General features: G+C 42.4%; 1 protein-coding gene, 1 long non-coding RNA gene, 8 other non-coding genes and 1 pseudogene across 10 annotated transcripts; 6 read left to right on the top strand and 5 right to left on the bottom strand.

Annotated features, from left to right (window-relative positions):
* Positions 1-301: 301 nt before the first annotated feature.
* Trim27 (tripartite motif containing 27) lies at positions 302-22,026 on the bottom strand. The gene is made up of 8 exons (XM_027409366.2): positions 21,607-22,026; positions 20,394-20,489; positions 18,180-18,410; positions 12,412-12,434; positions 9,481-9,596; positions 9,328-9,360; positions 8,010-8,036; positions 302-2,704 (listed from the first exon to the last, which is right to left on the bottom strand). The coding sequence occupies exons 1-8, from the start codon at positions 22,024-22,026 to the stop codon at positions 2,109-2,111; spliced, it is 1,542 nt and encodes a 513-aa protein (XP_027265167.1). The 3' UTR covers positions 302-2,108.
* A 9,482-nt stretch (positions 22,027-31,508) lies between these two features.
* Trnal-caa lies at positions 31,509-31,614 on the top strand. Its single transcript has 2 exons — positions 31,509-31,546; positions 31,570-31,614. It is a non-coding gene; the product is annotated as a tRNA-Leu (tRNA).
* A 411-nt stretch (positions 31,615-32,025) lies between these two features.
* Positions 32,026-32,097, bottom strand: Trnaq-cug. Its single transcript has one exon. It is a non-coding gene; the product is annotated as a tRNA-Gln (tRNA).
* Positions 32,098-32,929: 832 nt separating this feature from the next.
* LOC113835018 lies at positions 32,930-34,667 on the top strand. The gene is made up of 2 exons (XR_003484137.2): positions 32,930-33,058; positions 33,581-34,667. It is a non-coding gene; the product is annotated as an uncharacterized LOC113835018 (long non-coding RNA).
* Trnal-aag lies at positions 34,132-34,213 on the bottom strand. Its single transcript has one exon. It is a non-coding gene; the product is annotated as a tRNA-Leu (tRNA).
* On the top strand, positions 34,491-34,563 carry Trnam-cau. Its single transcript has one exon. It is a non-coding gene; the product is annotated as a tRNA-Met (tRNA).
* A 1,489-nt stretch (positions 34,668-36,156) lies between the features above and the next one.
* On the top strand, positions 36,157-36,229 carry Trnak-uuu. The gene has a single exon. It is a non-coding gene; the product is annotated as a tRNA-Lys (tRNA).
* A 386-nt stretch (positions 36,230-36,615) lies between these two features.
* Positions 36,616-36,688, bottom strand: Trnam-cau. Its single transcript has one exon. It is a non-coding gene; the product is annotated as a tRNA-Met (tRNA).
* Positions 36,689-40,079: 3,391 nt separating this feature from the next.
* Positions 40,080-40,152, bottom strand: Trnaf-gaa. Its single transcript has one exon. It is a non-coding gene; the product is annotated as a tRNA-Phe (tRNA).
* A 474-nt stretch (positions 40,153-40,626) lies between these two features.
* Positions 40,627-40,698, top strand: Trnae-cuc. The gene has a single exon. It is a non-coding gene; the product is annotated as a tRNA-Glu (tRNA).
* Positions 40,699-47,665: 6,967 nt separating this feature from the next.
* LOC100767385 lies at positions 47,666-48,047 on the top strand (annotated as a pseudogene).
* The last annotated feature ends 12,901 nt before the right edge of the window (positions 48,048-60,948 follow it).

The following is a 60,948-nucleotide window of genomic DNA, read 5'->3' as shown; positions in this document are numbered from 1 at the left end:
AGTGACTGAGGAAGAGACGCTGGTTAAAACATTGCCACTACACAGATGGGGTAATTTCTCACCATTAGTATAAAATAACTGTAACCAAAACATAAATTATATTAACAGGGTTAGTAAAATAACTGGCAATCAGAGTAGAGTTACTGTTCCATGGGGGAAAAAAAAAAAAAAGGTAGGAGAAAGGGAGCCGTTTCAAAATCTGTGGTTCCATCCTGGGTTCTCAGATGGGAGACATGGTCCAAAAATAGTGGGTCTTACGTTTGTTCTATACTGTTACGATAAAACACTGACCAAAAGCATCTTGGGTAGAAAGAGTTTATTTGGCTTGCACTTCTACATTACAGTCCATCACTGAATGTCAAGGCAGGAAGGAGCTCAGGGCTAGAACCTGGAGGTAGGAACAAAGAGAACCAGAGACCACAGCTTATTGGATTGCTTTTTAAAAAACAGCCTAGAACCACCTGACTAGGGGCAGCACTGCTCAATGAGCTTGTCCTCCCGCATACCAATCATTAATCAAGAAAATGTCCCATTAGATTTGTCTACAGGCCAGTCTGATAGGGACACTTTCTCAGTTGAAGTTCCTTCTTCCCAGATGATTTTAGCTGGATTCTGTTGGCAGCTGTACTCATGCGCATGTACATGTACACATACCCACACAAATAGTAATAAAAATTACTTTAAAGTTCTAGTCTTTAAAAAATTCAAACACTTTAAAACTTCAAATTCTCTTTAAAATGTCCAAAATGTCATTAAGTGGATTCCTGTAAAATCAAAATATAAGTTACATACTTTCTTATTCCAGGAGAATAGAACCAGGGCACAGTTACAAACAAATCAAAGCAAAACCAAACTTGAATAGTTAAGTAACTGAATGCCCAGCATTTGGGACTCATGATCTTTTGGGCTCCAAAGCTTACATAGCTTCACCTCTCCAGCTCTGCCATATGCAGCACAGACTTGTTTGGTAGGCTTACACCAGCTCCGCTCCACATCTGCTGTTATACCTGGTGACCATCCTACAGTCCTGTCATCTCCAATATGCCGGAATCTCCACTGCAACTGGCTGCACCTTCTCCAATAGCTTCTCTTGGGCTCTCTTCAGGGACTCTGATCCCACTACAGGATGCCAAACCTCAGCTTCTCTCCAGGACCCCTTTAATCTTGTTGTTCATGCAGTCAAACCAGTACCACATGGGAGATCCTGACACATTACCAAGTTTTGCTACTAGCTTGAGATGCAGGATTGGCCTCCTCTGGAAGACAGGTTCTGTGAGCCGACCCTAAGGAAATACTTCCCAGAAGATTTCACCTCAATCAGCTGATCTTCAGTGCCAGCTAGCCAGCATCCACTGTCCCAGTAAAGCAAAGGTTTCACTTCGGTCATACTGGTCTCTTTTGTTATTCACAGTCAATTTTTCAGCCCCAGCTGTCCAGAAATCACACATTCGTAATTCAAATATATTTTTACAACGACCCCAATACTCTTTGCTTCCCAATGAATCTTCATAAGTCTGGTCTCTATCATCTGTATTCCTCTCAACACTCTTAAAAACTCATTATACTTTTTATATTCAATGACTTTTTCAAACCAAAGTTCTAAACACTTCCATAATCCTTCTTAAAACAAGGCCAGGTCTATTACAGCAATAGCTCACAATCCTGGTACCAATTTCTGTCTTAGCTTCTCTGTTGCTGTGATAAACACTGATCAAAAGCACCTTGGGGAGAAAATGGTTTATTTGGCTTCTACATCACAGTTCATCATTGAGAAAAGCCAGGACAGGAACCTCAAAAGTGGTTCTCCAAATCCTATCCATATTCTTTATCTACTTTAGTCATGTGTAAAAAACCAAGAAAAGTGTGAAACACAGGAGGAGGAATCTGTTTTTTATTTCTGGGAAATAGCAATACTTCTCATTACATCTCACAATCTGCAAGGGAAGGGAAAGTGTAGTAGAGACCATGAACATCTTGTCTCTCACTGTAAGGGCATGGAAAACGGTAAGGGTATCCAGCTTTGATGGACAGAAATCGACAAGACAACAAGATCCCTTGACCTGGGGTAGGATTATAGCCAACAGCACTTGTGGTCTAAGTTCACTTCCTTAAGGGGAGGTCTCCATGGAATGACCGTGATTCCCAACATGGCCAGAAAACCCATCAATCCCACTCATAGGGCAGATTATCAAAGGAGCTGCACTCTTCCCTCCCGAGTAACTTAGGCTGAAGTAGGGCCGGACTGGCCCACAGAAGGTAGCGTGAGAGAAAGTAAAGGTATGACATCTCTCTGTCACATTGTAGAAGGAGACCTCACCAGCATCATAGTCCAAGAAAATCCCTACCCGCTGAAGAGGGGTCCGAAGGGGGAGGGCAGTCATTGGGGAGGTAAGAGCCCAATATTCTTTCCCATACCACAACGACACTGCCCAGAATCCATTCTGGGGTGCTGAGGTCACCCCACCTTTTCTGCACACTGAGTCTTCACAGACACCTATGGTCCACTTGGCTTTATCTCCCACCTCTACCTCCCAGTAATGTCTCCCAGCGATGAAACACGGAGAGCCCAAGACACAGGGGAACAGATTGAACCGTTCAGGGTTGTCTGGCAGGTCCTGCTGGAGGTAACTGTACCGTACTTGGCGAAGATTATCAGAAAGGATCAGGCTGGGGTAGGCTGTGTCTGGGTCCAAGGTCACATCAACTGTAGAAACAAAGAAGTGAGGGTCAGCTGAAAATGAGAGGAGCCCGCCCACTCAAGACCACCTGACATTCCGCCTACTTCCCTGAACACAGCTTAAGACGAAGCTGACAACTACTAATATAGCGGTGGCCGTGTACACTCAGCACAACAGACATCCTGGGAAACACAACACACGGAGGCTCCTGGCCACATAAATGCAGGAGTTGCTCTTTTAATTAACTTGATGAAAAACCAATGAAACTTTGTCTTACAGATATTATGGAGTTCAGAATTCTTGTTAATTCTTTCATTTCTTCTCAGATTCTGTCCCACACATCCATACCCTATTCATGTTTTCTCCTTCCCTTTTCTGAGAGAATCTATACAGATCAGATATTTTAGCTTCAAACAAACTATGAAGCAAAACATGGTCTTAAGCTGCCAATTCCCTTGGCTTCCCAACCACTAGGGTTACAGGCATACCCAACTACATTTGGCCTCTGCCTAGGTTTTTTTTTTTTTTTTTTTGAGACAAGGTCTCTCTACATAGGCCTGGCTGTCCTGGAATTCACTCTGTAGACCACTGGCCTTGCCTTGAACTCAGAGATCCACCTGCTTTCTTCCACTCAAGTGCCAGGATTAAAGATGTGTGTCACCTCACCTGGCTGCCTGGTTTATCTTAAGTAGCTTATTCATTACTCTAGCTTTGAATCTAACATTGTGGATAATTCATGCCATGTCCTTTGGTATTTAGTACTATTGTCTTTACACTCATGTGAATTGTAGCTTCAAATGTACATGTCTCCTTTCATCCTGTTCAGGACAGGGTTCCCATGCACTCTCTCTCCGAAAGGAAAACCCAGTCAGATCAAACCATTCCAATAAAAGGTTCATGATAGGGCAGAAGAGACAGCTTAGAAATTAAGACACATACTGCTCTTCCAGAGAACCTGAGTTTGGATCCCAGTACCTAACCAGGTGGCTCACAAACACTTGCAATTTGAGCTCCAGGGAATCTAACACTGTTTCTGGGCTCCCACTGTTCCCACATGTGCATGGATATAATCTATATACATAACTTAAAAAATAAAAATAAGGCTGGAGAAATAGCTTAGCAGTTAAGCATGCCCAGATTTGATTCATGGTACCCACATGGCATAAAAGTCTGTAAATTAAGTCCCAGGGGATCTAATACCCTCTTCTGATCTGTAGCGGTACAAGGGACACATATGGTACACAGACATGCATGCAGGCAAAACAACCACACAAATTAAACCCTTTAAAAATAAAAACAAATCAAAAGTGAAAAGCCCTTTGACAAAATTCAACATCCCTTCATAATACAAGACCTGAAGAGATGGGGTATGAAAGACGTACCTCAACACAATAAAAGCAATTTACAACAATCCTGTAGCCAACATCACTCTAAATGGAGAGAAACTCAAAAGTACTGCCAGTAAAATCAGAACCAAGACAAGTATGTTGTTCTGGCTGGTTTTACATAAACTTGACACAAGCTATAGAGTCATTTGGGAAGAAGGCCTCTCAACTAAGAAAATGCCTCTATATTATCTTCATATAGGTGCTCAAATTTTCTTAATGGTTGATATGGGAGTGCCCAGACCATGTCACCTCTTGATAGGTGGATGTGGGGTGTTTAAGAAAGCAGACTTAGCTGAGTAGTAGACTGTTTGCCTATCAAGGCCAAAGCCCTAGGTTCAGTCCTCAGCTCTGGAAAAGAAAAAAAGACCAAACAAACAAACAAAAAACCCACAGCAGATTCAACAAGCCGAGGAGTAAGCATGCAGCTTTCCTCCATGGTCTCTGTATCAGTTTCTGCCCTGACTGCCCTACCTGAAAGTGCAGAAAGAAATAAACCCTTTCATAAGTTGTCTTATCCTAGTAACAGAAACCCCAACAAATACGAAAATTGGTACCAGAAGTGGGGAATTGCTATACAAACTGACCGTTTGGGGAGAGCTGTGATTGCATTTGAACTTTATGCTGGAAAAGCCTTTGAGTACTCACAGCTCAGTATAGGCTGTTCTGTTTGAATTTGGAAGCCAAGAGTGTTCAGAGAAATGCAAATGATGGAGGCCTGGCTTGTGAAGTTACAGAAAGAAGCAAAGACTACTGTGGTCTTCTGTGTGGTATTTTTGTGTTAAGAATCAGTAGTGTCTGGTCAGCTGGTGCTGAAGAATAAGCTGGGATTAAACAGAGACTAGCACCAATGAAGGAAAACTTTACGTTGCCAGGACAGACGTTGCCTTTCTCCATACCTACTCAGTTTAGTACTTGAAGTCTTAGCTAGTCCTGGACTAGAACAACCGAAGGAGATCAAGGAGCTACAAACAGGAAAAGAAGAGTTCATCCTATCCTTATTTGAAGATGACATGTTTAATGCATAAAAGACCATCAGGAAACTTCTACAGCTGATAAACACTTCAGCAATGTAGCAGGCTATAAAAATACACAAAAACAAGTAGTCTTTCTATATACAAATGACAAATATACCTAGAAAAAAACCAGGGAAATAATCCCATTACAATAGTATCAAAAATTGTTTTTCAGCCAGGCAGTGGTGTCAAGTGCATTTAATCCTAACACTCATGAGGTAGAGGCAAGAGGATTTCTGAGTTTGAGGCCAGCCAGATCTACGAATGAGTTCCAGGACAGCCAGGGGTTCAGAGAAACCAGTCCCCTCAAAAACAAAACAAAAAGATAAAGGGAGGGGCTGGAGAGATGGCTCAGCAGATAAGAGCATTGATTGTTCTTCCAGAGGTCCTGAGTTCAATTCCCAGCAACCACATGGTAGTTCACAACCACCTTGAATGAAATCTGGTGTCCTCTGCTGGTCTGCAGACAGAAGACTGTATACATAATAAATAAATAAAATCTTAAAAAAAAAAGATAAAGGGAAAATTAGGAGGATTAAGTGGCCCAGGTGATGGGAGGGCAGAGTACAAAGGGTTATATGGGGAGAAGCAACTCTAAAGTCTTTTTGAAAAAGTCACATGGAAACCTCCTAATACTGTAGAAGCTTCCTAAAACACACACACACACACACACACACACACACACACACACACACACACACACACACACACACACACACACACGTATACTGTGTGTGTGTGTGTGTATACTGAATTTAAATAAAGTTACCATATAATAGGATTATGGTGACAGTGTCCCAACTGAAAATAAACTACCAACCTCCTCTAGGACCATGAATAGGTCACATCTTTGTTTTTTGACTTATTGCTCAATGGAGTCTCATAGACACTGCCCCTCTCCTTACATTATAGGCCACTGCCAACACTATTGGTTACCCTAAACAATTTGATGGTCTCTTTTGCTGAAGACATCACATACATATATCATAGAACATGGAGAAACTGAGTTGGTGCTTAAGTGGAAGCTTCAGCCTTACCTGCTAACGTTTAAAAGTGCTATACATGCAACTGGGAGACAAAAGTAATCATCAATCTCACCCAGCTCAGAATCCTGTGAACTGTAATAATAACATGTCTGCAAGACAAGTCCACTGGTACAATAGTGACACAATGTGATGGGAGTAACCAAACACTTTATGATTGAATTTTAGGCTTGCTTCACAAGACGGAACCTATACTTGATGCTGTCAGTAAGGTTAAGAACCTGAGGATATATAGGTCATTGGCATAGGGGACAGTTATTCTGTTAAATTAACAGTGCAATGAAGTAACTACTAATGACATATCGGTATATGAATAGATCAGTGCATTGCTTAACCCTTATCAGAGAAGCTTCTTTTTGCAGTAGATGGTAATTAACACAGAGCACTACAGAGTCAGTGTAGATTTGGGAATGCTCAGTCCTAAATGGGATGTCTGCTTAACACTCCTCTTCTCAAGGCTCAGGAGTCTATGTAAACGAAGGGGTGGAAAGATTTGGAGAGTCGGAAGTAGTAGATTTCAATTTCAAGGAAATTGTCTTCCAACACAACAGAGCAGATGCACATATAAACTCACATAATGGGACAGCATGTACAAACACCTGCATAAGCTCAAGTCAGGCAAAAGTCTAGCATGGAGGTGGGGAAGTGGGTGCAAAATACCACCCCTAGTAAAGAAGCCATCCACAGTTGATAGCTGCTTCAAGAGGGGAAATCAGTTTTCCTCAACAGAATGACACTGGGTATATCAACTATATGACAGGGCAGGCCCCATGCTCAGTTGTCAGTCAACACAAATTGGATTCTATGGTTTTTGTTGCTGCTACTGCTGTTTTTTTAAGAGAAAGAACATGGAGTAGCATGGGTGGGGATGTAAGGGCAGACATTGGAGGAGATGGAGCAGGGGAAAGACTATGATCAAAATATCTTGAAAGAAATTCTCAAATGAATAAACATACATTAAAAAAATTCATGACAGGTAACAGGTGAGGTAACCGGTGGTTCAACAATCTGTCCACAAAAGTCACTTATCTACTCTCATGCACTTTTTTTTAGTGCTATGGATTTAACAAAGGCCCTTAACCCACACACAAAGTTCACACCTGCGGATGAGCTATATATCCAGCCCCAACTTGTCTTTCTTGTGTCATGGGTGCACCGCTATCTCCAACCAGACTGTAAATTCCAAGGGTAGAGACATGCTTTCTAAAGCAACTTACTGCTAGCCTGTGCTAACATGTAACACACTCAGCCAGTATTCAAAGAAACAAGTATCAAAGGCAGGAGAAATGGCTCAGCAGTTGAGAGCAGTTGCTGCCATTGCATAACCCTGGGTTTTGTTCCCAGCACTTACACTGTGGCTTACAACCATCTGTAACTCTAGTTCAAGAGAATCTGACACCTTATTTTTGGCTGATGTAAGCAGCAGTCATGCATGTGGTACACATATATAATGCATTCCAAATAATTAAAATGCATAAATATATAAATAAACAAACATTGATAACCTGACCCAGTCTCTGAATAAGTCTAGGGATTGACAGATTTTAACACAGAGCATACTTTTGAAAGGTGAAGACCTCCAGACTCACTAGCATGAAAAATAAGAGCCGATTCAATAATTTCTGTTTGTGGCAAACAGCACATTGCTCCAGATACTTGGTGTTTACTACAGTGGGATTTTTCTGTTTCTGGGAAACCATGTGTCTAGAATTCCACAATTCTTTAAAGTGACAAAGTTATTACTTTAGAAAGCACACAGAAACAACTGCAGCTTCTGGCTGCATGCTATTTGTACATATGCAACTAAAGGATCCAAACTCAAGCAGCCTCAAACTGCTTAAAACAGGGTTTTTACTCATTTCTTCAACATTGTTCTCTAGCACGTACCTGAGTATAACTGAGCCTCTCTCAATTCTGAAAGAACAAGAAAGAAGGTTACTGAGCCCGTGTGTCTCTCTAGGAAAGATGTTGAGTGAGTTTAATTTGGTTAACATCGTAAGGCAGTGGCATCTGCTAGCATTCCAGAGCCCGCGTGTCATCTGGGCACTGATTTCTACATTCACTCTTAGGACTCAATATCTGTTTATCTACCCAGGAACTTTTCTCTTTCTCTCTTTCATTTTCTTTTCTTTCTTTCTTTCTTTCTTTCTTTTTTTTTGGGGGGGGGGGACAGGGTCTCTCTATGTAACAGCTCTAGTTGTCCCAGAACTTGCTTTGTAGACCTGTAGACCGGCTCAACTTGAACTCAGAGATCCACCTGCCTCTGCCTCCCAAGTGCAAATATTAAAGGCATGTGCCACACTGCCCAGCTTTTTTTTTTTAAAGACAGTCTTACTATGTAACCCAGGCTGACCTGAAACTCACTACATGGCCCAGGCTGGCTTCAAACTCATGATAGTCATCCCTGATCAGCTGCCCAAGTATTAGGTTTATGGGCATGATTATTATGCCTTGCTCATGGAAGGATTTTTAGGGCTAGAGGACTTGGGAACCCTGGCTATACAGATAACATGTGTGAAGTTGGTAGAACACAGTATCAGACTAAGTCACAATCAAGAATTCCACCTTCCAGAGAGCCGCCAGACTCTGCAAAGGCAAAAGTTCAAATGCACGACATACATATTTATAACTCTTAATTTGTACAAACCGTCTGCTGTAGAGGCTGAGTGGTTCAAATGACACCCACTGCCATCATTAATTTATGTGGGATTTCTAGTTGGCCAGGGATTTCACACAAGAGTCTTTGAAGTGTCAAAGGAAGAGGAAGAGAAATAAACAAGAATCAGAGTGAGGAAAGCCACTTCTGAACTAGCCACTGAACTAAATGTAGTTGTGGAGTGCAGGGATGGCACATCTATAATCCCAGAGGCTGAAGCCCTGCGGCAGCAGACTGGTGAGAGTAGGCTAGACTGGGCTATACATTAAGACTGTCTCAACAAAACCCAAACTAAAACAACAATAACAATAATCAATAATGTGAGATAGGGAAACATATGCATGATGTATGTGTGTGAGGGATGACATAAATCATACTGCACAGGTAAGAGTCTGGTCTCTCCTTACACCAAGTTCCAACTTCCAAACTCAGGTCAACAGGTTTGTACTTACTCAGCCATTTTGCTGACCTGACCCTCCTGAACTCTCAATATACTCAGCTCTTTCCAAGAAATAAAATATCAAGAGCCCAGTAGATAGGCAAATTTACCTTGGATTTTCTCCATATCTGACTGCATTTTTTCTAAGGACAAAAGAGAAGAGATTCAGTTTATATTACTCTGTTTCCATTGGGAAATACATTCTCAGATGACAATAACATACGGATATCAGAATATAAACCCACTTCATCTCCTCATATTACCTGTAAACTGCTTCAGACTTTCTGTCAAAAACAGACATTTTTGGGCAAAAATGTGGATTTTCTCTTGTAGATCTGGAGGTGTGATCCAGGGCTCAGGGATCCTGATTCTTTCAGCCCTAAAATAAAACAACAAACCCCATATGACTCCTTTCCCTCAATTCTCCAACTTCCTAAGGCCCTGGCCAAGACCTAGCTAACCTGTCTCACACTGTAGGATCAGCTACTACAAGCTTTTATACTGTTCCTCTAAATCACTGTTAGAGAAGAAAGTGAGATATAACCTTAGTCATTTTCATCTCTCCCAAAGCACTGGCTCATGGCTTTTCAAATACTAAGCCTTAAGTGGGTGCATTGACTCTTCCCTGCAATTCCAGTCCTTAGGAGGCAAATGCGTATAAGGGATCACTGCTTGCTTCAGGCCATCTAGGGTTACAGTGGATCTTGCTTTAAAACTTACAAAACAACTAGGCAGTGGTGGCACATGCTTTTAATTCCAGCACTTGGGAGGCAGAGGCAAGCAGATTTCCCAGTTCCAGGTTAGCCTGGTCTACAGATCTGAGTTCCAGAGTTACACAGAGAAACCCTGTCTCAAAAAACTAAAAGACAAAAACCAAACCAAACAAAAACAACAACAACAAAAACCCAAACCAAAACAACCTTCCAAAACAAAGCAGACAGAAAAGAAACTTTTCAATATCAAAATAAATTATGAAGCTGATCTTGCTAGAAAGCAAAAGTTTCCATGACAAAAAAACCTTATGGGAAAATATCTAGAATTTTCAGATTCCCAAACAGAGAGAATTCGAGAATACCATCTTTAGAAAGAGAGGTGCGTGTGAGGGATAAGACCCAATTTCCTAACCACTAAAAAAGGGACTGTATAGCACAGACTTGCCTTCTCCCATCTTCCACACACATTCTAACTTATGGCTGGTCAATCTTCCACCTGTGACCTTATAACTGAATTATAGCTAATGAGAGATTAAGAAGCATCTAATAGAAATTTAAAGGGTCAGGGAAGATAGCTCATCAGGTAAAGAATCTGCAGCTAGAGTATTCCCTAAACTCACACTGTAAAAAAAGAACCAATCAATTTATCCTCTGATCTCTGCATGTGTTGTGGTGTGTACTCATCCATCATGTGTGTGAGACCACCCATGTACACACACACAAAAATGAATAATTTTTCTTTAAATTTGCATAAAGATCATTTTAGCATTGTAGCAGCTTTGTTGGTCTAAATGAGGACCACACTGCAAGCATGGTAAAATGGGAAGGAATTAGCCACCATACCAACTACAGAGCTATCTGTAGCTATATACACATTATAAAATTGTTATTATGCTTAAACCTTAGGTCAATGAAACTTTAGATTTCAGAACTCATAGAGCCAAATCTATTTTTTTCCTATAAAAAAAAAAAAGAAAAAAGAAAAAGTAGAGGCCCAGCAGGCAGTGGTGGCACACACCTTTAATCCCAGCACTGGGGAGGCAGAAGTAGGTAGATCTCTGAGTTTGAAGTCATCCTGGTCAATTGAGTTCCAGGACAGCCAGAGCTACACAGAGAAACCTCTCTCAAAGAACCAAAAATAATTAATTAGTTAATTAATTATGAATTTATTTTTATTTATGTGTATATGTCTGTGTGTGTCTCTGTAAGGTTGATGGCTTGCCATCCCAGGCCTGCATCACAAACCAGAAAATAGAGCAGGGCACATGGACTAGTGGCAGAGCGTATTTCTGGCATGTGAAAGGCCCTGGGTTCAATACCTGGTACTACAGAACAGGGAAAACCAAAACTAAACAAACTTCAAAAAACCCCCATACAAAACAAAACACAAAACTGGGCATTATAGATCATGCTTATAATTTCTGTGTTAAGAAGATGGAGCAGGAGGATCAGAATTCATGACTAGCCCACTCTAGAAGACCTTATCTCAAAACCAAACCAAAACAAACTGAAATCTATCAGACAGAGACTTATTTTCTTAGCCACCCAACTGGGAATGGTAGAACTTCCAGTCCCTCTGCATCTCAGGAGCTCTGAGAACTATAGTTATCTGCATACATCTCCCAGCCAACCCATCAAACTGTATTTTCCTTTAAAGGACTTTAATCAACCTCCAAATTCAGCTTTGTCAAAGTCAGTCTCATCCTTTAGGCATTCCCATATTAAATATGGTAATCTTTCTAAAGCCTGAAGCTATCCTACAGCTTTAACTGTCTTGTCTTCTTGCCTGCTCCAAAATCTCCCTTTCCTCTGGTCTGCTCTTCCCTCCATTTCTAGTGCATGGCTAAGGCAAACACATGCCATACCACTGAGCTACACTCACTTTCCACTTGACAGCACAGTAGAGAAATGACTATAGCCAGAATCCATGTGACCCATCAATGCATCTTCCTTAGGCCTTATTTCCCCCATTATACTAAAGAATGAGATAAGAAAATGGGAAAAATCTGCAATTTGTAGGAAATAAGAGTCATAATCTGCTCTTGTACTCTTGTCAAGCTTTGGAAGTAGTGCCTTCACACCCAAACCACAGCACCCCATGAGTGAACTCTCTTACTCTTGTATCAATTTATCAAAAGTTCTAAAGTGGTTTTTTGTTTTGTTTTGTTTTTGACACAGGGTCTCACTATGTAGCTCTCCCTGTCCTGGAAGGCACTATGTTGACCAGGCTGGCCTTGAACTCACAAAGACCTGCCTGCCTCTGCTTTGAAAGTGCTGTGATTAAAGGTGTGCTCCATTGGGACTGGCCAAGTTCTAAAGTTTTACTAAGGAGGTAAGGTTCCTCTAGTTCTCTAACCAATACTCTTCAGCGACAGACAGCAACTTAGTAAGCGGTCTACTTCTCAGGCGCTAGTCTCCAATTCAGGTTTACAGATGTGAGCCCACAGTCTTGGTTTACATCACAAGGATAGAAAAGTGTACCTGCTCAGTGTGTCTCCAATGTCCTGCAAGAGAAAAGAAAAGGAAAACAATGAGATGCTATGCACTAGAGTTTTCTTCCAGATGTTCACTGAAAACCCAGCTATGGGCCTACTCTCTCAGTGACACTACATACAAGATTAACTGGGACATAATTCAAATTCAAGAACCTAGAAGTCAGGCAGTGGAAGTAAGGATTTAACAACTCAGGCATCATACTATTCCTGGGCCTCAGCTGCCTACGTGTGTAGTATACTTAAAAAAAAAAAAAAATAGTGTGAAATAACTATAAATAAGCAGAATAGCCATACATGTGATGAACTCCTGTTTATGCATTCCATGTGTACTACCCTTTAATTCCTTTTCTTTCTCTCTTATACCATCTGTCTTTTCCAGAACTGTATGTTTTCTTGCCAAACTTCAGGTGTTATAAAGTTTGGCGGAGGGAGTGGGTGGGATAAAGGAAGGGAGGGGGAACTGGAGTTGGTATGTAAAATGAAAAAAAAAAAAGTTTGGGAGGCTGGTGGTGGGGTTATACACAGAGGCAGAGTTTGAGCCTGGCCTGGTCTACATAGTGAGTTTCAGGACTTCACAGAAAAATCTCATCTCAAAAACCCAAGTAAATAAAGAAAGTTTGGGGATTGGGGCATTAATCTCAATCACAGTCCATATTCTACTTTAATTAACTGACATGTTTTTCACCACTATCATACTCAGCCTTACCCTCGGTAATACAGAACATGTATTGTATTAGTTACTATGACATGTATCCTTAAGTAGAGCAAGTTGGTGATAAAGATTGTGACCACTACTTACTACTTCCCCATTTGTAATTAGTAAGTAATGTATTTGTGACAATTTCAGGTCTTATCAAACATTATCCTTAAGGTTTGGCATCCACTGACAAGTTTTTTTTTTTGAAGAAAGCCCAATGCTAGGGATTAAACTCAAGGCCTTGCATAATAAGCCATACCTCTGGCCCCAACAATTCTTGTCTAAATTTTTTACTTGATAGTTGCAAAAAGTTATTTCACTAACTTTAAAATCCCTTCCATATGACTTAAACAGACTGCTTGAAGAATCTCTCCCTTCTTATTGTGGATTTTTCTACTTTCTAAAAGTTTTTAAAATTTTACTATTTTTTGTGTATGCTGGTTTTGCCTACATGTATGTCTGTGCACCCATTCGTGTCTGATGCCTGCAGAGGTTAGATGAAGGAATGTGATCTCAGATTTATAGTTGGCTATGAGCTGTCACATAGGTGCTGGGAATCAAACCCAAGTCCTCAGAAAGAGCAGTCAGTGCTCTTAACTGCTGAGCCATCTCTCCAGCCCTATCCCCCCCCCCCTTTAAGACAGCATCTCATTATGTAACCTTGACTGGCTTTAAACTTGGAGATCCAACTACTTCTGCCTCTTAAGAACAGAAATTATAGATTATTATTCTATTCAATGGGTTGTAACCCATTGCTATTTTTATTTATTTTGGTTTAAAAAAAAATCTAACAATGTATTCTACAGTCCTTGCCACCCCTCCTGACCCCTATCTTATTTGCCCATTCCCCATGATTTTGGTACCTTTGCAAAACTAGCTCATACATGTAATCTCCAAACTCTTTTTCTTACCCACAAAGTATCATACTCTGTATCACTTTAAATTTTTATTTTTATTTGAGAGTGTGTGTGTGTGCTGTCTGCACAAAGAGCCTAGAAGAACTAACTCACTGGATCTCCTAGAGTTGGAGTTATGGGCAGCTGTGAGCCACCCGTGAGTGCTAGGAATTGAACTCAGGTCTCCTAGAAAAGCAGGAAATACTCTCAACCATTGAGCTATTTCCCCAGTGCAATATTTATTTTACATTTTGATTTTTTATCCGAATCAGTTTATAAGTACCATCCCAGTCCTCAACTCTCCTCTTGAGATGGGACTTTACTATGAAGCTAGCCCTGGCTGACCTGAAATTTATACACACCAGGCTGGCCTCAATACTGCATCAATTCTCTTGCCTTCGCCTAGGTATGTGCTACCACTTCAGGCCTCTCAGCTACCTTTCAGCATTCTGCTGGGCATTTGTTTACCTAACTAAATCAATCTTTTAGGTTTGGAAGTTAAGACTATTCCAGGACTTAAACACAATGTTGAGGTAAATCATTTTGCTATGTATTTCTATTCTTGGGTCTGACAATTTCAAATTCCCACCTGCAGATCTCTTTCACAACATCCTAAACACTTGCTATTCTAACTGATGAGACACCTTAGTGTAGTTTTAGTTGGCAAATAGTGTTGGTATGCTTGTTTACACCCACTGGCCAATTTTATGTTTCTGCAGCTTGCTTCTTTGTGACTTTTGCCATCTTCCTACAAAATACTCCTTCGACTTTTTTTCTTCCTCAGATAGGGTCTCATGTGGCTCAAGAAGGCTCTAACTCCTGATCCTCCTACCTCTGCTTCCCAAGTGACAGGGTCACTCTGTAGCCTAGTTCGATCTTCAACTCTGCAATTTTTCTGACTTAGTGTTGGGAAGCAAAGTATGAACTACCACACCACGTCCCCCCACCCCCATTCTTATGACTGACTATGTTGTCTCTTATCTAATTCAACTGGGTAGAACTTCCAATAAAGTTTTAAACAGCATGAAACAGCTAGCAACTATAGCACTTGGGAAATGAGGTAGAATGTGAGTACAAGGCCAAACTGGGTGATATGAGACCCTCATCTCACAAAACCAGAAAGTAAACAGAAGCGGAGTATGCATTCTGTCTTTTTCCCTGGTCTCTGGACAGTTTCCTTTCTAAAGACTTAAACTTTAAACAGCCCTGAACACTCATCCTTTGTACACTCCATCCAGCTTCAATTTCATGATCCATATAGTAAAAGACATTCTCACATGTTTGGGGGTAGTTGTGTTGCCATGAAAATTGTAGCACTTTGGAGGTCAAAGCTGAGCATATGAGTTTGAAGCTAGCTTAGGCAACATAGCAAAACTTTGTCTCAAATAAACAAACTAAAACAAAGCCCATTATAATTCCCTCAAACATGTTGGTTGTGGGTGCACACCTCTACTTCCAGGTCTCTGAGTTCAAGGCTAGTCAGGGATATACTGTGAAACCTTATCTTAAAAAAAAAAAAAAAAAAAAAAAAAAAAAAAAAAAAAAAAATGGATGGGGGGGGGGAGCTGAAGAGATGGCTCAGTGGTTAAGAGCCTTGGCTGCTCTTCCATAGACCCATGTTCAATTCCCAGCACCCACATGACAGCTCACACCTGTCTGTAACTCCAGTTCCCTGTCACCCTCACTGACATATACGCAGGCAAAACACCAATGAACCAATGAACATCAAACAAATAAACAAGTAAACAAACAAACAAATAGAAGATGGGCACACATGCCTTGAATCCCAGCACTCAGGAGGCAGAGGCAGGTGAATCTAAGTTCCATAATAAAAAAAAAAAAAAAAAAAAAAAAAAGAGTAGGACATACAATGGAATATCATTAAGCTACAAAAAGAAATAAGGTATTAATTAATTCCATAATGTGGATGAATATTGAAAAATTTATGCTGAGTAAAAGAAGCCAAAATTAAAAAGTCACATATTGTATGATTTTACTGAATACCCAAAATGTAAAAACCCAGATACAGGGACTAGAGGTAGAATGGAATGAAAAGGACTACTTAATGGGCTTTCTTTTGGGGGGGGGGATGATAAATGTATTCTAGATCTAAATAGAAAGCTGGTCACCGAACTCACTATTTTAAAATGCTATTTTTGTATTACAGAAATGACCTTGTGAAATGGAGAAATTTGTGTTTTCCATGCAAAAGAAAAAAAAAAAAAAAAAAAAAAAAACCCAACCCAAACAGGCCCAATTCTGTTTCTCAGTGCTTACACAGGAGCAGTGAAGACCCGAGAAGGCAAAGCAACCAACATCACCCACAAAGGGCAGAACAATCCAATAAATAGTCACTGGGGGTCAATGGGTAAGAGCACCAGCCTTGCAAGCCAGATGACCTGAGTTCAAGCCCTAGGGCCCACATAAAGGTGGAAGGAGAGGACTGATTCTACACAGTTATCCTATGACGTCCACACACGTGTATCATGCATGGCACATGCATGCCCTCACTATCACATATCCACACCTACCTATCATCAGTCATTATCAATTTGTTATTGACCAAACGATCCTACCCTGCCTCAGAGAGCAGATGCTTTCCCAACAATGTTCTTAGTAGTGTATACTTCTGATGTCCCATCATTTCAGACAGTGTCCATGTGTCCTCTCTCTCACCCCATCCTTACCACAGGCACCCTCCTCACACTTTAAATATGTTTAGTTTCTTCAAGCAGTCCCTCCAGACAAAGGCACAGACTTCTCCTTGTCTCTAGGAATCTTCTCCACCACCATCCTTCAAATAGTCTCTACTCTGAGTTTCTACTCACCCCACCTGGTCACTTTTCAACTCCCAACATTCATTTAAAAAGCTCTGATACTGCTGGGCATCACCTACACCCAGACTGTCATCTACTTCCACTGTCCTGGTCATTCTGCCTCACAGGTTAGTAGTCTCCTTTTCAAACTATCTCTTCTCTCTCTAGCAATAAAAAAGTGACATTCATCAAGGCTTAAGTTGTCTTCCCTTACTGTGCTAAAACATGTTAGTAAACTTTTTCTTGAAGAGTTAGATGGTAAACAGTTTAGGTTTTATAATCTACACAAATACTCAGTACTGCTGATGTAATAGGAAAGCAGTGATGAATGATAATATATATATATATAAATATATGAATGAGCACGGCTATGTCTAATAAAAACTTATGGACATCTCATCTCAATATACATTTTTGCCTATGATGAAAAACATTCTTATGTTTCCCAAACATCTTAAAATATAAAAAGCTACTTAATTCTAAGCACCAACAAAAACAAGACAGGCCATAATCTGCTCACAATTGTACTATCCCATGACTCTTTTAAAATGGCACTTATTATCATGTGATAACCATTTACTTACTATATAAACTTCAAACTAAAACATAATTAAGGAAAGCTTATTTATCTAGCACTTAATTCCAGTGCCCTCAACAATGGAAGATAAGACAAGAAGGCAGGCAGTAAGTAGATCATCTACTGTGGTCTTGTCCTATGAGTACATTGTCTTTTCTCAGCTATATTAAAACAGGAAAATTACAGCAATGTTTAGGTTAACTGTACCTGTCTCCATGTCTTCTGGCTGTGGTAGTATAGACATACATATATTAAAATTACAAGATAAGCTGGCGTTGGTGGCGTACGCCTTTAATCCCAGCACTCTGGAGACAGAGGCAGGCGGATCTTTGTATGTAAGTTCGAGGCCAGCCTGGTCTCCAGAGTGAGTGCCAGGATAGGCTCCAAAGCTACACAGAGAAACCCTGTCTTGAAAAACCAAAAAAAAAAAAAAAAAAAAAAAACCAAGATAATGAAAGGATCTTGAATGATATGTGGTCCAAATACTTTATTATAATCTATACTGAGCAAATGAAATCTATGAGGCCCTAACCACTTAGGGCAGCACAGGCCCAAAGACTAGGTTTTTCTTTTGCCCTTTCCATGATACAATGCAACTGAAGGACTGAGTTGTCAGTCACAACTTCTAGTATACAGGTTTTCTTTCCAAAATGCCCAACACTTCAGAAGTTATAAAGGATAAAGGAATCATGAACCCTGCCTGTCAACAGCAAAAGCTGCCTTGTCCTGCTGTGCCCACCAAGCTGCCTGTAGAGTTCTCCTGGTTACCTGTAAGAGTTCCCTGGTGGGCTGCTGCTGCTTCTCTTCCAGTTGGGCAATCAGGCCACTGAGGTGAGAGATGTTGCAGGAGAACTGAGTGATGGCACCGTTGATACTGTTGTAGATGGCCAAGTCTAGCTCCTCAAGGCGAGCTAACAAGCGATATTCATGTTCCTTTAAGGAGTGATACAGCTGCTCAAACTCCCAAACAATTTTTTCCCTCTCCATCTGGGTCAGGCTCTGTACATGACAAGCAAAGGTACTGAACAGGAAAGGATCACTTCTAGAACTCTTCAAAGTATTCCCAATGACTTAACCCCAAGACCTCATCATTTCATCTCATACTAAAACAGATACCTACACTCTTTTTCTAGTTTTTATTCACCAGATGCACAATGACCATGAACTGAATTACTCCAATGGTAATTAAGAAGTAGTCTTTGACCTTAAGGATTTGGTCAAGTGAGAGTTAGGTTCACAAGACACTGTCATGATGGGTAAAGACAGTGGGGGAAGCTAATCCATGTTCACACAGGATCTTGTAGAATGCCATGCAAGTATGAACTAGATGGGCTAAGCTGAGCAAATGGCACAGACAATAAAACAGGGACAGAAGACACATGATTCTAAATGCTTGGAGCCCATAAGGGATGAGATCAGATTAAACCTTGTCTGGCAGACTGAATCATGAAACACAGCCATACAGAAGTGGCAAGGTTAGGTGTGTGCCCCATGGGGTGATCTGAAACGATCAAGCACACTTTTCTAGACTTGTTTACTCGGTCCCTTTATGTGATACATGCCCTATGATTTTGGGGGGTACTTATGGGTTTGGCATTGAGGAAGGTGTCCTCTTGATTCTCAATACAACCTGTCTATTGCAGTTTGTCTGTCTTTCCTTCTCCACCCAATGTCTCCATTGCCAAGAAGTTGTAGAGGCAAGTATACTAGTGCATGCCTGTATTCCTAGCACTTGGAAGGTAGAGATGGGAAGATTGGAACGTCAAGGTCATCTTTAGCTGTATAATAAATTCAAGATCATCTCAAAAAAAAAAAAAAAAAAAACCAAGAGTTCTAACAAAAGAATTATAAGTGTGCCAGTGCATACCTGTAATCCCTGTACCTGGAGAGACTGAGCAAGGAATATTGAGAGTTCAAAACATCTCTGGCCTACATAGTGAAATTATCTCTAAAGAAATAAGCAAATGGCTCTAGAACAGTCAAGAAATATTGTCCTTGAATCCAGCCACATCCATTCACTTATGTATTAGACATGGATGCTTTTGAGATATAGTAACTGGGCTGTTTGTGTAAACCCACAAAGTTTAAAAATACTACTGGCCCTTTTTAGAAAGTTTGTCAAACCTGATCTGAACTCAGCTGTTTCAAGTGCTCCCCCATCACACCTCTAGCCAATCTTCTTAGGCACTTATCAGGCATCTTCTATCAAGCACTTAGGCACGCACACGCACGCACCCACCCCCCCTTTGGTTTATAGACCCTTTCGATAAGCTCATACCTCTTCTCAGCTGGGTAAGTCTTTCAAAGGCATAAAGCATACAATGTAATCTTAGATGTACAAAATTAAAACTAAAAGAAACCTTAACGATCATGTTTCCTAAAGGGTGTGACTAACACCCCTACAGGAACAATTTGCCTGGCATAGGTCTGTTTCTTGCTGTAAAACACTTATCAACCTTGTCCCACATCCCCACTCAGTCTTTGACTCCGCCCAAAACAAGCCATTTACCATTTCAAGGGCAGAAAGGGCAGCACTGGCCTGCTGGAGAACCACAGGTTTCATCTGACCTCTCTGTTTCACAAAGAAATGAAGGCCCAGAGAGGCTGTACCACCTCTCCATTTAAACTGGCTAAGTGTCAGAGCCAAAAAGAAAATCCAAGGTTCTGGATTCCTAGAGGCTGTCTCTCTCTGGACAAAACCTCCCAGAGACCTGACATTGTTCTATGTGTAATTTCAGTTTACTCAGGATCATTGAGAAGTTTCCTTCATCCTATTTTCAAGCAAGGGGTGACAAGGTCTCATTCAGCCCTACATGGCAGAGCTAAGTGGTGGGACTGACAGACATCATGTGCTGTTTGGAAGTTTCTCACTGCACCCTGGCCAAGACTGAGACTTCTCAAGGATTACCAGAGACTGCTAGTAGTTCAAAAGTTTACTGCCCAGATGCAAGGCCTCTGCAGGGTGGAGATCTGGACCCTTACCAAGAGCTCAGCTCTGGCTTGCTCCCCCTGTGCCCGGCGTCTCTTCTTCAAGTCTTTCACTCTTCTTAGATGGTCCAGCCGATTCTGGATTTGTTCCTGAAGAAAGCAAACAGTTGGGCAGTTGAAGATCATGCAGATTCCAGCATCAGAATAGTTACTCTGTGTATCACACGGGAACCCAAACTAGAGGTGCCAAGGCCCGGCTGCACTGTCCTCAGACCACAATGCCACTCCGGGGAAGAGCCCAAAGCACAGGGGCCAGCACAGCTCTGCTTTAGTGATTTGTTTTAAACTCTGAGCCACCTACCAATTCCTAGATGGGTTCTGCAGAAGTTATGAGACATCTGGGTAAGGAGGCTCAAAAGCTAAGGTGTACCTCTTCTTCGGAGGAATACAGAGAAAATTATTTATTTATTTTCCTCACACACAGAATCAGTAAACATCACTTCTCCAAACTACGACTCATCACCAGTGAGTGAACTGATACAGCTCTGTAAATGGAACTGACATTTGGATGAACTCACATTTAAACAAATACAATTCTGTTTATGTGTGTATTATCTCTGCAGCCCTCAAAATAGACTCATTGTCACTTTAGAGCTCCTTTATAAGTAACATTTTTGCATTACTGTGTAGCCGTGCCAGTGTTTATTCAACAGTTCACAAAGGCCTCTTCAGGTCTTGTGAGTTCACTTACTCTTCATAACAACGGTTATCTCCCGAGTCTCAGAGTGGCTAAATGATTTACTCAAGTAGTAAAGAACTGTGTTCATTTCCATTAGCTTCTAGAACAGGTTACAGGGAAGTGCTGGGGACATAGATTAAGTGATAGGCATTGCTTGATGTGAACTCAGCCAGCAAACAGCAACTGTTTAGTCTGATATCCCGGGCCAGATGAGTTCGAGGTCTCCAAGGCCTACCAAAGTGGACAGGGCTCGATGTGCATCTCCTTTGTCAAAGGGAGGGTCTCCTCGCGCCGGTCCCTGCCCCGCACGCGTTGAGGCAGTTAACAGGGGGTGCTGGGAGAAGGGATGGGGGTGGGGACGCATCTGGCCTCGCCAGCTACAGGTTCTCCTTCCGAGTCTGAGTGCGGAGGCCCCGCAGCCGACAAGGAGGAAATGACGGCGCTGGGCCCCACGTCCGGCTCGCCATTTTCTCGGCGGCAGGCCGGGAAGCCCCCGGCTCGCCCCTTTGTCCGCCGGCCCGGCCCTACCTTAAAGCCCTCCACCGCCTCCTCCAGCGGCAGCACGCTGTGGCCACGGTGCTCCCGCGAGCGGTCGCACACCACGCAGATGGGCATCTGGTCCTGCTCACAGTACAGCTTCAGAGGCTCGCGGTGCTTCTCGCACACGCCCATCTCGCCGCCGGGCCCCGACGGCCGCTCCGTGCGCAGCTGCTTCACCAGCTGGGTCACGTTGGCCAGGTGCCGGTTGGGCCGCATGTGGCGCTGCGGGAAGGTCTCCCGGCACTGCGGGCACGACACGTTAGTCTCCGCGGCACCCCAGCAGCGGGCCAGGCAAGCGCAACAGATGTTGTGGCCGCAGTCGAGCATCATGGGCTCCACGAAGTACTGAAGACACACGGGGCAGGTGGTCTCCTGCTGCAGGCACTCGGCCACGCTCCCGGAGGCCATGGCGCGGGCCCACTGGGCCGCAGGGCATGAGCACGGAGCCGAGCTCTAGCGGAGCCCGGCGCGCTCGCTCGGCTTCTCCGCTCCGGAGCGGGGCGGGGCCTCCGAGGCCGGGATCCCAGACGCGTGCGGAGCTCTCGGGCGGCCACGTCAATCCCCGCACAGCTGCACCCCGCCGACAGGGAGGGAAGGCCTGGGTCCCGGAGCCCGGCAGGGGGCCGAGCAGAGGGGTGCCGGGAGCCGGGGGCCGCGGACTGGCTCACAGGGCAACGTGGCCCCGTCGGAACGAATCCCCGGGCCGCGCAGACTCCTCAGGGCCGAGCGGAAGAGGTGGACCGGGGGCGGGGCCTGGCTTCGCGCGCCACTCTCCTCCCGGCCAGAAGGCGGGTTTTCTCAGCGCTGTCCTGGAGTCCCCAGAGCCGGAGGGAGACCCGGCACCCAGCCTGGGGATCGGTGGTGGTGGCGGCCCAGCGCCGTGTGCGCAGGGTGCCCCGGCCGTGGGGTCTGCGGGACCGTAGTCTTTTGTTGGGCTTCCTCTTAGTGCCTAGGCCTCGGCTCCTTTAAAAGTCTGATGGCTTTGTATAAGTGCTGCGAAGCCGGGCGGGGAGGCCCGATAAGCCCCTCCCTGTGTGTGAAGCACTCTGAAACACACCCAGCTCCAGGCGATTACCAATTGCTAGAAAAAGATTGAATTAGCAGCAACTTTTCTGAAGGGCAGAAACTGAGAAGCCCAGGTCTACTTCCACCGTGAAGTAAGTGGGTTTACCGTCCCGAGCCTTCTTTTCTTCTGATGTGAGGTGGAGATTGTTAGAATCCGGACCAGGGCGCTGATCATCAGACCCTGAAACCTACTGAAGTCCTCCCCGTTCCCCCTAGCATCCCACGGAGCCATCCCACGGAGAGCCCGCTTTTGAGTCCCTATCTTCTTAACAGGCTCCCTAAGTGCCCAAATTTCTCACTTCACCAAGCCAGGTTGCCAGACCAGACGTGCCAAAAGGGCTAGATGGCGACACACCTCCCTGCCCTCTTCCCTGCCACCTGGTGAGGAATCAGCCTAGCTGCAGGTTCCTAAGAGACCCTCTAAGGACCCGGATTCTGCCACTTGAGCCTCGTTCTCAGAATCCCCCTCCCCCGACCCCACCCCCAGGCCTGCTCCCTATGGCGCCGGGGCCTGAAATTCTGAGAGTATGCGGTGCTGTGTTCCTTCCGCACTTGGCGTTAATAATTCTAGTAATTTCTTACTCCCAACAATCCGCTTCAGTGTCCCCCTTGAGCCACATACTCTATGTCTTTCAGGGATATACCCCAGCAAGGAGTTGTATTTTTTATTAATTCATTTTTTACATTCCACTGTTTTGTTTTTTAAGTTTGAGCCATGAAGATGTTTACCCATTAGCTTAAGTAAAATACCCAGTGCATTGGATAGCATTGAGTAGAACCTAAAAGTTGCTTGTTTCTGCTCTATCGAGAATCCTGTGATGAACCGAGCTCTCGTAGCCCCAGTAATGTCCATTCTCCTAGCACAGAATAATTTTTCAGTTCTGCTCAGTGTCACCGCTGATGGAGCATTTCCTGCTTTTCTTGTGGATTGTCTCAGTCTTGCCCTTGTATTTGAGCAACAGGGGCTTCTGCATCCAGAGCATCACTTTAGAGGATTTTGCTCAGATTTTCACCATGGGACAAGCAATTCGAGGTACTAACAGGTCTTGCCAAACCAAACCTCCATTCTCCAACCTGCCCTTTGAAACTCCAGGCCCAAATATTAAGCACACTTCCAGTAAAAGGTAGAATATTTGGCCTAGACCACATCATAGTCTAGTCTGGTTCAAAATTGGAGTCAAAGGAATTGAAAATTCCACTCTTTTACTCCAGAAGGAAGAAACAAGTTTTGCAATCCAGTGTTTAAATATGAGATGCAGATGGCAGATGTGTGTCTTTAGGTCATCAGTGCAGGACTGGAGGAGTATAGTCTTGTCACGAGTCTGGTCTCTGCTTTCCTAACCTCTGGAGGCAGATGGCCTGGAGGGAAGGCAGACAAACAGGTTAGTTGGGTAAGGTGGGGGTAGGTGAAAGGAAAAGCTTTCCCTTCCATGTTTCCCACTGGCTCCCTCCTTTCTCAATTGATAGCTGTTTTCTCTTTAGCCACTAAATTTAGTCGACTTATCATTTGCTTTATTGCTTAATTTGCCTACTCATTTACATTTTTTTTCAGTGTTGGAGATCAAACTCAGGGCCTTAAGCTAGGAAAGTGCTCTTTTACAGCTCCTTCCACTCCATTTTAATTTTTGTTAATTCACTTTGACCTAAATTGTTGCAATATTCTTAACAGTTTGCAAATGATTTGGAAATGAATTAGTAGTCAGTTGGATGAAACTACTGCCATTAATTTTGTTCCCATCCTTTTTTTTTTTAAAAAAAAAAAAAAAACATTTTCTTACCACTTCCAGGAAGAGACATCCTTTAAAATTCTCCATGTTTTTTTTCATTTTGTCAAATTTTAAAGTACTTTTTTGAGTTAATTTTTTTGACTTCCTTTGTTCATTATGGCCTTTTCATAATATATGTTATTTTACTTTCCTCATGTTAGGTGCCCACATTTATCATTGTGTATATTGATAAATCTAGATTCTGTATATGAGAGAAAATGTGATATAACTTTAGAAGTTTTTTATTTGTTCATTTCTTGCTTCTGAAGTACTCTTTGATGGCATCCTAGTCTTTAACTACTACACATTCACAACCAACCACTTTACTGGGTTTCTTCCCCTCTCAATCAATTTTACAGAGGCCTACCCATTGCTCTAGTTTCTTGTCATCAACTTAGTTTAGATTTATTTGGTGCTCAGTGAAAAAGGCTTGGCTATTTTACCTTGTCACAGTGGCTGCACTTTAAACTACTACTGGCCAAGCTAGAAGCCTGGGGGAAATTCTATTCCCGAAGACAATGGCTCTGTTGCTGCAGCTAACGTTAGATTGATCTCCATTGTGCTAATTCTAATAAAACTGGAGATTCAAAGGCTAGAGTGAAAACCTGTGAGCTTAAAGAGTTAGAGTAACAACTGACTTTCTCTCTTAGCTGGCTTTCCAGGAAGCCTATCTCCTTCCACACTGCTCCCACTTAAAAAAAAAAAAAAAAAAAATGTCCTATGTGCCTCCCTGCTACTTCTTGTCAGCTAGTTGCTAACCCCACCTCTCTGAGCCTAGGTTAATTTTATTCAATGCAAATCCAACAGATCTGCATATAGTTAAACAAATGTAGCATAAACAAATGTAACACATCTTTGTCTAGTTAAACAAATATTCCACAGCAGAGCTTCCACCAACTTGGCATACACGGGCTTTTCAAAATTAGATGCCACAACCCAAAGATGGATTTGGCATTTATCTAAAGCTTTGGCCATTTTGGAAATTTCCTGTAGCAGGTCATCACGGATGAGTGCAGTCTTCAGCACCTCTTGTAAAGCAATGTTAGGGACCATTACACCTTAGCAGCAATGCCTTGCTCGGGCCTCCATCTTGTGTTCATGAGACTCTGTGGTGACATGGGAAAAGTATGTTCTGTTTCTCCCCTCCCTCCCTTTCCTTCTCTCTCTTCTCTCTACCTCCTCCCTTCTGTTGTGGGATATTTTGATCATACTCTGATACTCCTGAGACTTGCCAATAAAGTTAGCAACTAGCTGACTGGAATTGGTCTTAGAGAAGCCAGCTAATTTGGACAGATAAGATACACAGGAAGGAAAGGGCAGGTACTTAAGTTTGGTGCCTTCCTTTTTGATTCTGGGATGAGAGAAGTAATGTCTCTTGTAGTATGTTCAGCCAAAAAACAGTGTCAGCTAGTTGCTACTCAACCTCTCTGAGCTATCAGGTTTTTACTCCAGCCTTTGACTCCCTAGTTTTATTGATAAACAGAATGATAGAAACTTAATCCCTACATATTGTGAGATCTGCCAAGCTTTGGCCTGAGTGGCCAGGGGGGTGCTGATTGAGGGGCCTTGGGGTGGTAAATGATAATTAAAATATCAATAGAATCATGTGCAGCCACGGAGCTGACAGAAAAAAAATCACTCTTCCTCTTCCCTCCACTCCTCTCTCCCTCTCCCCAACCACTTCCTCCCCCCTCCCTTTCCCCTTCCTCTTTCTTCTCTCCCTGACTCCTATCTCCCCTCCTCCTTTTCCTCCTCCTCCTCCTTTTTACTCCATTTCCCCCTCCTGATTTTTTGAAACAAGGTCTCTCTATGTAGCCCTAGCTGTTTTGGAACTCACAGAGATCTGCCTGCTTCTGCTTCCTGAGTATTCGAATTAAAGGCTCTAGTTTCTCATTCTGTCTGGTTTGTTTGCTTTGCTTTGCTTCTAAGACATTGCCCAAACCCTTTAAAATACAGGACAAAGATACTAAAACACAGCCAGGTACGGTGGTGCAGGAGGCAGAGGCAGGTGAACCTCTGGGTTTGAGGCCACCATGGTCTACAAAGTGAGTTCCAGGATAGCTGGAACTACAGAGATAACTCTGTTTCAAAAACAAGCAAAAATGATATCAAAACACCACTTATTATTTATTTAGTTTTGTTGAGAGTCTCCCTATGTGGCCCAGGATGGTCTTGAACTTGACGATCATCCTTCCTCAATATCTTGGGTGCTAAGATTACAGATGTATACTAACACTTATAACTTAGTTTTTTTTTAACTTAGTTTTTTAAAATAAAATACTTTATTTTAAAATAAATTCCTATTTGTTGTCTTTACTCTACCTATTCTAAGGAGACCAGTGACTTCTAGAACCTGCCAGGCTTTAACATCTCAGAGGCATTTGACACTGGTGACTCTTCCCTCATCCGATCATTCATGCAGGCTGAGTGGGACCCAAGAGGCACAGAGTTTCTGTTTCCTCACCTTTTCTCATCTGCCCTTTACCAGGAAAATTTCCTTGTCTTAGTTAGGATTTCACCATGACCACAGCAACTCTTATAATGGAAAACATTTATTTTGGGCTGGGTTACAGTTCAAAGGTTTAGTCCATTATTATCTTTGGCAGGAAGCATGGTGGCACGCAGGCAGTCATGGTACTGGAGTGGTAGCTGGGAGTTCTACAGAGAGAGAGAGAGAGAGAGAGAGAGACTGGGCCTGACTTGAGCTTCTGAAACCTCAAAGCCCACTCCCAATGATATGCTTTGTAATGGGTCTTTCTTTGAACTACCAACTCCTGAATAATACAGAGAGACTTCTTATTAATTATGAAAACTTATCTTTAGCTTAGGCTTGTTCCCAACTAGTTCTTAGAATTTAAACTGTTTCTATTCATCTATCTTTTGCCACGTGGCTTGTTACCTCTCTTTAGTACCGCATGTCCAACTTCCTCTGCATCTGGCAGGCAAATCTCCCATCTCTGATTCTTTCCCAGAGTTTCTATCTCTCCCTAGAAGTCCCATCTATCCTCTCCTGCATGACTATTGGCCATTCAGCTCTTCATTAAACCAATCAGAAGGTGCCTAAGGTAGGTGAGGTTAAATAGAGACACGTCTTCACTCAGTGCACAAAAAGATTATCCCAACATCTACCCCTTTTAGTTCAATAAAGGCTCTTTTCTAACGTCAATAAACTATATACAATAAGAACAATTATCAGGTAAGAATTCTATTCACAATGTCTGGTCCATTTGTATTTGGCAACCTTGGAGAAAGTACACTATTACCTGTACTATCTTGGTGATTCCAGAGTTTTGTACCTAAATCACTTTGTATCATAACTTGTATTAACAGCCTAAAAACATCTTTTTAGATCTTAGAACATTCTCCTAGATAAATAACTTAAGCTTTTATGTCTTTCAACTTTTATAACCTTTACATTTCTTTGTGAGTTTCTTTTGGTAACGAGGAAAACTTAAAACTGTAACTATCCAGTCTTCAACCCCATCAGAGACCTGAAAGGATAAATGTTACCTGAGTAAACAGGAAGTGCAGAGCAAGCAACTTACAAAAATAAAGACATGGCAGAGATAGCTGGCTGCCTGGACAGTCATCCAAGCTTCCTCTGCAACATTGGAGCATCCATCTTTGGCCTACAGGCCCACAATATCTGACAGACTTTTCTGTGAAGCAGGATAATGAAAGGCTGTCTTATGTTGCCTTGGCAAAGTTTGGCAGTTGCCTTCCTTTGTGTCCTGCTGGTCCAATTTGCAAAGCATACTGTCAATTGTTGAGGCAAGGGCAGTTTCTTGCCCAAGGATAGCTTTGCCACATTTGAAGCAAACTCCATATGGAGGTTCTTTGATGTTCATCATCTTCTCTGAAGTAGATTGGTGCTGCCAGGAGCAGACATGTCTCACTGTGGTGAAAAAGCCTTGGGTCATTAAAACATCTTAAATGCCATATTCTGTAGATCTCAGAAGTGTTTTGAAGACAGACCTATCTATCTAAATTATACCTCGTTTAACCTTAAAAACATGCCTAACATGACAAGTGTGATTGTTATAGATGACTAATTACTAACCTGTATTTCTTAATTATCCTAAACAGTTCATAATAGTAGTTTTCAAGGACTAGAACTTTACATTACATTTTTAATTGAGCTGCATAGGTATAATACCTTAAACAGCAGTAAGTATCCTTAACTGATGATCTGTCTCCCTAACAACAATTAAAGAAAAAGAGGTCATGAATTTGAGAGACAGCAAGAGGAAAGAGGCACATTCGAGGGAAAAAAATGGGGGATGGTACAGCTATAATCACAAAAAATAAAAACTATAAAAAATGTATGCATACATCAGCGTGTGTGTGTGTGTGTGTGTGTGTGTGTGTGTGTGTGTGTGTGTGTGTTGGGGTGGGGGGTGTCAGAGGACAAATCACAGAAGTCCTTTTCCTCCTGCCTTTGGGTTTGAGACAGTCAGCCTTGGTGGCAATGCTTTTGCCTGCTGAGTCATCCTGAAGACCCCTAGCTTACCTGTGGATACTGAATACATGAGAACTTGTCCCTATGATTATAGATATAACAGACTGAGGATAAACTCTCAGGCAAAAAATTCTAACTGGAAAAAAAAGGGGTCAAAGAACGGCATCAGCCCAGCTTTCCAGGAATTCAGTTTCCTTTCAGACCTGGAAAAGTACAGGCATTTTATTGAGTTGTTGCAGGGGTAAGGTTTATTAGTCTTGAGAATGACTTTTTTTCCTCTGAAAACTTTTCATGATTTAGGGAGATTTTACCATTTAAAATGCAGATTAGTGTCCTGTTTCTTCCCAGAGACACCCAAATATTACCCAGTAGATGGTTGTTCTTGTCTTGTGGTAAGAGAAGACTAAAAGACAGGTACTAGAGAAGAGGAACTCACTGGGTGACAGGTTCTAAGGATTGAAGGTGTGAGAATCTTGTCCCATGTGTGTTCTCTTGTATAACTCCCTCTTCCATTATAGAATGGCTTCTTTCTAGCCTTGAAACTCAGCAAACCTTGGAACATTGTGCTTTACTTTTTTGTTGTGAGAATGTCACTATTATGGGATTTCACGTGCTTTCATTTAAGTCTGTGTTTGCTAGAACAATTCTCCAGAAACTTCCTGAGAATGTACATAGGACATACAATGTTTTGAATCACATAAATGACCCTTTAGGACTGGTGCGGTGTCTCTGTGTGTCAAAGTGCGTGCTCCCATGCCTGAGTTAGGTTCCTGTGACCCACATGGTAGGAAAGGAGCACTGACTCTGCAAGTCCTTTGACCTCCACGTGCAGACCATGGCATCTGCCCCTCTGTAAACAAATACGTGTAATGAAAATGTCTATTTACATTTTGTCAGTAGTTTGGCTGGGGGTAGACATCTAGATGTGATCATGACTCATTGACTACTTCAGAGGATGAGGCGGGAGGGGCCGACTTCAAGGAGTGGCTGAGTAACTGTGAGCTCCAAGCTTGCCTGTGTAACTTAGCGAGCAAAATCAGGAGTGAAGAAGTGGGTAACAGGGGAAGAGCCTTCTAGGCAACTCCCAAGGCTCAGCCCCCCGCCCCAGGGCTCCATCAGGAGAAGATCCTACTTTTGGAATTTTTTTTTAAACTTACAAATCATTGACTTCCTGTCCTCTAGCTTTCAGTTTTACTGTGTTTAAAAAAGGACACCATTCTGAATCTGAATCCTTTGTCATTATCTTTGCATATGTCTTTCTTTTAAGAAAGACTAGTCACTTCTGATAGACCTGACAAGCTTGTCTTGCATTTTTGATGGGCCTGTCCCATCTGGGGATTTGAGGACTTCAGTCCGGTAAACTCTATTCCCTTTCTGTCATTTCCGCCTTTTCTTTCCCAGAAAGCCCCAGGGTTTGAGAACATGCCTTCTACCATACTTTAAAAAAGGGTTTTGTTTATCAGGGTTTTTCCTTTCCCCACCCATTTTCTAGGAGATTTCTTCACCTTTGGTTTTGTTTGTTTGTTTGTTTTTGGTGTTGGTTTTGGCTTTTCGAGGCAGGGTGCTGGGATTAAAGACATGTGCCACCACAGCCCGGCCGCCTTTGTTTTGGAACTTCAAAAAACTCTCTGCCACTTCAGTATTGAAGAATTTCTACCTCTTATTTTACCTCCTATAGAAGTTTATTATAATGAAAAAAAATCTTCCAAGTTCCTGAGTTGTATTTGTCTCCCCCGACCCAGGTCCTCTCCGAACCCTTATTATATATCTTTTTTCTTTACTGTAGAAATATTTCACAAGTACCTGATTTTCCTTGGCTGTTATTCATACTTAAGATTAGAAATTAAAACTCTGATTCTGGATGCCGTGTAACCTAGAGATTCTTCTAGGGGTCATACCAAGACCCAGCTATTTCTTTGGAATACTTCAACTGTCAGCGTCTGTTGTTACTATGGTACCATTTTCCAAAGACAATTGCGCCTTTTCCTGAAAAATCACCAGACCGTCTGGCCTGCAAGTCTACTGAGCAAAGGATCTGGGATTTGGGTTCTGTACCAATATTTCCTTCGTTTCACTCTGACGTTTCCCTTCCAAAGTTTCTACCCTTTAATTCCTGATCTTCGGTCTTTCTCTTACATTGACCGTCAGTTTTCAAAGCTCAGGCCGCTGCCACTCTCTGGTTTACACTGCAGCCAGTGTTCATGGACCACACCCCCTTTCTAACTTGTCTGTTTTATGGGCTCACTCCCTTGTAAACTCTCTCCACCAATCCGTTGCTTGAGGACACCATTTCGTAAAGAGCCTGAGCTCTGTGTCCGGTTGTGACGCTGATGAATGCAGGATTTTTGCGATCTCCGCTGTACTCTGGAAGGACCCGGGATCCAGGAGCCGATAAACGCTGAATTCCAGATGGGATTGGGAGCAAAAAACTTCTGGAGTTTTAGTGTTCACGTTTCTGACTAGACAGAGAAAAGCAGTTTAGTTCACCTTGCAGGAATTTGTGTTTTCACGACGTAAATGAATCCTAAAATAAAATAATTGCAATTATATACACATTCATTACAGTTGAAAAGATTCATTAATTGCTGTATAAGCGTCGTGTCAGGGTGGCCGAGTGGTCTAAGGCGCCAGACTCAAGCGCAGCTTCCTCGAAAGTGAGGGTTCTGGTCTCCCCTGGAGGCGTGGGTTCGAATCCCACTCCTGACACACCTGTTTTTTTACCTGTTTTCAATGCCTTTCAAAGGCACTTCTTCTCTTTTCGTTTTTCTTAGTCTACTCTGGCCCTTCCATGAAGTCCGTCCCACTAATCACGAAGCTGTGCTCGAGCACTAAACGTGACTTTGCCACCAGCGGGAAAACGTGGTGGCAGCAGGATACTGCATGAACTGTTTGAATTTTTTCTTGAACGTTGTAGGGAACGTGCACAAACTTCGTAGTGACACAATTGACAGTTGAGTGCGGAGTTGACAGTGTTAGATACCACATGACATTTTTCACTGCCAGGGTCATCAAGAGCCAAATGCGGACAGACAAAAGAACTGTTCATTGTATGAAACGAATGCAGGAATTCAATAAAACTAAATTCAGTGCATGAAACAAAGCAAAAGAAAAAAAATTAGGTTCCACCGAGATTTGAACTCGGATCGCTGGATTCAGAGTCCAGAGTGCTAACCATTACACCATGGAACCAACTTGAAGGACAGCCTGCCATAGTGTCCATCTGTGAACACTGAGTTTAAAAAAAGTTTTTGTTTTTGTTTTTTTTTTTAAGAGAAACAATATCTCACAGGTGTTATTTGAAATTGTTACGAATTTAGTATGTTTCAAAGTAACATTGTTACCTTCTCATGAATTTCTGATCTGTATCCTTGGTCCTTCATTTAATTATTTATTTCCTGTTGGGCTGTTTGCTGTTTTCTTTCGTTGTCCAGTTACTTAGCATACAAATGTGTCTAATTGTGACATTTTCACATATATAAGTCATTAAACTTTGTTCTTCTCCCCCACTTCCTTCCCCTACTTCCCTTCTCCTCTGTCCCCCACCCCCGGTCTTGTTCCACCTCACAACTGAAGCCAGGTCCTCGTGCTTTTTGCAAGCGCATGCTTGGTATACAAACGGAAGGAGAACACGGCTTTAAATGGATGTCTATCTCAGCCTCCGAATGATTCTACCAGAGCAATTCACTTTTTAAGTAGAAAATCTTGGTCTTCAGTGTCTGGGCCACAGAAATGGTCAGGCGCCACGTGGAGTGCACCGACTCTCCTGTCGTGTGTTCTGCATCTCAGCTTCTGGCAGAGTAGTCCCTGCAGTTTGAGCTTCCCCTCCCCCCACCCCACCCCCACCACGAAAGGTAAACTGGATGTTAGTCCTATCATTAGAAATTGAACAAAGAAATATGTAGTATATCCTTCCTCTAGCTGCATTTACTCATTCTCGGTATCCGCAGACATTCACGAGCAACTAGTGTGTGCCAGGCCGCATGCCCTCAGGTCATGAGCTGCTGCGGCTTGTAAATGCCCTTCCCTCGTCACAAGGCAGCAGGTGCCAAGACGCAATCTTTCTTCCTCTTCTACAGCCCCAAGATCGGGTCTTGGCGTCTCCGCTGAAGTTCATTCAGTGCGAGCAGCGTGGACACGGAAAGCAAGCCAGGTGAACTTGAGGAAGAACAAATGAAGGTTCAGCGCTGTCAGTACCGTAGGCCAGTTTTAGACTTGCAGGGTAGGGTGGTGGCGTCTCCTTTAACCTTCACTTCATAGGTTCAACTCAATGAGTCTAAAGGGGACAATTCCTCCTTCTTTGCCTTCCTTCCTTTTCCTTCCCCCCTCTCTGGTTGCCCTCTTCCTGAGGGGCAGGGGCCCTCTTTCTTTTCCTGTCGGTATCTCCAGAGAATAATTGTAATCGCCGAGTTGGTAGGAGGTTTAGGAAGTCCTTCAGAAGATGATTTCTGAGTTGAGGTCCAAGACTGAGGAGGAGCTATGAGGCGCTATCAGCCACAATGCCTCTAGGAAGACCCAAGGTGCATCACACCCGGGAGTCCTTAGCTGTCAGATAAGGGGCAGTGGCAGGGCAAGACATTTATTTTATTTCATTATTTACTAACTTACTCTTATTGTTTTCATATAATATAGTTTGATCATTTTTTGTTGTTTTGTTTTGTTTTCCTTTTGCAAGGTATTAGACTCACACAGCTTGGAGGAACATGATTCGGGTTCAAAATGACATGAGAAGGTTGTGGTGATCCTGAGGGCAGGCTTTCCGTCTCCCGGATGGGAAAGAATTTACGTCTTTAGTGGCAAACGGCCGATCTGTCTCTGGTTGCAAATCGACTCAGGGAAAGAGAAAGTTCACATTCGTCGACCAACGTAAGAAAGTACTGCGGAGTCTTCAGGCCCTAGCACTTAGTAGGTGCGGAATAATATGTTTTTTAACATGAATGAATTAAAGAAAAGCTTGTTATCTGTTGGCGGATCCTTTTGACTGGTGAAAATGAAGTGATTAGGGGAGTAAATGTCACACATATTACGTTCTTATCGAATGTTAATTGAAGCAATTAGTTGAAGGGGATATGCTCTGCCGGAACTACTGTGGGTATGGTATGTATGACTATTATCAGTGACCTGGGTAAAAAGCAGGAGGGGAGAATCCTGGCTGAGAATCCTAAGGAACCAAAAACTGTCCACTTTAACCAAGGAAAAAAAACCCAGAGGCCTGAGCAAAATCGTTGGCAGCGGTGGGATTCGAACCCACGCCCCCGAAGAGACTGGAGCCTTAATCCAGCGCCTTAGACCGCTCGGCCACGCTACCCTTGTGAGTGCACTCCCATATCTTGTCTTCCTGGAGTAATTGCACGCTTTCAGGCTCCTTTCCTGCAGTCCTTTGCGAACGGCCCTCTGGCAGGTTCTCGTTCCGCGGTCTCTAAGGTTTCTTAACACAGCTACGTAGGCTCGGTTCCTGCTTTATACGATGAAGTTCCACAACAGAAGGTGTTTTAAGTATCAGCATAACAGAAGAATGACAAGAACGTAGAGATGTCTCAGAGAACAACATGAGTACATGATTCGTGAAGACGCTCGTCACAGGCGCCTCCTTAGCGCAGTAGGCAGCGCGTCAGTCTCATAATCTGAAGGTCCTGAGTTCGAACCTCAGAGGGGGCAGCCGCAGCTTATTTTAGTTCCAAAGAGAATTGCGCTCTGGAGCGTATGGTCGGCAAATCTCTCCCTCCATTATCATAAAAAGTACAATGTTCATTTTCGCAAAAGCAAACCTCAAAACTGTTGAAACTGAATGGGAAATTTTCTGTTTATATAATGGTCAGCTACAAAGTTATAAAATAGTATTTTTTTTTTTTTAATTACGAATGAGCCGGGCGTTGGTGGCGCACGCCTTTAATCCCAGCACTCTGGAGGCAGAGGCAGGCGGATCTCTGTGAGTTCGAAACCCTGTCTCTAAAAACCAAAAATAAATATAAATAAGTAAAATTATGAATGAAAATTATGTTGACAAGAGTGATGAAACAAGCCTATAATATTGCAACACCCGGGAGACAGAGTCCGGTGGATGGCGAGTTCCAGGGCTCTGTCTTAAAAAGAAAATCAAACACTTCTTAATTTTTCATCATCATTGTCATCATCCATACCATTTGGAGCCAGGAGAATTTCAGGTGTCTTTCAAATATATTTGGCAATTGTTTGTTAACACACCAGGGCCAGGAAATTCCCCAGCCCAGGGTGTAAAAGAGAGAGGGAGACCGGGGTGCGAGCGTGAAAGGTGTCAGATGTGTGAACTTGTTGGCTTGGTTCTCTTTAACCATTCTTCTGGGATTGCTTACTATCGGGTCACTCCATTCCACCCATGTCAAAAAACGAAACAAAACTAAGATACAAAAATAAAGAAAAACAAAGCACAAACGTTTCTGCTGAGTCTCACTCACCACGTTGGGGTCTTGTTCTAGACAGAATTTCTGTTATCCAAACTGCAAGAGTCAGAAAAATGCCTAAAAGAGCAATAAGGCAAGGAAGACGAATGTTCAGGAGCTCTCGGTATTTCTGTGGAGCCAGGAGAGAGCAACAGGTGAGTGAGTGTTTTCCGCTCCACTCATGATGTGCGGCTCTAAAGCTGTGTCCCTGCCAATCCATCCTCGGAGCTCCGGATCCGCGGTCCTGTAGGCCGTTCTATGGTGGGGCCTGGTGTCTACAGATTACATCCCGAAACACCATCGCCCCAGGCTTTCCCTTAAAGTCTGTCAAAAGAAGGGTCAGAGAGAAAATGGCAGGCAGGAGAAAGGAGCCAACTTCGTGTCTGAGTTTTTCTTCGCTTGACAAATTGTCCTAACCTCCATTCTCTTTGTGGGGTCCCAGAACATTTCATTATAGAAGTTACTGGAGGCTGAAGTAGCATCCCTGCTGCCGGCTCTCCAACCGGTGCTTCCTCCTGAAAGCCGTGATGCCCTTCCTCAGAAACCCTGACCTCTTCTTCATCCCCCAGCCCACCAAGGCAATAACTATTTCCTGCCGTTATTTTTGCTGCTTTGCCACATTGTGCACTTGCTGTTATATAAGGGGTGAAGGTTTAATACTGAGAACCCAGGAAATGCTCTCCTGGAATTTGCATTTTAGTGGTGAAATGACAGACAATATATTCTTAAATCAGTTGGTCAAATGTAGAATCGGAAATACAAATAAAAAAAAGATACACACTAATACTTTCTGATGCACCTTTATGCACTCTAGAATATGAACCTCGTAAGAGCCCGGATAGCTCAGTCGGTAGAGCATCAGACTTTTAATCTGAGGGTCCAGGGTTCAAGTCCCTGTTCGGGCGCTAGTGTTTTTCTGCCCAGATTGCAGCAAGGTTATTTCTTTAAGGCTTTCAATAACCAAACTGACGTTTCCGTGTGCCAGGCGATTTTGTAGAACAAAAAGACAGACAGAAAACCGAGGCAGAAAACCGAGACAGTTTATTTGGTGGTAAGGAAGCTTCCTATCTTTTCAAAAACGAGGAATTTCTGTTCATCTATCTATGCATTCCTTCTTTCCAGTACACAAGCTGCATGGGAGACTGCTGTTGGAAGAAGGAAGTTGAGTATGAGAGCTCGAGGCTCTTGTCAACTGGAAAATGGTGGCTACCAGCACAGCTTCCTGGAGTTAAGGGAGCAATTAGTTTTGCATTAGACAGTTTTGAGTTTTAAACAGGAATACAAAAGCAACTGCCCCCTCTGAGGCTCGAACTCAGGACCTTCAGATTATGAGACTGACGCGCTGCCTACTGCGCTAAGGAGGCAAGTGAAAGCGGTGTTGCGACACATTATTTTAGTAACAAATTATGTTTTGTCTACCCCAGTCCAAACTGTTATTAAATTTCTTTTTATTTTATTTTATTTTATTTTATTTTATTTTATTTTATTTTATTTTATTTTATTTGTTCTAGTTAGGGAACAAGCTTATTTCAAGTGTTCTTAAATTTCTTAAATGATTTTTTTTTCTCTCCTGAAAATGTCTGGAAGATTCAACATCTTCCCAAAACTGAACTAGATGAAAAGGATCGCTTTGATCTTCTGCTTCCCCCTCGGATACACGCAAGCTTTTTGTGGTCTTAACAAAAGCATTTCCTCAGCCGACCCTCACTTCATCTTACTACCTTCGTTGCAAGTCAAATTTTCAAGGTCATCTTCCCAAGTCTCACTGACTTTTCCGCAGGCTCCTTACTATATCCCTCGACCCTCAGGAGTCCAAAAGGGACATAGGAGACCTCAAAGCTTAAAGAATAAATTGTTCTTTACACAAACTCTTGGGAATCTGTTAGTGTGTGTGTGTGTGTGTGTGTGTTGATACATGACTTCAGGATATACCGTTCATTGGTCTAAAACTCACTGTATAGGTCAGGCTCCAACTCTTGGAGATCTGCTGGTCTCTGCTTCCTGGGTACTGGGATTAAAGGTAAATGACACCATCTTACATTACTTACACTCTTGATGTCCTTAGTCAGGACAGCAAGGCTTTCTATTTTCCTTAAGGCTTAGGGTCACTTTTCAATTTTATCAAACTATAAAGACGTGCTTAATGTGATATTTGACTTCATGGGAAAGGCAGGGGATAGCAGTATTAGCTACGTGTCTACAAGATGCTTATTGCTGTCACTGGTCACAGCAAAGGTCAAAATGTAGACCTGTTGTAAATAACATTTCCAAACTGTAGTATAAGAGGAATAATCTGTAATTTGAAAAGGTTGAGGGATTAACATAGGGGAAAGGACTTGAGTAACTTATAAATTTATATTTTCAATAAACTTAAAAAATCGAAGTGATTTTTATTAGTTGGCCAGTATGTCATCTATCAAACTGAAAGGTGTTCCAGGGAGGGGATTGTGGGAGGAGACTTTATAAGAATAAAAAGGATCAATAAAGTAGAAATCAGGAACAAGAAAGGATTGACCATTTCATGTTTCCTTCCATGGTTAAAACAGTGGCTTGCCCTCACCACACTGACTTGGGCAGACTGAGTTCCTTCTGACTGGTGGCTGGCACTGCTTGTTGATCAGGACCTTGCTGGAGTTTGGTTTGATTAAACAGGTGGCACTGTTATAATTTGGTCTATTGGAAGGGCCCTAGGGCAGAAAGGAACTTAGTTCTGAACCGTGGCTTTCATAAATTTTGTTTAGTGATATCCTATTTACAGATCATGACAAAAATTCACATGCTAAAAAAAAAGAGAGAGAAAAAATTGAAGTTGTTCATTTTTTAGATTAAATATTGCAGGAGCAAACAAAGTAACAGGTCTTATCATGGTATTTTCATTAAATTTTGTTTTCAGCGCTTCATCGCTCCTGCTGCCCTTGCTCATGCCACTTGTGCCGTCTGTAGGCAACATTCTGAGTATCCATGCTGTCTTTGTCAATGTCTATTGCTGTGAAGAGACACCATGACCATGATAACTCTTGTAAAAGAAAACATTTAATTGGGGCTTGGTTATATTCAGAGGGTTAGTTCATAGCATCATGGTGGGAAGCGTGGCCTGCAGGCAGACACGGTGCTGGAGAGGTAGCTCAGAGTTCTTCATCTTCATTGACAGGTAACTGAAAGAGGAGGAGACGCCTGGCCTGGCCTGAGCACTTGACACCCCAAAGCGCACTTCCAGTGACAGTCCCTCCAACAAGGCCACACCTCCTAATCCCTGTCATGTAGCTTCAACCCGCCACACCTGTCCACATGTATGTGCAGTGGGTGGCGTGGCTTGACTGGAATGAAGCTGGGAACCTGAGCAATATACTGGCTGTGTAAGAGCAGAAATGGGGCTGAGCATCAGTTCAGTGTGTAGGGCCGGTCCCCTGGCTGTGGCTTCTGATTTTGATCACCAGTCATTAATAATACACAAAAGAAAGAAAGAAAAGAAAACACTATTGTAAATTTTATCCTAGATTGAACTCAATTTGCCATAATAAAAAGGATTCTCTAATTATTACAGATAGCTCAAAGAAATAATATTAGAAGCAGTCATATAAGATGCAGAGTATCCTGCTGTAGCACAAAACAGACAGAAAAGTATTGTTGTTGTTATTATTAATTATTACTTGTTTTTGAGACAGTCTTACTGTGTAGCCCTGGCTGGGCTGGCATTCACTATGTAGACCAGGTTGGCCTTGAACTCCCAAAGATTCTCCTGCCTCTGTTTCCAGAATGCTGCTGCCACCACAACCAGTCCTAATTATTATTTTTGTCTTTTTGGCCTTGAGTCTTAGTCTCAAGCCATCTCTCTAGTCCTATTGTTTTAAAGGAAACATGGGTCACCTCTGCTTAAGAAGCTTTCTTGTTTTTGCATTTATATTCTTATTGTATTGCATTACGTTCTTTGGTATTTTGTGAATTGGCAACAAGAGGGAATACATAGTGCTGCTATGGTCTGTATTTTGCTTTTATTAATGTCAGGGTTGTGACATGTAGGCAACAGAAATGGGACGTCTTTATATTATTCTTGGAAATGTATGCAAATTACTTAAAACAAGAGCAATTACTTAAAAGCAGAGAAATTAATTAAAATTCAAACTGTAGGGTCCGAAGCAACCATTTCTAAAAAGTTACAGTAGTAACGTGACGAAATAGAATTACCACACAATACAGAAAAAAAAAAAAAAAAAGGAAGAAAGAAAATGAATGGGTGGGGAGTTGAGTCCCAAGTCCAAAGGAGGACTGTTTTATAATTGTTTGCATCCCACGAATATTAAGCATAGGGCCAGAAAAGAGCCACAACGTTTGGAAACTGGAAAGTTGGATTGGATGGCGGCCGGTAGCTGAGTCTGGCTTCATAGATCACGGTAAGACATGAGAACCTGGGGCTTCGTTCTGTGGTCTAAATACGAAGATGTAAATGTTTTCCAGTATGTAGAGAGGACAGTGAGGAAGAGAAGATCCCTAATATCATATGCTGTGTTCTGCATCTATTTGGACCGTAGGTCCCTTTGAATTAGCAGTCGTTAGAGAACACGATTTAAAGAGGGAGCGTTGTGAAGTATTCACAACAGCATGTTGGCTTTGTCATTGGGATAACTTCATGAAAATAGGGAAGAGGTATGTTCGGATAAGGAAAAAAAAATGAGTCAGAGAAACAGATATGGAAGAACTCAAAATAAAATGTACAGAAATGTACAGAATACTATGGGGGCGAGAAAAAAGGCTTATTGCCGAAACCCGGGATCGAACCAGGGACCTTTAGATCTTCAGTCTAACGCTCTCCCAACTGAGCTATTTCGGCCCCGCCCTGCACCGCTTCGGTTCCCTGCCGTTATGAAAACTGACAAGAGAACCTAAGCTTAAGCATCTTGACGTTCGAACATCTTACTGTACTATAAAGAAAAGCAAAGCAAGAAGAAAATTTAAATTGCTCCTTAGAACTTACCTTATCTCGGGGAGTGGTGGCGCATGCCTTGAAACCCAGCATTGGGGAGGTAGAGGCAGGAGGATCTCTGAGTTCAGACTAGCTTCGTAAATTTCTAGCTCAGGGCTGAGACACTGTCTCAAAAAAAGTTTTTTTTTTTTTCACCCTGAGTTATTTTGTTAAGTGCTATAATGTATTCTGGGTCAATTAATACATTTAGGCAGGAGTACCGACCATACACTTTGTGCCTTTTGAATTTGGTTGACTGGGATTTGTAGTTAGCTGGGTAAAACGGTCAGAATAAATAACTAATCCAGGTCATACATATTACAAAGGCCGAAGCTAGCAGGTTCCCTGGTGGTCTAGTGGTTAGGATTCGGCGCTCTCACCGCCGCGGCCCGGGTTCGATTCCCGGTCAGGGAAAGTCCTTTTTTGATTTTATATTTCGCTGCCTTTAGTCGGTTCATCTCAAATACACCATATGTACAGTAAAAATTTCATTTTCATATCAGAGCTTCTGCTGTGTCTCCGGATAATCTTGGGTATCCCAACTGCAAAATTTCAAATGATGCAATGACATTATTTTCAAAAATTCAATAATAATTATTTCATCTTGTGAAGACCGAGATTATGAGATGGTCCAAGTGTTCCTGCTAGAGGACTTGGGGCAGCTCACAACTGCCAGTTACTTCATTTCCAGGGGATCCAATGCTCATTCTTGTCTCATGGGCACCTGACATCCACGTGGCACACCAACGCACGAACAGGCAAAACACTCATGTATTAAAATATATACAAAGAAATCGTATTAAATTTATTTGTAGTATTCGTGTACCTGCAGCGGCTGTAGTTAGAGGAGGTTGAGAGCCCGGAACTCAACCCTCTGGAATAGCATTAAAACCTCTAAGTTGTCGGGTCTTTTTCTTTTCTTCCCTCCTCACCTCTCTCTGGGCTTTACCATTTAAAAACTCTTGTTACCGGGTGATTCTCGAGAGCTGGATGGAGTCCGTACAGCGCTTTTAAAGATACTTGAGATGGAGACAAGTGGGAACTCACCGTGCTTCCCACGGACTGGGAAGTTTTGGGGTGAAAAGAGGAGGGTCTCAAAATTTCCCTGTTCCAAAATGTTTCAAATTAGTGTGTCTAAAGAGAGGGCACATTGAATTCTAAGTGCGTCGATTTAACTAGGATTCTAAGACATCTTCCGGCAAGGGTCCTGAATTAACCCCAGGCACAGAGAACCTGGCTGAGAAGATCACCCTATGATGACATCAACCCCCTAAAGGAGAGATCCACCCTTGACTGTGAGGCTACAGTGGAGCCGGCTGACCATTTTAAGGGGCTCTGCTTGCTCCCTTCAGGGATAATGTCCCTTGGCAGAAGGAGAACAGAGAGAACTGTGAGAGCATGGTCCGAGCTGTTCTGGAAGATATGAATACCCCAAACCTTCTTTCACATATATAATACGTAATATATAAAACATTCACAAAGTTCCTGCTTGCCCTTTTAATGATGGACGTGGGGTCATCTATTTCCCAGTGTGTCCACCTTGATTAAATGTCCTCTCTCTGCTGCTCTTCACAACTCCTCTTTGGCATGTGAGACAGGCGGTTTTTTCTAGTTGTTGTCGGGACTCAGGGGCCAGAACTTAGTTATAAAAGTCCGGTAACATACTTAATAACTTCATAATCAACGTTTGCCATTCCTGTTCAATTCGAGACACTCGCAGGCTCCTGACTCGGCTAGGACCCGGTGAAAGGCAGTCCAGGAGGTGGTGTTGCTTCTTCCTAAGTGACCAGGCCTTAGTTCATTATCACTGAACTAATGGATCCTTGATGTTCACTTGTATATATGGTCTTATTCTCTGGAATTCTTCTTTCATTTTTCTACTTGTAGTCTACTTTACAAAAAAAGGAAAAAGAAAACACTAGAGAGAAAAATCAGTTCCTGGATTGATTTTTTAAGAAGCAGTTCATACAGCATTAAACCAAATAACACCAGAAGGGGGCGCCCTTGCTTCAGGTCAGTCCATAAAGGTTAATTTTCAAGCCTTGGGATCTTGACTTTAGAAGCATCCAGGGCTCTGGTTATGGAGAGATCACCCTTGATACAAAGAAAAGAGATCAACAGTCAGTTAGAGCAGCTCAGAGTCACACAACAGTTGAAAATACAAGGCTTCGGATTAACAGACAGGCAAAAAAAAAAAAAAAAAAAAGTGGATAATTGTGTTGCTTTAACTTTCGTGAGAATCCTTTCCCTCCCTCCCCCTCCCTCCCTCCCTCCCTCCCTCCCTCCCTCCTCCCTCCCTCCCTCCTCCCTCCCTCCCTCCTTCCCTCTCTTTCTTTCTTTTCATCCAGAACGCAGTTTCCCCTCTGTCCTCTCCTGCCAGTCACCACCCCCTCCAGCATCCACTCCTCTTCCATTTCTCTTTAGAAAAGGGCAGGCCTCCCATGGATATCAACCAGCCACGGCATATCAAGTTGTACCAAGACTAGGCACCTCCTCTCCTGTTAAGGCTGGATGAGGCAACCTGGAAAAAGGAAAGGGTCCCAAGAGCAGACAACAGAGTTAGAGACAGTCCCCTGCTCCCACTGTTAGAAGTCCCACAAGAAGACCAAGTAACACAACAAATATGTAGAGAGTCTAGGCCAGTCCCATGCAGGCTCCCTGGTTGTTAGCGCAGTCTCTATGAGCCTCTATGAGCTCAGGGTAGTTGACTCTGTGGGTTTTCATCTGGCTCCCACAATGCCTCCCCCACTAGTCTGCAGAAGGGAATCGTTTTTTTCTCTAGTCATTATCTTAATTTCCCCAGGAAATAACATCTGCCAAGTGTTGAGATTGATGCCGGGTGATGTGATGCTACCGAGTCAGCCAGTCCACTCTTATAGAAGGCCTTGTGAAGTCAAAATAGGGATACCTGTGAAAGCTGAATCTGTGAGAACTTTGTTTACCTAATTCTTTTCCTTTAACTGAGTCAATCCTTTCTGGATCAGGAGCAAAAACTCACTGTAACCTCCCCCCTCCCAGTTCTAGGAAAGTGGGGAGGAGGGCTGGGGGGATGGCAGAACTTTACTAATACAGATTATGCCATAGCAGCAACTGTTCTTTAAAGTATTCGAATCCTGGCATTGAAAAGTGAGCAGCCTTTGTCTTTTTGTCTGGGGACAGTTTGGTGGGAATTCCTCTGCTTGAGGTCTCTCAGTGAACAGCTGGGCCTCAGACTCTGCAGTGGGGTAGGAAAAAGTGGGTTGGGGTGGGATGTAAGGGCTTTCATCTCACAGATCACAGACACAGGTCAGTGAGGTATGTGTGCCTCCCTCCCCTTCCTGGGTGGCCACAGGTGTTCTCCAGCACTGGTCAAAGGTGGCTGGGGGGTGGTAGCCAGGGGCTCTTCAAGAGGCAAACATTGCACATAGGGGAAAAGACAAGAGGAAACACTCATGTAGTTGTGTGTCCAAGCCATCTGAGGTGCTGGATTTAGGCTTGTATCAGGGAAGAATCCCACCACTGCCAAAGATTTCCCTCGTTAACAATGTACCCTCAGCTCCCTAGATTCCACTCTGTTACACAACCACTAAAAAAAGCTTTTATGGCACATACTTCTTGCCTTAGTTGCTTTTCTATTGCTGTGATAAGACATTATGAACACGGTAACTAATGAAAGAAAGCATTTAATTTGGGGCTCATGGTTCCAGAGGGTTAGAATCCATGACTATAATGGCAGCAAGCATACAGCTAGAGCAGTAATTGAGAGCTCCTATCTCTGCCCGCAAGCACAAGAAGAGGGAGAGAGAGGAGAGAAAGAGAGTCTATCCCCAGGACATTAGCGACACACCTCCTGCAACAAGTCCCCATCTCCTAATCCTTCCCAAAGGGTTCCAACTACTGGGGAAGCAGTATGAGCCTATGGGGGCTGTCTCCTTTAAAGCAGCACTCTTCCTAGTCATAAACTAGTGGATGATGTTGTTCATTTCAACAATAATTGATGGAAACCATTTGGGAATCGACTTTCCATCTGGTACATAAATGTATGCTATTATTAACCATTAATATTAGTTCTAGCATCTGTACTCTGAGCAGAGTACATCTAAAACTGCTAACAAATTCTGTATGGTGGTTCCTTTTATAGTTTCTTCAATGTAACTTTGGAACTGGGAAAAGGATGACTAAGGGAGGAGCTCTCAGAAGGAGCCAACTTCCTAAGCATGGGGAGTGAACTGCCCAGAGCAGAGGACACCCTCAAGTCACAGGGACATGGGATCCAGAGTGCTCATGTCTGGGTGCTGGGGGATGTGAGATGTCAGGCAATTAACAAGACACCACACAGGAGTTCTTCCTAAGGTCGCCTCTCTGAGTCCCTTCATACGTTAGTGAGTTAAAGTTCTAGGACCAATTCATCCATTAAAAATTATAATACAAAATATATTAAACATATATAATAATAAATATATATGCTAATGTATCTATAAATTTTTGAAACAGGGTCTCATTATGTAGTTTTGGATATCCAGAATCTCACCTTGTAAACCAGGCCAGAACCAAACTCACAGAGAACTACTCTTGCCTTGCAAGTCCACTTGTCTTTCGAGTACAGGGACCAGAGACCTGTGCCACCACACCTGACCATTAAAAGTGTTTTAACTGTGTATTAGGGTGGAGAATCACTAATGAGGAAGATCCTTTGCAGTGGTGGGATTCAAACCCACATCCCTAAAGAGGCTGGAGCCTTAATCCAGTCAGCTAGACTACGTGGCCACATTGCGACACCTGAGTGCTTCCATTTTGTTTTCCTTCTACAGGCCTTTTCCCAGGTCTCCTCCTCAAGCTCCCTCATCTCCTTCCTGCCCACCCACCTACCCCAGAGACCGTCTTTGACCAGTGCAGGAGAACAGCAGCAGCAGGCAGAAGGGGTGCAGTGGTCAGACACCCAGCGGGCTTGTGAGTTATCTGTCTCTCAGTTTCTGCTTGCAGTCTATGCATTTTCTTCTTCTGGCCAATGACCAGTTGCTTGATTCTTCATGTGTAGCAATGGATGTTCACGGATTCAGCTCTCACAGTAGGAATTGATCCTAATCCCAGAGATTAAGGGGGGTAGCCTCAAGAAGTCAGTGACAGACTTCAGGTCTTCTGCATTTCTAGTTGTCTGAATATAAGTTGAGGGTTCCCACCAGCCCTCCTCAGATTTGATGGTGTGCTGGAATGCCCTATGGAACTCAGAAACTCACTTCCTTATATGAACCAGACAGTGTAAAGGATACAACAACCCAGGAGCAGCAAATGCAAGAGACAGGATGAGGTACCAGGCACAGACTCAGCTTCATCACTCTCTTTGGATGGGCCTCCCCCTCAGCACTTCAGTTCATTCTCCAGGCATCTAGAGATTGTTATAAAGATTTGATTCTCTTAGCCACTGTAGCTCTATTAACTCAGACTCCAGTTCCTTCTACTTCCTATAGCTGAGTGGTAGGACTGAAAGAACCGGTTCTATCCAAGGCCTGGGCATTCAGGTAGCAAGCTCTTGCCTCTGAGAATCATTGCATTAGGATAAAAGATTCCCAGAACTCAGGGAACTCAAAGGTAAAAATCTCATGTCAGAAAGTGGGGACAAATGCCAAACGCACATTTCTTGATGTGCTAAAGTCATAGATTCCCTTTTGATTTTTTTTTTTTTTTTTTTTTTTTTGTCAATTGAGACTGCATTCTCTCACTATAGTCCAGGTTGACCTGTAATTCCTTAAGTAGCCTAGACTAGCCTAGAACTTGCAGCAATCCTTCTGCTTCAGTCTCCTGAGTGCTGGGATTATAGGAGTGCATAACCACTCCTGGCTGGCCCATATTCCATTTCTTCTCTTGGTTTCATTTGTTTGCTTGGGCTGAACGATGAGATGTATCAGTGAATACCAGTGGAATACCGGTGGATACTAGTAGATATAGGTAGATACCAGTGGAGTAGGTCCCGCCTCAGATATTTTCATGTTTTATAATAGTTTTTTTCTCTTTTTTAATTTTAGAAGCACTCTTATTTACATATCAATCCCCCATTCCCTTGCCCTCCCATCCTCCCATGCTCCCCACCGACCTCCCCATCCCCCATCCACTCCCCAAGGACAGTGAGGCCCTCCACTGTCCCTCACATCATTTGGGGGAGGGCCTAGGTCCTCTTTCTTGTATTTGGGCTGCAATAGTAACCCTCTATAGGGAATGGGCTCCCAAAGTCCATTTGTGCTCTAGGGATAAAGACTGGCTCCACTGTTAGGGGTCCCATAGACTGTCTTGGCCTCCTAGCTGGCACCCACATTCAGAAGGCTTGGTTCAGCCCAATGATGGTTCCCTAGCTTTACGACTAGGGTCTCCATGCTCTCACTAGGTCAGGTCAACTGTTTCTGCAGTTTTGCTCATCCCTTCTCCTTCTCTGCAACTGGATTCTAGAAGTATGGTGCAGTTATAGCTGTGGGTGCCTGTTTCTGCTTTGATCAGCTACTGGATGAAGGCTCTAGGAATGGTAACCAAGTTAGACATCAATCTCATTATAGGGGAAGGGCATCAAAGGCGGCCTCTCCACCACTGCCTGGATTCTTAGTTGGGGTCATCCCTGTGGATCCCCTAACTTCTCTTCTGTGCAAGACCTCTCTCCAAAGCTATATTGGCTCCCTCTGTCAAGGCATCTCCATTCTTGCCCTCCTCTATTCCTCCCCTGTCTCTCCATCCCCTCCTCTTTTCCCCCTCTCCCCTTCCCAATCCCCCCCATGCTCCCAGTTTGCTCAGGGGTTCTTGTCCCCCCTCCTCTTCTTAGTTTATATTGGATCACCTCATCTTCTTGGGTCTCTACCTATTGGTGCTGACCCAGAGTCCCCTAATTCTTCCTGTTGCCTTTTCCAGTCTTACTGTCTAGACCATCTCTATTCCTTTGTGACTCTTTACTGACCTGCAGAACCTTCCTCTATCAGGAACACTACAGCCAGAAAACTTGGCTGGGACTCAGGGACCCTACAACTACCACACTTGGCTAGGACCCACAGTAGCAAACAGTAAGCAAAGAATGGACAAAAGGAAGATCAGATATCTACACTAGAAACACTTCAAATGTTATAACCAGATGTCTAGATCCCAGAGGAAAAGTATGAACATGAACAGCCAAGATAATATGCCTCCTCTAGAAGCCAGCAATCTTATTGCAATAACCCCCAAGAAAAGCAATTCAGATAAAGCACAAGATGAGGGCATTCAAATAGCAGTTAAGAATATATTCAAAGACATTAAGGAGGATATGAATAGCTTTTCCTCAGCTGCTGCCCAGATGCTCCTTTCTTCCAAGGAAGCTAAGGCCGCTTTTGGGTGAGGCCCTCACTTACTTCATCCAGTGACTAGCACCATGCCGGCAGTCCCCAACATGGCCTCTGTCTCTGAGCTCGCCTCTTCTGCTCTTATCTTCACGATGACGACGAGGTGACAGTTACAGAGGATAAGATCAATGCCCTCATTAAAGCAGCTGGTGTCAATGTTGAGCCTTTCTGGCTCCCTCTATCAAGGCATCTCCTTTCTTATCCTCCTCTATTCCTCCCCTGTTTGCAAAGGCCTTGGCCATTGTCAACATTGGGAGCCTCATCTGTAAGGCAGGGACTGGTGAACTTGCTCCAACAGCTGGAGCCGCACCAGCAGGTAGTCCTGCCCCCTCTACTGCTGCTGCCCCAACTGAGGAGGAGAAAGTAGAAGCAAAGAAGGAAGAGTCTGAGGAGTCTGATGATGACATGGGCTTTGGTCTTTTTGACTAAGCCGCTTGTTAACATGTCCAATAAAAAGATGAACCTATTTAAAAAAAAAGAAGATATGAATAAATGCCTTAAGACCACACAAATACAAGTGGTTGGATGAAATATTGAAAATAATTTCAAGACATAAAAGCAGAATTTAACAAGGAAAAAGACATGCTAAAGAAAAGACACATTTAAATAAAACTGGAAACAAAAAAACTCAGGAAGGCAAACAAAAGCCCCATAGGTAAGCCAGAGCAATAGATTAAGAGACACAAATTATACAATTTAGGTGTTGAAGACAAGGTAGAAGAAATGGATAGCTCACTCAGAGAAAATGTTAAAAGAACAAACAAACAAAAACCCAGGCACAAAGCATGCATGAAATCTGGGAAATTATGAAAAGGCCAAACCTGCAAATAATAGGTATAGAAGAATGAGAAGAAACCCAAGTCAAAGACACAGGAAACATTTTTAGTAAAGTCATAGAAAAATTTTTTCTCAATCTAAAGAAAGAGATGTCTATCAAGGCATAAGAGAGATATATCAAGTAGATAGGACCAGAAAATATTTCTTGTGACACATAATAATGAAAACACTATAGTAGGTAATTACCAATACGGAGTCAGGTAGAAATATAAGGGTATTTAATAGGGAAAAGCCTTACTTACAGAGGGGACCAGCCAGCCGGTGGTAGTCTGTACAGCAAGCAGCAAAAAGAGAAACCGAAACCGAAAACGCAGTCCCCCTACTCACTCTGACCACACCCTCACAAGCCCTCAGGTACTCCTGTAGCCAGCCCCTAAGAAGGCGTGGCTACAGCTTCCCCTACAATTCCCCTTTTAGTCTAAAAGAGGATTAAAACTTAACAGTATAAAGGTAAAATATAAGAAGATAACTATCTATTTTAACTAAACCCTAAAGTCATCTGAAAGAGGTGTCCAAGCCTGAACACCTCCTTCCAAACCGAACCATAAACAATAGGAAGCTATTCCTAACAAGGTATATACACTATCCTAAGTGACAACAATGGGGAAAGGGGGCGTAGCATTTTCCAAGTTACTTCCTGCTGAAATGGGACGATGATAGTCATGTGGGGTCCTGTAGAAAGAAAATGTTAGTATCCAGTCCATGTTAGATGGGATTCACTTGATTGAAGATCTCGCTTGAAATCCTCAACTTGATTGAAGTCAGTACCCGAACCTCTGGCCGGAGTGTCAGCTGAAATGGAGCAAGTTGGATCCAGTGCAGTCGAGGAGCTGTGGCCCATTTTCTTTCCAGGGTGTCCAGGGATTGCTGTCAGGCAGGTCTTCATTGGCTGTGTGGGACTCAAACATGAACAGTTAGCAGAGAAATGTTTGCTTGTGTATGTACACATGCTAGGGAATGCAACCATGAGAGCATAACAATTATGAAAGGGTGTACACCTTGAGAGAAAGATCCAAGAAAAGACAAAGACAGTCCCCAAATTCTTCTTTTATTCTGTATTACATCAATTGGCTTCTTGATACAACACAGAAACACTAAAGCTTAGTTAAATAATGTGCTTGGATTTTAGAGGAGGAAAGCCAAATCCACCTCTAAATCCAGCATTGGTTTAATTGAATAGGGACTAGGAAATAAAGAGTTTTTTGAGAGACAGCTGTAAAGTTTACCGTATGGCACATTCCTTCTATTTGATGGTTATAGCTACCTTGTCTTCTTAAGTATCTACCCATGCAGTGTCCTTTGCCTTCTGAAGATGAGTTTTCCTGTGAAGATAAAAGCAAAACACTTCCCTTTCCTTTGGGAGGCTTCTATTTAGTTTATAAGATATACCTTAGTAGAATACCTGTCATTTGTCCTCGTCGAGAGGTTTTTCCTTTTCCAGTCGAATCTTGATCAACTTTGATGGTATCCAAAGTTTTTCTTCTCCTGTAGAAACCAATGCAAAACCCCTACCCCAACGTAATACATGTCCTGGTTTCCATGCAGAGGTTAGTACATCTTTGAAGTATACTGGCTGATTGAGTTCAGCAGTTTTTTCCGTAGTCCAGTGTCTTTCTGCAGCTGTTTGTCCTTTTTCATTGGCATTAAGAAAGTTTAGTGTTAATAAAGCATTATGCAACCTATGTTTGGGGGGTTTAGTCTTCCAAGCTTGTTTGTTGAGCATCTCCTTAAGTGTTCTATTAGATCGCTCAACCACTGCTTGTCCTGTAGGATTGTGTGGTATACCAGTAACATGCTTTATGTTATAATATTTGAAAAATTGTTCCAATTTCGTAGAGACATATGCTGGAGCATTGTCAGTTTTTATTTGTGCAGGTATACCCATAACTGCCATCACCTCTAGCAGGTGTATAATAACAGAATCAGCTTTTTCAGAGTTAAGAGCAGTAGCCCATTGGAACCCTGAGAATGTGTCTATGGTATGATGCACATATTTCAAATTTCCAAACTCTGCAAAGTGAAAGACATCCATCTGCCAAACCTCATTTCTCCGAATGCCCTTAGGATTACAACCTGCTGGCAATGGAGTTTGATTATAAAAGGAACAAGTAGGACAGTTTTTCACTATCTCCTTGGCTTGTTGCCAAGTGATAGAGAAGTCCTTTTTCAAACCTTTGCTATTTACATGATGTTTCTTATGAAATTCTGAGGCTTCTAGCACACTTCCAATTAATAAACGATCAATCTCATCATTGCCTTGTGCTAGTGGGCCAGGCAGACCCGTATGGGATCTGATATGTGTAATATACATAGGATTACTTCTGTTTCTGATAGTTTCCTGTAATTGTAAAAACAGAGAAGTTAATTCTGTATTATCAGGAACAAATTCTGCAGTCTCAATATGTAACACGACTCTCTCTGCATACTGAGAATCAGTAACTATATTAAGAGGTTCTGTAAAATCCTTAAGTACCATGAGAATTGCATATAATTCTGCCTTCTGTACAGATGTATATGGACTTTGAACTACTTTACTTACCTCACCTGCTTTATAACCTGCCTTACCTGATTTGTTGGCATCAGTGTAGAAGGTAAGAACTCCAGAAATGGGAGTTTGTCTTACAATACGTGGAAGAATCCAGACTGTCTTTTTTATGAATTTAATTCTGTCAGTTTTGGGATAGTTGTTGCTAATTGTTCCCAAAAAGTCAGTAAGAGCTATTTGCCAATATTCATTATCTTTCCATAAGGAAGAAATTTCTTCATTAGTTAAAGGTACTATAATTTCTGCTGGATCTTTTCCAGTCAGCTGGCGAAGTCTTAATTTACCCTTTAAAATCAAATCAGAAATCTTTTCTATATATGTCTTTAACTTTTTATTCTGTTTATGTGGCAGAAATATCCATTCCAATATAGTGTCTTCCCTCTGCATCAGAATTCCAGAAGGGTATTCTCTGGATGGCAAGATAACCAGAATACAGTCTAAATTAAGGTTTATCCGATCTACATGTGCATTCAATATTCTGTTTTCTACCCATTGTAACTCTTTTTCTGCCTCATCAGATAATATTCTAGGACTGTTTAGGTCCTTATCACCTTTAAGGGCCATTTTTAAATGCTTTAAGTCATGTCCTTCTACACCAATAATTGTCTGTAATTGAGAAATTTCCCCTAATAATTTCTGAAGAGAATTAAGAGTTTGATACCGATCTCTCCTAATTTGTACCTTTTGAGGTCTGATTCTCTGTAAGTCTATCTTGTAACCTAAATAGTTAATAGAATTTCCTCTTTGTATCTTTTCTGGTGCAATCTGTAATCCCCAACGAGGCAGAACTTCCTTCACCATTTCAAACATACGTTCCAAAGTTTCCTTATTAGAATCTGATAAAAGAATATCATCCATGTAATGATAAACAAGAGATTGTGGAAATTTCTTACGAATTACTCCCAAAGGTTGCTGTACAAAGTGTTGACACAAAGTAGGGCTATTTAGCATTCCTTGTGGCAAAACCCTCCATTGATATCTCCTAACTGGCTGTGAATTATTAAGAGTTGGTACAGTAAATGCAAATTTTTCTCTATCATTTTCCTGTAACGGTATTGTGAAAAAACAGTCTTTTAGATCAATGACTATGATAGGCCATCCTTTAGGTATTAAGGAAGGTAATGGCATTCCAGGTTGCAGAGAGCCCATTGGTTGAATTACCTTATTTATAGCTCTCAGGTCTGTCAGCATTCTCCACTTACCTGACTTCTTTTTGATGACAAATACAGGAGAATTCCAAGGACTGGTAGATTCCTCTATATGTCCAGCATCTAGCTGTTCCTGTACTAACTTTTCTAAAGCCTCTAGCTTCTCAGAGGTCATAGGCCATTGTCCTACCCAAACTGGTTCATCTGTAAGCCACTTCAATGGCAGGGCCTTTGGCTCCTCTGAAGGTCCATCATTTGTACCTAGTTTCTGTACAGCATGGATGGTTGGTAACCGTTTTCCATAGCGTCTTACCAGATCTTTTTCATAATTTGTATCTGACACTGGAGGAATATTAATCTGAGTATTCCATTGCTGTAAGAGATCACGACCCCAGAGATTTATAGCTATATCTGCCACGTATGGTTTCAGTATCCCTTTCTGTCCTTCCGGTCCAATGCAGACCACTGAGTTAACACTCTGTCGAACTCTAGATAGAGTTCCAATTCCTAAAAATTGTACATTTGCCTCTCTAAGAGGCCATTTCTGAGGCCAAGACTTTTGAGTAATAATAGTTACATCCGCCCCAGTGTCCACTAAGCCAGAAATAACTTTATTATTAATTTTAACTTTTAACTGAGGCCTTTTATCATTAATAGAAGCTTGCCAAAATATGCGTTTCTCATTTTGTCCATTCACACTTGATTCTTCATCACTATTCAAACTACCATCTAGAGCAATATCTTTTTTCACAATATGCAAAGAACTATCTATTGTTCCTGTGAGAGATTGTCTTCCACTGCTATTGGGAATGACCTGACCTTTCTCGATGTGGGGGCCTTCTTGAGTCCCCCCTCGGGGTTTCCCGACCTTAAGGGGTTTCCTTGTATGTCCCTGGTCGATCTACATTCATTGGTCCAGTGTCTGCCCTTACCACATCTTCTACACAATCCAGAAGGCAGTGGCCTTCCATATGAGGCATTATTAGAATTCATTTGTCTACAATTTCTCTTAGTATGTCCCATTTTACCACAGTTGAAACATCTAGGTTCCTGGCGCCTTCGTGGCCTCCAGGGGAAGGCTCTTCCTCCCCAAGGTTCTGGTTCATAGTAGCAGTAACCTCTAGTCTCTTGGTACCTATGTTGACCTCTGTAAGGTGCTTCTCCTTGCCAAGCCCTTACATCCTCACCTCTAGAACTTTTAATTTCCTGTTGCCGTTTTAAACCTTTGGAGATGGCTTCTCCTACCCAAGCTCCAGTATCTTGCACATTATAGTCAATGTTGGCTGCATACAAAACCCATTCTTCTAACGGAGCTGATCTGATCTTTAAAGGCAAAAGTATTCTTTTGCATATAGGGTTTGCATTTTCATAAGCTATTGTATATATAATTGATTGTCTTGTTTCTGGATCTGTTACCTGTAATTCTACTGCCCTAGTTAACCTTTGTAAGAAGTCCTGGAACTGTTCTGTAGGTCCCTGTTCTATTCTGGTATAAGCTTCTAGACGTTCTCCTGGCTCACGAACCTTATCCCAGGCATTTAATGCTGCTTTCCTGCAAAGAGACAGTATATCGTCATCATATTCAGCCTGAACCTGTGGGTCAGCATAAATACCCTGACCAAGAAGCTTATCTAGAGGCGCTTCAAAACCTTCCTTTATGCCCTGACGTTCAAGGAGCTTTGCCTCTTCCCTTACCAATGCCTTCCACTGGATTTGGCATGAATTCTCAAGTACAGCTGTTACCAATAGTTCCCAATCTGTGGGTGTCACCCTGTTAAAGGTTGCCCATGAATGTAATAGCTGTTTTACGTATGGGCTATGGAGACCATATGAGACAACTGATTCTTTAATATTCTTAAGATCCTTCGGCTGTATAGGTTGCCATTCATAAACCATTCGTCCATGAGGGTGTTTCTTAGAAGCTGGCTTTTCTACCATGGTAGCTGGGTACACTAATGGTGTACGAGTAACAACCTTAGAAGAATAGTCTGTGCCTGGAGTAGGTGCCTGGGATTGGAGTGATTCTGCTTCTGAGGCATCCCACTGATCTTTAAGCCTAGCAATGATATCCTTTTGAAAAGTTTCAATCTCCTTAATCATAAAAGATTCCAAGCACGTTAGTGAATCTGTAAATTGCTCTAACTGCTCATCTACACGTTTTTCTAGGTCTTTCATACGATCATCCTTAGACAGCATCTGGATGGCATGGAAACTGCCTTCTAGGTATTGGAGTCTAGATTCCAGGTCATGATTTGCTGATTTTGAGTCCTCAGCAATCGACCGTATGGACCTATGTAATCTGTCAGCCCTGTACTGTAAATTATCTTCCAAACATTCAAATCTAGACTCAAATTTCTGATCTGCTACCTTGGATGCTTCAATGACTGATTGAATGGCATTGTCCAATTCTTCAACCCTATGCTGGGTATTTTGCACCGTTGCATCTAGTTGATGAGTAACATTGCCTATCTGAGTTTCTAGCTGGCTACAGATATTCTTTAGCTGGTCATGGTCTTCTGACAGCCTAGCCTCTAAGGCCTCAGACATGGAGGATCTCTCTGTGTTTATCTTATCATAAATACGCTGTATCTCATCAGACAGCTCTGTCTTTAGTGTATTGGACACAGAGCCAAGCTTATCATCCAATTTCTGTTCCACTTGCTGCACAATTGTGGTCTGACCTAATCTGTTTTCCAAAACCTCATTGCGTAAAGCTGTTATTTCCTGCAAGCAGGTGGTGAGGTTATTTCTGTCCCTGTTCCTGAGTCCTCTGGCTAGTAATACTATTTGTACCAGCAAGCTGACTGCCATGACAGCATATAGGCCAATAATTGGCAAATTAGCATCCTCCTCAAACAGTGAATTCACGTAATAAGCAAAAACATTACCAATTTTAGCAAATGATAAATATTCCGCCATGATTTTACCTGATTTCTACTCCAGATGCAGTAAATATATTTGACCAGCAGGTAGCACAGGCCTTCAGTTATTCCGAGGCGTTTGGCAGCAGTCGGTCAGCAGTGGAGAGAGGTCACAAAAGCGCCTGCGCTTATCTTAGAGAGTATACGGCTTTTCAGCCGCACCTTACAAAAGCGGCTGCGCTTATCTTAGAGAGTATACGGCTTTTCAGCTTTGGCTTTCCCGTTCTGCGGCAAGGGGAAGCCTCTGCTGAAAGCCGAAACTTACTCACCTCTAGGCAGCTAGAAACTGGGTGGATGGCTCTGTGCAGCACAGCTGCCGTGGGGTCAGCTGCTAGCAGGGAACACCTGTGGAAAGAGGGTGCTTTCCGGCCCTAGGCGGGCCCGATGGAACCCACAGCCTGTCCCAAATGGGGTGTGGGTTTCCAATATCCCGCTTCTGACAACCAGATATAGTAGGTAATTACCAATACGGAGTCAGGTAGAAATATAAGGGTATTTAATAGGGAAAAGCCTTACTTACAGAGCGGACCAGCCAGCCGGTGGTAGTCTGTACAGCAAGAAGCAAAAAGAGAAACCGAAACCGAAAACGCAGTCCCCCTACTCACTCTGACCACACCCTCACAAGCCCTCAGGTACTCCTGTAGCCAGCCCCTAAGAAGGCGTGGCTACAGCTTCCCCTGCAAAACACTAATTGTACAAAACAAAGAAAGGATATTAAAAGCTTCAAGGGAAAAAGATCCTGTCACATATAAAGCCAGGCCCATTATAATAATACCCAACTTTTCAATGGTGACTCTAAAAGACAGAAGGGCCTGGGCAGATGTTCTACAAACTCTGAGAGATCACAGATACTAGCTCAGACTATAATATCCAGCAAAACTATCAATCACAATAGATGGAGAAAGAAAAAACCATTTCATGATAAAAAAAATTAAGCACTCTGTGTTCATCAATCCAGATCTATAGAAGACACCAGAAGGAAATCATTCATCTGAATAGAAGGCTAACTATACCCAAGAGGTCACAAAGAATAAATAATCCCAGAACACTTAATAACAAGAGAAAAAGAAATCCCACACCACCATCACCACCACCACCACAAAAACCCTAAGAATTATACTACTCATTAATAACTCTCAAAATTAAAGCTCTCAATTTTTCAATAAAAAGACATAGATAAGTGGGATTAGAAAACAGGATCCATCCTTTTGCTGCATCCAAGAAACAAACCTCACTATCAAGGATAATCATCATCTTAGGATAAAGGGGTGGAAAAAGGTATTCTAAGTAAATAGGCCCCCAAATCAAGCAGTAGTAGTTATTTAAATAGCTGACAAAATAGACTTTAAACCAAAACCAATCAGAAGAGGTAGGGAAGGACACTAAATACTTGTATTATTACATTAAATACTTGGAAACAATCCAAGAAGATTTTACAATTCTAAACATCAGTGCATCAAGCACAAGGGCACACACTTTCATCAAAGGAACACTACTACAGCTAAAATCATATATTGACACACAGTGAAAGTGGGCTGCTTCAATATCTCACTCTGTTTTTAAAGATTTACTCATTTATTATATATAGTGTTCTGCCTGCATGCATGCCTGCAAGCCAGAAGAGGAAAGCAGATCTCATTTCAGATGGTAGGGAGCCACCGTATGGGTGCTGGGAATTGAACTCAAGACTTCTGGAAGGGTTCGGTGGTGGGTAACCTAGCCTCAGGTGAGTCTGGGCGCTGCTCTGCCTGCCCCCCAACCTCCTCCATCAACTCGGGCTCGCTTTTGCCTGACCCCACATGGAAAAGAGTGGACCTCCCCAGTCCGGGAAGGCCCACCCTGAGTCCGGACACACCTCACCCTTGTCTACACCCTGCCCTTTGTCCTGGGCAGTGCCCTAGTCTCAGGTGAGTCTGGGCGCTGCTGTTTCCCAACCTCTCCCATCAATCCCTGCTCGCTTCTGCCTGAAACCCCCCACCCCGGACAAGAGTGGACCAGCTCAGACCGGAAGGCCCATCCTGAGTCCGGACATACCTCACCCTTGTCTACACCTTGCCCTCTGTCCGGCGGCAGGTGCCCTAGCCTCAGGTGAGTCTGGGCGCTGCTCTGCCTGCCCCCCAACCTCCTCCATCAACACCTGCTCATTTCTGCCTGACCCCACCTGGAAAAGAGTGGACCTCCCCAGTCCGGGAAGGCCCACCCTGAGTCTGGACACACCTCACCCCTCTCTACACCCTGCCTTCTGTCCTGCCGCAGTGCCCTAACCTCAGCGGGTGCATGAGCCTCTGGAAGGTCCAACCTGAGTCTGGACACACCCCACCCTTATCCACCCACCACCCTCTGCGATCCGGCTGCCCCTGCCAGAAGCTGAGCCACCTGCACTCACTGGAAGAAGGGATAGGAAGAAGACAGAGTAAGAACACACTCAACAACAGAAAAACCAATATGACACCACCAGACTCTAGGGACTCCACACCAGCAAGATCTGAAAAGCCCAACACAGAGCATGAAGAAGAGATGGACCTCAAAACTTATCTTAGGAAGATGATAGAGTCCTGTAGAGAGGAAACAAGAAAATCCCTTAAAGAACTAGAAGAAAAAACAAGCAAAAAATTACATGAGATTGAGGAAAAGACAAACCAAAGAATTGAAGAAGTAAACAAATCTCTCAAAGAATCTCAAGAAAGCCAAGAAAAAACAACCAAACAAAGTGAAGGAAGCATGCGAAACAGTTCAAGGCATGAAAGCTGAAATAGAAACAATAAAGAAAACACAGAATGAGGTGATTCTGGAAATAGAAAGGCTGGATAAACGATCAGGAACTAAAGATGTGAGTATAACCAATAGAATACAAGAGATGGAAGAGAGAATCTCAGTTGTTGAAGACTCTCTAGAGGATATACAATCATCCACCAAAGAAAATCTCAAGTCCCACAAATGATTAACATAAAATATCCAGGAAATATGGGACACCGTGAAAAGGCCGAACTTAAGAATAATAGGTATAGAAGAAGGTGAAGAAATACAGCTCAAAGGTACAGAAAACATATTCAACAGAATCATAGAAGAAAACGTCCCCAACCTACAGAAGGATATGCCTATGAAAGTACAAGAAGCTTACAGAACACCAAACAAACTGGACCATAAAAAGAAGTTCCCTCGACACATAATAATCAAAACACCAAACCTTCAGAATAAAGAGAAAATATTAAGAGCAGCAAAGGAAAAAGGCCAAGTAACATATAAAGGCAGACCTATCAGAATCACACCCGATTTCTCAATGGAAACTTTGAAAGCCAGAAGGTCCTAGATAGATATCCTACAAACACTAAGGGAGCGTGGATGCCAACCCAGACTAGTGTACCCAGCAAAACTTTCAATCACTATAGATGGAGAAAACAAGATATTCCACTACAAAACCAGACTTAAACAATACATATCCACAAATCCAGCAATGCAGAAAGTTCTAGAAGGAAAACTCCAACCCAACAAAGATAACTATACTTACAAAACTATAGGCAATAGATAATCCAATTCTACCAAACATGAAAAGAAACAGGAGGGCGAAATCCACACACAATGACACCACAACAATAAATCCAAAACAAACAAGAATAATCAATGGACATTAACATCCCTCAATGTCAATGGTCTTAACCTGCCCATAAAAAGATACAGGCTAACAGAATGGGTACAAAGACAGAATCAATCCTTCTGTTGTATACAAGAAACACACCTCAACTTCAAAGACAGGCATTAACTCAGAGTAAAGGGTTGGGAAAAGATTTTCCAATCAAATGGGCCCAAGAAACAAGCTTGTGTAGCAATCCTAATATCTAACAAATTAGACTTCAAACAAAAATCAATCAAAAGAGATGAAGAAGGACATTTCATACTCATCACAGGAAAAGTCCTTTAAGATGAATCTCAATTCTGAACATCTATGCCCCAAATTCGAAGGCGCCCACATTTGTAAAAGAAACATTACTAAAGCTCAAACCACACACAAAACCACATACACTTATAGTAGGAGACTTCAACACACCACTTTCACCACTAGACAGGACCAGTAGACAGAAACTTAACAAAGAAACAAAGGCTCTAACAGAAGTTATGACAACTGGGTTTAACAGATATCTATAGAACATTCCATTCAAACACAAAAGAATATACCTTCTTCTAAGCGCCACATGGAACTTTCTCTAAAATTGACCACGTAGTTGGCAACAAAGCAAACCTCCACAGATACAAAAGAATTGAAACAACCCCCTGTATCTTATCAGATCACCATGCTTTACAGCTAGAATTCAACAGCTAGAATTCAAATACAAATTGCAGAAAACCTACAAACTCATGGAAATTGAATAACACGTAATTACACCATTCCTGGGTTGAGGAAGAAATAAAAAAAGTAATTAAAGACTTCCTAGAATTTAATGAGAATGTAGACACAACATGTCCAAACTTATGGGACACTCTGAAAGCAGTGCTAAGAGGAAAGTTCATAGCACTAAGTGCTCATATGAAGAAACTGGAGAATAGTCACAGGAGAGAATTGACAGAACAATTGAAAGCATTAGAGCAAAAAGAAGCAAACTCACCACGGAGGAGTAGATGCCAGGAAATAATCAACCTGAGGGCTGAAATCAATAAAGTAGAAACTAGGAAAACATTACAAAGAATCAATGAAACAAAGAGTTAGTTCTTTGAGAAGATCAACAAGATAGACAAACCTCTATCCAAACTAACCAAAAGGCAGAGAGAGAGCATGCTAATTAACAAAATCAGAAACGGAAAGGGGATATAACAATGGACACTGAGGAAATCCAGAGAATCATCGGTCATACTTTGAAAACCTGTACTTCATAAAATTAGAAAATCTAAAGGAAATGGACAGTTTCCTGGATAGATATCACTTACCAAAATTTAAGTTTTAATTTAATTTAATTTAAACTGATAAGCAGTTTAAATCATCCTATAAGCCCAAATGAAATAGAAGCAGTCATCAAAAGCCTTCCAACCAAAAAAAGCCCAGGGCCAGATGGCTTCACTGCAGAATTCTACCAGAAATTCAAACAAGAGTTAATACCAGTACTGCACAAGTTGTTCCACACAATAGAAGCAGAAGGGATATTGCCAAACTCTTTTTACGAAGCTACAATCACTTTGATACCCAAGCCACACAAAGATACAGCTAAAAAAGAGAAGTACAGACCCCTCATGAACATAGATGCAAAAATACTCAACAAAATATTGGCGAATCTAATCTAAGAACACATCAGAAAAATCATCCACTATGATCAAGTAGGCTTCATCCCAGGGATGCAAGGATAGTTCAACATATGAAAATCCATCAATGTAATCCACTGTATTAACAAACTGAAAAAGAAAAACCACATGATCATCTCACTAGATGCTGAAAAAGCCTTTGACAAAATCCAACATCCCATCATGATAAAGATCTTGGAGAGAACAGGAATAACAGGAACATATCTAAACATGATAAAAGCAATATACACCAAACCAACAGCCAACATCAAAATAAATGGAGAGAAACTCAAGGCGATTCCTCTAAAATCAGGAACAAGACAAGGCTTGTCCACTCTCTCCTTATCTCTTCAATATTGTACTTGAAGTTCTAGCTAGGGCATTAAGACAACAAAGGGAGATCAAGGGGATACAAATTGGAAAGAAGTCAAACTTTCACTGTTTGCAGATGATATGATAGTCTACATAAGTGACCTGAAAAACTCTACCAGGGATCTCCTACAGCTGATAACACCTTCAGCAAAGTAGCAGGATACAAAATTAACTCAAAAAATCAGTAGCCCTACTTTATACAGATGATAAATGCAATGAGAAAGAAATCAGAAAAGCAT

This window comes from Cricetulus griseus, chromosome 3, assembly GCF_003668045.3.
Source record: "Cricetulus griseus strain 17A/GY chromosome 3, alternate assembly CriGri-PICRH-1.0, whole genome shotgun sequence".
In the NCBI taxonomy this organism is placed as follows: Eukaryota; Metazoa; Chordata; class Mammalia; order Rodentia; family Cricetidae; genus Cricetulus; species Cricetulus griseus.
This window is presented reverse-complemented; position numbering and strand designations above follow the sequence as displayed.

Coding starts and splice junctions, on each gene's coding strand:
- Trim27 (XM_027409366.2), bottom strand. CDS start 22,026: ATGGCCTCCGGGAGCGTGGCCGAGTGCCTGCAGCAGGAGACCACCTGC. Junction 12,435..18,179: donor CCACCAGGGAACTCTTACAG/GTAACCAGGAGA, acceptor TTTCTCTTGCAG/GACATTGGAGACACACTGAG. Junction 2,705..8,009: donor AGAGGCTCAGTTATACTCAG/GTACGTGCTAGA, acceptor TTGTTTCTACAG/TTGATGTGACCTTGGACCCA.